Source organism: Mustela nigripes, chromosome 16, assembly GCF_022355385.1.
Source record: "Mustela nigripes isolate SB6536 chromosome 16, MUSNIG.SB6536, whole genome shotgun sequence".
NCBI classification, from domain to species: domain Eukaryota; kingdom Metazoa; phylum Chordata; class Mammalia; order Carnivora; family Mustelidae; genus Mustela; species Mustela nigripes.
The window spans coordinates 35,002,294-35,074,382 of record NC_081572.1 but is presented as its reverse complement, the minus strand read 5'-3'; the positions used below and the strand labels follow the sequence as shown (position 1 = coordinate 35,074,382).

The 72,089-nt window shown below is 39.4% G+C and overlaps 1 protein-coding gene across 2 annotated transcripts; it reads left to right on the top strand.

Annotated features, from left to right (window-relative positions):
• Positions 1–19,956: 19,956 nt before the first annotated feature.
• Positions 19,957–62,491, top strand: PPM1D (protein phosphatase, Mg2+/Mn2+ dependent 1D). 2 transcript variants are annotated; one of them, XM_059379065.1, is made up of 6 exons: positions 19,957–20,665; positions 37,792–38,017; positions 46,106–46,230; positions 54,041–54,231; positions 56,575–56,817; positions 61,005–62,491. In XM_059379065.1, exons 1-6 carry the CDS (start codon positions 20,194–20,196, stop codon positions 61,560–61,562), a joined length of 1,815 nt encoding a protein of 604 aa, XP_059235048.1. In that variant the 5' UTR covers positions 19,957–20,193; the 3' UTR covers positions 61,563–62,491. The 2 variants fall into 2 exon arrangements, with proteins under 2 accessions (XP_059235048.1, XP_059235047.1); XM_059379064.1 differs by having other exon boundaries at positions 37,789–38,017.
• The last annotated feature ends 9,598 nt before the right edge of the window (positions 62,492–72,089 follow it).

Below are 72,089 nucleotides of genomic sequence, written 5' to 3'. Positions count from 1 at the left end.
GGAAGCCAAGAGAAGTTAACATGCTTGCTTAAGGTTTCACACTGGTATGTGGTGAAGGCTGGATTAGAAACCAGAGTCTGAGGGTGCCTGGGTGGCTCAGTTGGTGTAGTATCCATCTCTTGGCTTCTGCTGAGGTAATGACCTCAGGGTCCTGAGATCGAGCCCAGTGTTGGGCCCCACACTGAGTTCAGGGGCTGCTGTCCCTCTATCTCTGCTCCTCGCACATGTGTGTGCACTCTAAGAAAGAAAGAAAGAGCAGGAGGGGGAGAAAAAGAAAAAGAAACCAGAGCCTCAGGACACCTGCATGGTTCAGTCAGTTGAGTATCTGACTCTTGATCTCTGCTCAGATCTTGATCTCAGGGTCCTGAGTTCAAGTCCATGTTAGGATCTGTACTGGGCATGGTGCCTACTTAAAAAAACAATAAAATTTTAAAAAGAGAAAAGAAACCAGAGCCTTTCATTGTAGAGTCTGCCCCTTCATAAATTCCATGTCATTCTGCCTTTTAAAACCAATTGGATTTCTACATTTCTACATCAAAACACCTTGTCAACCAGAGTTGAGCTTGGAAATTTCCAAAGCAGGAGTTTCTAGTTACTGGCCAAAGGAAAATCTTGCTAATTCTTCCCCAGCACTACATAACTTCCTGGTCAACTTGTCTGGGTGAATTAATTGCAAAACATTCCTTTAATAAGTAACAAAGCAAATAGACTTTTTGTATGGTGTTATGACAAGAGCTAATTGGAGGGCAATAAGCTTTACCTAGTATTTATAGTTCCTTATCCCTTCACCCTTGCTCTTTGCTCTCAGCTGGCCATTTTACTCCTGTTTCACAGAGAAGATACAGGGCAATAAGCAGTAAATTCTTTAGCATCCTACCTCCCCCTAAACCTACCAGCTAACCTCTGGTACCTTGTCAATTTTTGCCTTTTTCTTATTTTCTTAGTGGTGAAGCAATCTTTCTTCAAAGGTGATATTCTCCACATATACAGGAAATCAATGATTCTGAGCAGGACCAGCAGCATTAAAAGCACCTTGGAGCTTGTTACAAAATCAAATTCTTGGGGCACCTTGGTGGCTCAGTTGATGAAGCATTTGCCTTTGGCTCAGGTCATGACCCCAGGGTCCTGGGATTGAGCCCCACATGGGACTCCCTGCTCAGTGGAGAGCCTGCTTCTTCCTCCCCCTCTGCTACTTCCCCCTGCTTGTGCTCTCTCCCTCCCTCTCTCTCTATCTGTATCAAATAAGTGAATACAATCTTTAAAAAAAAAGAAGAAAAGGAAATGCAAATTCTCGCGCCCAATCCCAGATGTACTGAATCAGAAACGCTCGGAATGGGGCCCAGCATCCTCATGGAGCAACAGCCTGGTTATCCCCTGGGAGCTTGTTAGAACTACAGAATCGTAGGCTCTACATCAGACTTACTGAATCGGAATATGCAACTAATAGACTCCCACAGGTGATTTCAAGATCCCCGGGTGACTCATATACATATTAAAGTTTGAGAAACACTGCTGTAGATGGCAGTCTCCTTTTTCCCTCTCTTTTACTTTCCACTCTCTTGGATCTTTCCTGTCAGCATTTTTTTTTTTTAAGATTTTATTTATTTATTTGACAGAGGGAGAGATCACAAGTAGGCAGGCAGAGAGAGAGGGGGGAAGCAGGCTCCCCACTGAGCAGAGAGCCTGATGTGGGGCTCGATCCCAGGACCCTGAGATCATGACCTGAGCCAAAGGCAGAGGCTTAACCCACTGAGCCTCCCAGGCGCCCCTCTAGTCAGCATTTTAAAAATGATCTTGTCTCTTCATGATTTAAAAAACAAATCAGTAATAATAATAAAAAATTAATATAATCCTACTACTACTATTATTATTATTCCCTGACTCTTCTGCTATTTTTCCCTCTCCTCCATTCACAGACAGACTTCTTGAATGATTTGCCTAAACCATAATTAAGATCTCTCGGTCACCACCTCTCACTCACTCCTTATCAGCCTAAATTTGGCCTTTATCACTCTCCTGGAACTTCTTGGCCAAAGGTAACAAGTAACCCCTTTAGGGACAAATCTACTGGGTGGTTTTCAGTTATAAACTTAACGACCTCTCTACAGCATTTGATATTACTGCCATAGCTTCCTTAAAATTTTCCTTTGGCTTTTGAACAGGACATTTTTTTTCCATCTTCTCTGACTTCCTTGGCCTCTTGTTATCAGTCTTTTTCTGGTATGTACCCTCCACCCCACACACACACCCAGTCTGGGTCCTTCAGAAGAGTGGGCCTACTTGGTCTAAAGCAGGCTTTCCAAGTCTCAACACTCTTGACATTTGGGGCTGGATAATATATTGTGGCAGCTGTCCTGTGCACTGCAGAATGTTTGGTAGCATCCCTGACCTCTATTCCACTAGGTGCCAGGAGCAGCCCCCCTCCCCAGGTGTGACAAACAAAAATGTCCCCAGAGATTGCTAAATATCTTCTCAGGAGAAAAGCTGCCCATGGTTGAGAACCACTGCTCTAAAGGTAATCCCGTGTGCCCTAATTCTGATAAGCACTAAGAGAGGCTTTCTGAATGTTTCTAGGAAAATTCCGTACTTGAGAAAGAGCTCTGGAAAGCCATTCTTTTTCTCCCACTATATGGGGGAAGCATGTGAGTTGATCGCTACAGGCAGCCAGCCTGTAACTCTGGGCGAAGAATGAGATGAGTCTCATGACATCACCGAATCACTGGATCAACCAGTCCTAATGTCTGCTCTTCCTCTGGATTTAATCTTGAATAATATGCCTCCCAAACTTACTTACTCATCTTACTGCCTCCTGTTGTCTCATTTCCTCGGACCTGTTTTTCCTCTCTCAGCTCATTCCTTTAGTCTGACATTTTGTTTGCACTGTTTGGTTTTCTACTTCAGTTTCCCAGTGGACACGAATTTTTCTCTCGTTTTCCATGTTTTGCATGGAGGCCAGCCATCTCACCACTGTCATGATGACTCCCAGCTTCTAGGGCTCAACTGAAACCTCAGAAACAACTCTCTCTGAACAGTAGAAGGGGTAGCTGGAACAGAGAAGTCAGAAAAGAGGTCTGGCTAGGCTCAGAACCCCCTTTCACTGTACCTGAGACTCATTGGTATCCTCTGCTGATACTAGGTCAGGAGGCTGAACTATTCTTTTTTTTTTTTTTTTTTTTAAGATTTTATTTATTTATTTGACAGGGAGATTTATTTATTTGCCAAGCAGAGAGCCTGATGTGGGGTTCAATCCCAGGACCCTGAGATCATGACCTAAGCCGAAGGCAGAGGATTAACCCACTGAGCCGCCCAGGCACCCCTGAGGCTGAACTATTCTAACTTGAAACCAATTTTCTTTGGAGTTAGAAGATCTCCCACTTAGTCCTGTGGGAGAATTGTGATTGAGAAATAGAAACAGGGAGTCCAAAAATTACAGGTCTTTGAGATTAGAAAGACACACAGACTAGAGGAGCATGGGTGAACATTTTGGAAATACATATTTTTTGTCTGTTTGATTCCTTTCTCTATCCCCAGTGCCTGGAACAGTCCTAGTCCGGGGTAATGCTCAGTCAGTATTTGCTGAGTGAATGTGCTGATGAGCAGTTAAAGGGCTGGTCTGCTGAGAAAGGCATAGTTGAGACCCTATATGCCCCTAGAAAGATAGAGAATAAGTGCCTTGGTTCAGTTTCTGACAAGTCCCCATTCAAAGTCCTAATTAGGCCTTGTAGTCTCTCTGCCCTTTGGTTCTGCAAGACACCCCTACATTTATACAATAAATTCTCTTTTTTAAAAAAAGATTTATTGGGTGGAGCGTGGCTTGGTTGTTAAGTGTCAGCCTTGGCTCAGGTCATGATCCCACGGTCCTGGGACTGAGCCCCGCATCCGGCTCCCTGCTCAGTGGGGAGCCTGCTTCTCCCTCTCCCACTCCCCCTGCTTGTGTTCCCTGTCTTGCTGTGTCTCTCTTTGTCAAATAAATAAAATCTTAAAAAACATAAATAAGATTTGTTTGAGAGAAAGAGAGAAGAGAGCGAGAGAGAGAGAGAGAGGGAACAAGTGGGAGGGCCAGAGGGAGAGAATCCTCAAGCCCACTCCACTCTGCAGTGAGTGTGAAGCCCTAATTGGAGCTGGATCTCACCACCCTGAGATCATGACCCAAGCTGAAACCAGGGGTCAGCTCCACGCTTGTGCCCCCCTCCTTTTTTTAAACAGGTTATTTTTTTTTTTTAAGATTTTATTTATTTATTTATTTGACAGACAGAGATCACAAGTAGGCAGAGAGGCAGGCAGAGAGAGAGGAGGAAGCAGGCACCCTGCTGAGCAGAGAGCCCGATGTGGGACTCGATCCCAGGACCCTGAGATCATGACCTGAGCCGAAGGCAGCGGCTTAACCCACTGAGCCACCCAGGCGCCCCAAAACAGGTTATTTTTAAGTATGCAAGATTGCCGTAGAATTTTTAATTTGGGCTCATAGCCCATTCAGAAAGAATTCATTTCCCAGCCTTCTTTAAGTTCATGGAACCATGTGAATCAAATCTGGCCAATAGGATACAAGCAGAATGTTCTGGGACAGTTCCACATGACACACATGCCTGGGACCACAGTTAGGTACCTGTGCTTAGCTCAAGGACTGACCTGGGAAGCCCTGATTCCCAAAGAATGAATAGATTGGTAACCAAACGTTTCTCAGATACCCTGGGTTTTCTTTAGAAGATTACACTTTTTATAGATCTGACATGTTCTCATAATGGCACATTTTTTATTTCCTGACTCAATCCACACTATATATTACTCATTGCCAATCAATTTTCAGTGATACCTGCCTGCCATTCCCTTCTAATCATTGCCTTTAACTTAAATCCCAGACTTTGGAGTAAGAAGAGACAAACCTTTTATCTACTGGACTGCAAAGGTAATCCCCTCTACCCTGGAGTAGCCTAGCAAAGACCTGGCTGAGCTCCTGGCTCCTACTGAGCCACCTACTGAGGTGGCTCAGTAGGAAGGGCCACACTACTACTAGCAGATACCAGCACTGGCATTTGAACTCCTTTGGACAACTGTCCCACAGAATGTCCCTATTGTATTCATGGCTATTCCTCCAACTAAAAAACTCTGGTTGATTACTGTTCTCTACTCCTCCCATTTTCCTGTGAATACATAGAGCAGCTTGGGGCAGGGTGTGTGTGTGTGTGTGTGTATTTTCCTGGAGCACCATTTCTAGAATGTTCAGCAATGCCTGACCCAAGCTTACCTCTCCATGGCATAATGAGACTGTAGGGGGCTGTGTGCACTCTGCTGACCCTCTATATAAACTTCTTCCACAATAGATTTTGTTTTGTACCTGCATCATGTGCCTCTAGTATGTTTCTCACAATCCTAGGCCTGAAAGAATCTTAGAGATTCTTTTTTTTTTTTTTAAAAGATTTTATTTATTTATTTGACAGACAGAGATCACAAGCACGCAGAGAGGCAAGCAGAGGCCAAGGGCGGGAGGTGGGGGCGGGGGAAGCAGGCTCCCCGCTGAGCAGAGAGCCCAATGCAGGGCTCCATCCCAGGACCCTGGGATTGTGACCTGAGCCGAAGGCAGAGGCTTTAACCCACTGAGCCACCCAGGCGCCCCGAATCTTAGAAATTCTTGAAGAATCTCTAAGGTCACTTCTCACCAATCACAGAGATGGATGGTCATGCCAATAATTTCAAATGGATTTTCAGGGAATACCCACATTTCTTATTTCTTGCTGACAGTATGACAGATTCACCCATATTGCCACTACAGAATTTATGTTTAGCAAATTACTACACTCCTCTAGGCAGAATATCTTGTTTCATCATAATTATGGTTTTCAGTCCTGTTGACATCTCTACATCCTCAGGATCTTTTAAATCCCTAGATGTCCTACTTAGAACTTGGATAAACTATAGACCACCTATGGCAACTACCTTCAAGATTTTTCAGCAAGACAAGGGACAAGGAAAGGCTATCTATCTGAATAGGAGATAGTGCTTAGCAGCAGGGAGCCTGATTCCAGGCTTGATCCCGGGACAGGGGATCATGACCTGAGCCGAGGGCAGAGGCTTTAACCCACTGAGCCACCCAGGTGCCCCATTAACTTATTTTCTATAATTATGTTTATATTTAATAGCCCCACTTCCTCAAGTTAATGAAAAACTAGTCTTAATAAGTTGAATTTTCTTTCTTTCTTTCTTTCTTTTTTTTTTTTTTTTTTACAAATTTTTATTTAAATTCCAGTTAGTTAATATACAATGTTGTATTACTTTCAGGTATATAATTCAACAATTCCATATATCTATCACCTGGTGTTCACCACAAGTGCACTCCTTAATCCCCATCACCTTTTTTTACCCATCCCCTCACCCACCTCCCCTCTTGTAACCATCAGTTTATTCTCTATAGTTAAGAGTGTATTTCTTGGTTTGCCCCCCTTTCTCTTTTTTTCCCTTTGCTCATTTGATTTGTTTCTTAAATTCCACATGAGTGAAATCATATAGTATTTTTCTCTGACTGACTTATTTCACTTAGCATAGTAGTCTCTAGGTCTATACACGTGGTTGCAAATGATAAGATTTCATTCTTTTTTATGGCTGAGTAATAGTCCATTATATATACATACACACACACGCACACACACACACACACACACACACACACACAAACACACACACCAGATCTTCCTTATCCATTTATCAGTAGATGGATACTTGGCTATTGGGCTATTTTCATAATTTGGCTGTTGTAGATAATGTTGTAAACATTGGGGTGCATGTATCTCTTTGAATTAGTATTTTTGTATTCGTGTGGTTGCTGATTGTAGGGTAGTTCTATTTTTAACTTTTTGAGGAAACTCCATACTGTTTCCAAAGTGGCTGCACCAGTTTACATTCCCACCAACAGTGCAAGAGGATTCCCCTTTCCTCATACCCTCACCAACATCTGTTGTTTCTTGGTTGTTGATTTTAGGAAATTGGGTATTCTTTCAAATAATTCAGATGGGCTGATTCCTTTAAGAGTTTCCCATATGTGAGGCTGTACTTAACTTGAGTGGTGAAAGGGGCCTTGGATACACCTTCCCAAATCCCAAGGCAGCCATTTCTACTCCTCTGATGCCCTACCATGGTGGACAGAGTGGAGGGGTAAGGATGACTGCCTTCCCGAGAAAATGAGGTAAACACTCCGGAGCATCTGATCCTCAAACCACGTGGAGGAATTCAATTGACTTCCTCCAGGCTTAGTTCAGAGAGAGAAGCAGGCACAGGATAACCTTCTCTTGGACATACCAGTCTAAGTCTAAAGTCTAGGGGCACCTGGGTGGCTCAGTGGGTTAAGCCACTGCCTTCAGCTCAGGTCATGATCTCAGGGTCCTGGGATCGAGTCCCGCATCCCGCTCTCTGCTCAGCGGGGAGCCTGCTTCCCTCTCTCTCTCTGGCTGCCTCTCTGTCTACTTGTGATTTCTCTCTGTCAAATTAATAAAATAAAATCTTTAAGTCTAAAGTCTAAGATCTTTAGTTTCTCTTTTAGTTTTCCTCCTCATACACCCTATAGAATCATTTGCTTTTTCTCTTTAAGAACTTTTTTCTTTTTTTAAGATTTTATTTATTTACTTGAGAGAGAGACAGAGGGAGCACAAGCAGGGGGAGTGGTAGGGGGAGAAGCAGACTCCCCACCGAGCAGGGAGCCCAATGCGGGGCTCCATCCCAGAACCCAGAGATCATGATCTGAACCAAGGGCATACACTTAATCATCTGAGGCACCCAGGCATCCTGAGAACTTTTTTTAAAAAAAGATTTTATTTATTTATTTGACAGACAGAGATCACAAATAGGCAGAGAGACAGGAGGAAGCAGGCTCCCCACTGAGCAGAGAGCCAGATATGGGGCTGGATTACAGGACCCTGAGATCATGACCTGAGCTGAAGGCAGAGGCTTTAAGCCACTCAGGCGCCCCGATAACTCTTTTTTAATATAGAAAATATAGAGAACACTAAAATGAACACCTTTGTCCTCACTACCAAGGATTGAAGATTGTTAATATTTTCCTCACACCTTTTTTGACCTATTTAAATAAAATAAAACATCACAGATATTTTGACACCCTTTTGGGGCTCGACTTTAATCTTCTGTTACATCCATGCTCCACTGCTCCCACATGGTGAGTCAATGTTGGTTCACAAACCTGTTTATTCCAGTTGTTCTTGTTTAATTAAATATTGTGCAACGTGATGAAATATGAATGGGAGGAAAAATAATTTATCTCCATGAAAATTAAATTCAGTGCTTTAGAAAGATTTAATAAAGGTAAATCAATAAAAGAAACTGCTGTGAATTAGGTATATGTATGACAACTGTAAAAGATTGATGGTGTTTGCATAAATTATAAAATCCAGAAGGATTCTGGGCGCCTGGGTGGCTCAGTGGGTTAAGCCGCTGCCTTCGGCTCAGGTCATGATCTCAGAGTCCTGGGATCGAGTCCCGCATCGGGCTCTCTGCTCAGCGGAGAGCCTGCTTCTCTCTCTCTCTCTGCCTGCCTCTCCATCTACTTGTGATTTCTCTCTGTCAAATAAATAAATAAAATCTTAAAAAAAAAAAAAAAAAATCCAGAAGGATTCTGCATTGCAAGCACTTTGCATATGTTTTTAAGTTCTTGTTCCACTTTAAAGAAGTCAAAACTGAAAGCCTTAGGTGACACACTATTGCTGTGGTTTATGAAAAAAGAAGGGATGCTGAATTCCAAACAGTGGATTCATATGCAAAGTAAAGACCTTGGTCCTACTTTGAAAGACTGTCAAATGAATATATGTTCATGCAAATTAAAATGAATATTTAAAGTATGCATGTATGTGTGTGGCAAAAGCTATAAATTAAACAGAGAGGTCCATGAGTAAGAGAATTGGAATTGAAATTGATAAGTAGAAGGTAAGAAGTCATTCAGGAAGGTAAAGAGGATGAAGGCCAGATTTCAGGAGAATAAGGTGAAAAATAAAACTACTGTATGGAGAAAAATTAATCAAGAAGCTTAATAGAAATAAAGCATTAATAACAAATGGTAAGAGGGATGCCTGTGTGGCTCAGTTGGTTAGGGGTCAGACTCTTGATTTCAGCTCAGGTCATGATCTCAGGGTTGTGGAATTGAGCCCCACATCAGGCTACCTGCTCAGTGGGGAGTCTGCTGGAGAATCTCTCCTCTCTCCTGCTCTTCCACTGCTCGTGTGTGTGTGTGTGTGTGTGTGTGTGTGTGTGTGTGTGCCTGCACTCTCTTTTTTTCTCTCTAAAAATATATATATAGGGACGCCTGGGTGGCTCAGTTGGTTAAGCAGCTGCCTTTGGCTTGGTCGTGATCCCAGGGTCCTGGGATTGAGTCTTACATAGGGCTCCCTGCTCGGTGGGGAGCCTGCTTCTCCCTCTCCCTTTGCCTGCTGCTCCCTCTGCTTGTGCTAGCCTATCTTTCTCTGTCAAATAAATAAATACAAATCTTTAATATATATATATATATATATATATATATATATATATATGTCTTTAAAAAAAATCTTTAAAAAAATGGTAAGAGATAACATTTACTGAATGCTTATTGCATGTGGGCATGATCTCAGATATTTTCCATGCACTGTTTTTTCACAAACAACTTAGGAGGCAAGTACAACATTGTCTGTACCAAGTTAGACAGCTAGAAAGCAAAATAGATTTCTGTTAAAGCACATTCTTTTTTTTTTTTTAAGATTTTATTTATTTTTTTGACACAAAGAGAGAGAGATCACAAGTAGGCAGAGAGGAGGGGGGAAGCAGGAAGCTCAGCAGGGAGCCTGATGTGGGGCTCGATCCCAGGACCCTGAGATCACAACCTGAGCTGAAGGCAGAGGTTTAACCCACTGAGCCATCCAGGTGCCCTGTTAAAGAACATTCTGGGGGGAGGGAACCTCAAGATTTTTCTGATGAGAGAATATCCTAGGGAAAAATTTTTTTAAAATTTTTTAAAGGTTTAAATCTACAGCAAACTAGGGGCACCTGGGTTAAGTGACTGACTTGGTTTCCGCTCAGGTCACGATCTCATGGGTCTTAGAATCAAGCCCTGTGTTGGGCTCCACATTCTGTAGGGAGTCTGGTTGAAAGACTCTCTCCCGCTGCCCCTCTTCCTGCTCTCTCTTTTTCTCTCTCTCTCAAACAAACAAATAAAAATAAATCTTTTAAAAAACAAAGTGTAAGTTATTAAGTGTTCTTACCAATATTCACTTATATGTGCAAGTTTTTCCCTCATTACATAGGTGATTTAAAAATTCATCTTTAACAGTTCTGAAGTCCCTTCTAAGTTCACTCAAGTCCCACAGACCGGATGGAGGAAGAAAATACGAAAAAAAAAAAAAAAAAGGAATGTTATGCCTAATAGCTCAGCTTAGGGGATGCAGTGAGTGTTCTAAATAATCTGGTCCTACCCTACTTCAGAAACCAAGTGATTTTATTAGCATCTAAAAACAAATAGGGGCACCTTAATGGCTCAGTTGGTTAAGCATCTGATTCTTTTTCCTTTTTTTAATATTTTATTTATGTATTTGACAGACAGAGATCACAAGTAGGCAGAGAGGCAGAGAGAGAGGAGGAAGCAGGCTCCCTGCTGAGCAGAGAGCCCAATGCAGGGCTCGATCCCAGGACCCTGGGATCATGACCCGAGCCAAAGGCAGAGGCTTTAACCCACTGAGCCACCCAGGCGCCCCAGCATCTGATTCTTGATTTCGGCTCAGTCATCATCTCAGGGTTGTGAGATTGAGCCTTGTGTTGGGCTCCATGCTGAGTCTGGAGCCTGTTTAAGATTCTCTTTCTCTCTCTCCCTCTTCCCCTCCCCCACTCAAAATTTTTCTTAAAAAAATGTAATGTTTATGGGGCACCTGGGTGGCTCAGCGGGTTAAGCCGCTGCCTTCGGCTCAGGTCATGATCTCAGGGTCCTGGGATCGAGTCCCACATCGGGCTTTCTGCTCAGCAGGGAGCCTGCTTCCCTCTCTCTCTCTCTGCCTACCTCTCCATCTACTTGTGATTTCTCTCTGTCAAATAAATACATAAAATCTTTAAAAAAAAAATGTAATGTTTAAATTTTACTGATTTCTATCTTAAAGGTGGTCTCTGATTTTGTCTCTAATTCTGAAGGGCACGCTATTGGGAGCTTAAATTTTTCTCCAACATAAACACAATAAACAGTGCTGCTGAAAAAACTAACTGAGTAATTACTTCAAGAAGAAAAAAAAGATTTTTCCAAATGACTTAAGTAACTATTGTGTGGCTTATTCAAAAATTAAAAAAAAAAAAATGGAACTTTCATCAAAGAAAAACAATAAATTCAAGAGTAGTTCTCTTCAGAAGAAAAGGCTAAGCTAATTGTATAAGTAAAATTATCTGAAGAGAAATAGTATGAATATTCTTTTCACATTAATGACTCTGAAACCAGTTATCTGCAGAAAACATGACAGATTGAATTTCCATGGCTAATTAAGAACAGATACAGGTTTGATACCTTTGGGATTCTGGCAGCAATGATTCTAATTTTGTGTCCCCTACCAATTTACATTTGCACACAGTGAATGTGACAGTGATAGCCAGATTAGACTGATTATTTTGTCAGATACAGAGTTGCAAAACAACAGAGGCAGAGTAAAGGCAGAGTCACAGAATTTAACCTCTTGAGACATTAATTATCTCACAGTTTTAAACACTGTGGCTCTAATAAATGAACAACAGACTAATACTTAGTAGATGTTACTGATTTTTCTAGCTATGGGAAGAAACAATAGCAAATTAATTAGATTCTTATTTTGCTTTTCAAATTAATTCTTACAGTCTACATTTGAAGACTCTGAACCCAATAAAAGTAAGATATGACTCTCGAATCTACAAATCAGTGCATAGGAACAGTTAACCCTGAAATAGTTCAGAGTGGATAAAAACCTACCTACTATCTAATAAAGGGAGTATCACTAGCCAATAGATACAAAATGGATTATTTCACAAAAGACATTGGGAAACACGGTTATTTGTCACTAGAAGTCCAATGCGCTATCCATTGCGCCACAGAGCCACCTAACACGGTTATTTGAAAGAAATTCAAATTCACTTTGTGCCAAAATAATTCTGGAGAAATTTGAATGGCAATACACATTTTAACCATTAAAAATACTAGAAGAAAATATGAAATTTTAGTCGTATTAACTTATCTCAAAAGTTAAAAGGACATGGGATGCCTGGCTGGCTCAGTGGGTTAAAGCCTCTGCCTTCAGCTTAGGTCATGATCCCAGAGTCCTGGGATCTAGCCCCACATTGGGCTATCTGCTCAGCAGGGAGCCTGCTTCCCTTCCTCTCTCCCTGCCTGCCTCTCTGCCTACCTGTGATCTCTGTCAAATAAATAAATAAAATCTTTAAAAAAAAAAAAGTTAAAAGGACATTTTAAACATAATATCCCTGGAAATATAAGAAAGGAAATCTCAAGAGGTTTTTTAGTATATTCTATCCCATGTTTTGTTCCAGTACTTAAAAAAAAAAATCCCCTTATTATTATAAGCACTGCTTCTGTGAAAGTCCTTACATATGTACCTTTTGCAAAGATGGTAAATTCCTAACATTTTAAAAAAATATTTTATTTATTTATCAGACAGAGAGAGCGCTCGAGAGTACAAGCAGGGGGAGTAGCAGACTCCCTGCGGAACAAGGAACCTGATGAGGGGCTCAATCCCAGAACCATGACCTGAGCCAAAGGCAGACACTTAACCAACTGAGCCACCCAGGTGCCCCTTCCATTAATGGTTAATGAGAGTGCTTGTCTCCACTTCTTTCCCAGCCCTACATATTATCAAATTTAAAAGGGTTTTGCCAATCTGATAAGTATCTCATTGTTGCTTCTCGCACTTTTACATTTTTTTTTCTTAATTTAGCTCTTTAATCCACTTGCCATTTTATTTTAAGGCTTGTCCAAGTTAAGGACTTCACCATGTTTCCCCTTTAAGATATTGAGTCCAAAGAGATAGCCAGGTGTCCTAACATCAGTGAATTATCAGTCAGTCCTTTCCTCAATTGTTTGAAATGTCACACCCATCATATACTCGTGTGCATGTATATATTGATCCCTTTTTGTACTCTTGGTTCCATTATGTAGGTCCTTTTGGACATTTATCTGCCAGTGCCAACTTATGAAATATTCTGGTAACTGCAGGGCACCTAGCTATCTTAATATTCCTCTTTCTCAATAATATATTTTTTTAAGGTGTGGTAAGTTAGTTCTTTTAGTTTTTTCTTTTCTTTTTTTTTTTTTTAAAGATTTTATTTATTTATGTGATACAGAGGGAGAGAGAGAGGGCACAAGCAGGGGGAGCTGCAGACAGAGGGAGAGGAAGAAGTAGGCTCCCGGCTGAGCAGGGAACCTGATATAGGGCCTGATCCCAGGATTCTAGGATCAGGACCTGAGCCGAAGGCAGACGCTTAACCAACTGAGCCACCCAGGTGCCTCCATCCTAACTCTTCTTATTCATTTTCTCTTCTGGATAAATTTTAGAATCAACTTGTCCAGTTAAATCAAGTTGTGGTGAGGGGGTGCTCATTGTCTCAGGTGGTAGAGCATGTGACTCTTTATCTCAGGATCCTGAGTTCAAGCCCCACACTGGGTGTAGAGCTGACTTAAAAAAAAATCCAGTTGAAATTTTGATTAAAATGATAGTGAATTTGTAGATTCATTTGGAACAAAGTAAGTGTCTCACCCAGGAATTGTGTATGTTTTCCCACTTATTCAGAGATTTATTTTTTCCTTTAGAAAATTTCATGGTTTTCTTCATACGAAGAAAATTTTACACATTTTTACACATTTCATGATGAATGAATGAACGAATGAATCAGTGAATTCACAAAATAACTTTTTGTGATAGATTCAGGCGATGTAGCGAACAAGACAAGTTCCCTGTTCTCACAGAGCTTAGGTTCTATTTGAGAAAGATGGTCAATAATCAATAAATTAAAAAGGATCAGATAGTAAGCAGTCCTCTGTAGCGATTTAAAGTAGGATTATTGTAGAGGCTACGTTTAGACAACAGGTTTGTGCCATGGAAACTTGATTACGGCAAAAGGGCCACAGTAACCACCTGGCTGAATACAGGCAGGCCCACCAGTCCACCCAGCTCAAAATGTCCATAAGCCCTAGCTAACCAATGGGCTATTCACATCCAGGCACAGTTACCAAAAAAGGGAAAATTCCATGTGTCCCCATACCTCCTTGCCTTCCCACTTTAAATACAGTCCCCACCCATTGCCTCATGGCAGATAGTCGTTGCTCCTTTGCTGTCCTGCCCATTGTTCCCTTGCTGTGTATTCAATAAACTTCTTTCTTCTTTGTTCTGCCTGGGGTAAATTCTTTCTTTGACTGCACCACTGGCTTTCACCCAATCGTCACCCCACATTTGTTTCCTACATCCAACCAGGTGGAGATATTATGTGATAGAGATAATGGGTGGCTATTTTAGACTGGCTGACTAGGAAAGTCTCTCAATATTTAGACCAAGGTCTGAATAGCAAGAATCCATCTTCATTAACCTGCTAGAGGTGAAGTGAGCATTCTAAGGAGAGGGAACAGCTAATGCAAAAAGTCCTAAGGCCATTAAATAGCTTGGTTGTTTCAAGGAACAGGAAGCAGGCCATTGAGGCTGGAGTGTAGTGGGGAAGGGGAAAATTGTTAAGAAATAATGTTAGACAAACATTTAGGGACCAAATAGATCATGTAGGTTTTGTTTGCTTTTTTAAAAGATTTTATTTGTCAGAGGGAGAGAGTACAAGCAGGGGGAGCAGCAGGTAGAGGGAGAAGAAGCAGGCACCCCCGCTGAGCAGGGGGCCTGAAACATGGTTGGATCCCAGGAGCCTGGGATCATGACCTGAGCCAAAGACAGACACTTAATCAACTGAGCCACCCAGGCGTCCCTCATGTAGGTTTTCATAAGGAGTTTGCATATTATTTTATTTTATTATTTTTATTAAAGAATAGTTAACATACAATATTGTATTAGTTTCAGGTGATATTTATATGCATCATGAAATGGTCACCACAAAAATATAGCTACATCTGTGACCATACAAAGTTATTGCAATATTATAGACTATATTCCCTATGCTGTACATTGCATCCCTATGTCTTATACATTTTATTTTTTATTTCATTTATTTTTTTAAAAGAAATTTTATTTTTTTATTGGACACAGAGAGAGAGAGAGATCACAAGTAGGTAGAGCAGCAGGTAGAGAGAGAGGGGGAAGCAGGCTCCCCACCAAGCAGGGAGCCCGAGGGTTTGATCCCAGGACCCTGAGATCACGACCTGAGCTGAAGGCAGGGGCTTAACCCACTGAGCCATCCAGGCACCCCTGTCTTATACATTTTAGAACTGGAATATTCTACCTCTTAATTCCCTTCACTTATTTGATCTATCTCCCCACCCCCATCCATATTATTTTAAATGTGATAGGAAGTCATAGAGCATAGTGAGTAGCAAAATGACTTGATCTGATTTATGATTTTGACAGTAGCCAGGGGAAAAAGGACTGCAGGGGGACAGAGTGAAAGAAAAGAGACTTGTGGGGAGACCAATGTAGTGGTTCAAGTAGGGGGTAATAGTGGCTTGGACTGGGCTGATAGTGGTGGGGGCAGTGAGAAGTGGTAGGCAGGTTCAGTATTCATCCTGGAGATTTAGTCAAAAGGATTTGCTGATAGATTTAGAAGGATGGGAAACTGGTGGGAGGGTGGAATGGGGATGAGAATGGAGGAAAGAGAAGAACAAAAAAATTCCTAGGTTTTTTTTTTTTTTTAAATATTTTATTTATTTATTTGAGAAAGAGGGAGAAGGAGCAAGGGGGAGGAGCAGAGGGAAAAGCAGCAGCAGACTCCCTGCTGAGCATAGAGCCTGCCACAGGCCTCAATCCAGGATGCTGAGATCATGATCTGAGCAAAGTCAGATGCTTAACCAACTTACCAGACCCCCGAACCCCTAGGTGTTTTGTTTTGTTTTGTTTTTTTTAAGATTTCATTTATTTATTTGACAGAGAGAGATCACAAATAGGTAGAGAGGCAGGCAGGCGGTGGGGGGGGGGGCAGGCTCCCCGCTGAGCAGGGAACCTGACTCGGGCCTGGATCCCAGGACCCTGAGATCATGACCTGAGTGGAAGGCAGAGGCATAACCACTGAACCACCCTGGCACCCCTCAACTCCTAGTCTTTTTTGAGGGTTGAATGGCATAGTAGATAGTGATGCTTACTGATGTGTGTAAGATCACGGAAGGTGAGCCATGGTCCTGGATGGCATTACCAAGGGAGAGCATATAGGAAAACAAAAGAGCTAAGGACCCAGCCCTGGTCTCTCCCAACAATTTAAGGTCTGGCTAGGGAGAAATCAGCAACTGAAATAAGAAGTGGTGGTTTGTCAATGGGGCAGGAAGAAAACCAGGATAGTGTGGTTTCTTTTAAGCCAAGAGAAGAAGTTTTTATTATTTATTTATTTATTTTTAAAGATTTTATTTATTTATCAGAGAGAGAGAGGGGGAGAGAGCGAGCACAGACAGACAGAATGGCAGGCAGAGGCAGAAGGAGAAGCAGGCTCCCTGCCGAGCAAGGAGCTCGATGTGGGACATGATCCCACTGGGATCATGTCCTGAGCTGAAGGCAGCTGCTTGACCAACTGAGCCACCCAGGCATCCCCAAGAGAAGAAGTTTTTAAAAAGAAGTGATGAGGGGCGCCTGGGTGGCTCAGTGGGTTAAGCCGCTGCCTTCGGCTCGGGTCATGATCTCAGGGTCCTGGGATCGAGCCCCGCATCGGGCTCTCTGCTCAGCAGGGAGCCTGCTTCCTTCTCTCTCTCTCTGCCTGCCTCTCAGTGTACTTGTAATTTCTCTCTGTGAAAAAAAAAAAAAAAAAATTTTAAAAAAAAAAAAAAAAAAAAAAAAAAAAGGAGTGATGATTTTCCTTGTTACGAAGTTTCAAAAAGGAAACTGGTTCTATTTGCTTTTTCCTTTGGAGCAGAGTCAGTACAGAAAAGTCATCATTAGCTTTGGAAATAAAGTCTTGTTATGTTACAAAAACAGTGCCAAAAGAATGATGGGGATGGTTGCTTGTTTGGACTAGGTTTAGGAGAAATTATAAGGTAGGAATTATAAGTAGAATTTAGATAGCGACAACTCTTAGAAAAAAATCTTTCCATGAAGAGAAGCAGAGAAATGGGATAGTGTAAGCGGTTGGGTAGTTTTTGTTGTTGTTGTTGTTAATTAAAACAGAAATCAGAACACGTCCGTGTGCAGATGCAAATGATCCTGTAAAAAAGGAAAAAATTGATGAGGTAGGAGCAAGAAAAGATAAATGGTGAAGTAAAGTTCTGGAGGAGAGAAAAGAAAGGATCTGGAATACAAATGGAAGGTTTAATAGCAGCAAGGCCACTTCATGAAGAGGAAAATGAGGAACTGAGAGGCCACAGTATTGGATGGAAAATGTGGATAACATTTTTAAAAAAGTGGCTGAGATGTGACAAAAATAGTGGAAGAAAGGAAGACAATGAAACAGGAACAAACGAAGGAGTTCCTAGTGACCAGTAGATGATGACATCTTGGTGTAGAATCGGCTGGCAGTACCTTTAAAAGAGCCTGGGTTTTTGAAAAAGAAAGAAAAATGATTTGGAGGCAGCATGAAGAGCAGGTTTGAAGAGAAGAGTGAAGTAAAATAACCTCCTCCACTTGGAAAGTTGCAAGAGAGGTAGTTTTGCCAGGTGATAAACCAGTTTTCAGTTCAAACAGGAAGTTGATGGGAACATTTAGAGAAGAGGTGAATAAAGGGGAAATGGCTGTTAACAGATGTTGAAATCTTAAGTGTAGAGTGAAATGGTTAGAATGGTTAGTGAAAAGTAGACACTGAATCAGATTAATGAAAGTGGAGGGTAGCATGGAGATGCTAATCAGGCTAATCGTATATGACCTGGAGGCTACTGGATGTGATTGAGTGAAAAGGATTATAAAGCGTGGAGGAATTATCTTTTTTGTAATCTCTAGGGTGGGAGGGAAGGTGGGCAAACTGTTAAAGATGAGTAATACAGAGCTACACAAACTGTTCTCTCTTGCAGGTCTCATGGTTTGGAGGCCACTGGATTAGAATTGCTAATTTTTCATTTAGGATTTTTGCATTTACAGATAAAGAGTCTATAGATTTCCTCCTACTCTTAAAAAAAAAAAAGATTTTATTTGTTTATTTATATTTATCAGAGAAAGAGAGAGAGTGGGAGAGTACAAGCAGGCAGAGTGGCAGGCAGAGGCAGAGAGAGAAGCAGGCTCCCTGCCCAGCAAGGAGCCAGATGGGGGACTCGATTCCAGGACTCCGCCTCATGACCTGAGCGGAAGGTGACTGAGCCACCGGGGCGTCCAGATTTCCTCCTACTCTTTTTTTTTTTTTTTAAGATTTTATTTATGTCTTTGACAGACAGAGATCACAAGTAGGCAGAGAGGCAGGCGGGGGTCGGGGTGCGGGGAATAGGGTCCTTGCTGAGCAGAGAGCCTGATGCGCAGCTGGACCGCAGGACCCCGGGTTCATGACCTGAGCTCAAGGCAGAGGCTTCAACCCACTGAGCCACCCACGAGCCCCATCCTCCTACTCTTAATAATTGTTAGGTTTTGATAACTGGATTGTAATCATCTTTCAAAACAAGCTGGGACTTTATCCAAGCATTTTCACCTTGAAACTTGTGGTCTAGTGTATTTTGATACAGGGGCTTATCTCTTGACTACATTTATTTTCTACGTAACTGTCATTTTATGTAATTCGTATTCTCTATATTTTGAGCTGATTTGGTTAGTCTTATTTTTATTGGTTCAAAGAGTTTTCCTATTTGTACTTCTCGTGGCTTTTTTTTTGTGTGTGTGTGCCAATTGTTGGATGAACATTTTCCTCACTCTCAAAAAACTGTACAGGAAAGGGCACACCGGAGTATTGATGATGAAGTGGCTAAAATCGGGAAAAAAATAACTTTTTAAAAAAGTGAACTTTAAACTGATTCTCTGCAATAAAATTTGCTGCTGAGGACATACTAACCTCCCTACTCTTGAGGCTTCATTTGTGGAAATCGCTGCAAAGGTTTCAGAGCTTACAATAGGGCGTACTGGGTGAAGAGGTGGGAACGTAACCAAATTGTTACAGCACAAGCGCGCTTGGCAGTTTCCGCAAGCTATTTTCAAGTGGTAACTTCAAGTGATACACAAAGGAATAAAATACTTAACCCAGGGCTCGTTGGAAAAAGTACTAGGCTGAACAAAAGCTGAAAAGATCTGTTTAAAATTAGCTAAAATATAACCCTTCTTAAGTCTCTGACATACCTAGTTAGGTGAGACAGGACCGTTCAGCGGATGGTGGAAATTTTCCCCAGCTTCCTTAACAACACAAACTGGACAGCCTGCTTCAACTCCCGGCCGGATACATCCCCCCCAAATCCAGTAAGAGTGCCACACTTTTTTGCGGCGTGCCCACAAACGACCTTCCAAAGTGAGGTTTCCCGCCATTTCACTTCAAGGAATGGAAGGTTTACCTCCCCCCGCCGCCCAGCTTCTCTACAGTCCTGGGAGGCCCGAGCCTACGCGGCTATCCCCGCAAGGCGAGCTGTGAAATGCCAAGTGCTGTAGGCTGCATTAACGATCCCGGCGACTGAGCCCAAAAGGTGACAGCCCAGGATGCTCGGTAAGTACTCAACGTACGACGAAAACCCAGAGAGCGAAAACACCCAAAGCAGCAGAGAAAGCCAAGCCCGCCAAGGGCGGGCCCAGTGCCCGCGCAGGAGCCCGGTGCGCGGCAGTTGCTGGGAGGAGCGAGGGTTGGGGGTGGAGGGCGGGCTTGGTCCAACTCGACTCCTGATTGGTCCGGTCCAGAGAGCCAAGTGACGACAGCCGGGGAGAACGTCTGATTTGTGTGGTGGGCGCGGGCAGGCGGGGAAGCGCATTGCGCAGGCGCAGCTGCTCGGCTCCTTTCGTCCTAGAGCTCCGGCCCAGCTCTCGCGGACAAGTCCCGACATCGCGCGCCCCCCCCTCCGGGACCGCCCCCTCCCCCTTCTCGGCGTCGTCGAAGATAAACAATAGTTGGCCGGCGGGCGCGGAGTGTGTCTCCCGCCGCCGGATTCGGCGGGCTGCGTGGGACCGGCGGGATCCCAGCCAGCCGGCCATGGCGGGGCTGTACTCGCTGGGAGTGAGCGTCTTCTCCGACCAGGGCGGGAGGAAGTACATGGAGGACGTTACTCAAATCGTGGTGGAGCCCGAGCCGACGGCTGAAGAAAAACCCTGGTCGCGGCGGTCACTCTCTCAGGCGTCGCCTCCGCAGCCGTCACCGCCAGCTCTTGCTGGCAGCGAAGTCTTGGGGAAAGGCCCAGTGGTGGCAACCCGAGAGGCTCGCGACCCTCCCCCGGACGCCGCGGCCTCTCCAGCTCCCGGTCGCTGCTGCCGCCGCCGTTCCTCAGTGGCATTTTTCGCCGTGTGCGACGGGCACGGCGGGCGGGAGGCGGCACAGTTTGCCCGGGAGCATTTGTGGGGTTTCATCAAGAAGCAGAAGGGATTTACGTCGTCCGAGCCGGCGAAGGTTTGCGCTGCCATCCGCAAAGGCTTCCTCGCTTGTCACCTCGCCATGTGGAAGAAACTGGGTAAGTTCGCTGCTTGTTTGCCGCCCGCCTCTTTTTCGGGCAGTTGAGGGCTCTTCTCAAGAGCGCCAGCACCTCGTGGCCCCCGGCTCCGAGCGCGCTACAAAGTGCACATTGGTGGGAGTGAAGTCTCTCCTCGGTCGGGTCGCGCTTTCCAGGGTGGAGGGCCGGCCAAAGTGGCCCCGGGAGAGATCGGATCGCTCGATTCCGCGGCCGCCCGGCGCCTTATTTCCACCCTCCCAGAAGCCAGGAAAGCGGTCATCTCCCGGCTTCACTTTTTTGGTAGCGAGGCTGCGAATAGTGTTTGAAACCTGGCGCCAGATTTTGGCCAAAAGACGTGAAATATTCAGAACACTTGGTACCTGAGCCCCCACGCAAAGGAAGCCGGAGACGGCAGCAATGAGACTGCTGCCTTAGAATCTGTCATAATTTTTGCTCTTGAAGGACTTGTCCCTGTCGGGTTGCCTCCTACCGGTGGTGTCAGTTCACCAAATTGACCCTAGGTGGCTGGCCGTTGAAGTATACTGTAGACTAATTAAGAAGGTCAAATGTAATCATCCAGCGACTTAAATAAAGTCTTGGGAGGAATTCGGTTGTGTTGATCATAAAATGGGTTTAGGATCTTTATGGTTGTACTGCTTATGAAAAACAAAAGCGAAGAATGCGTTGTTAAGTCTGAAACTGGCCCCACGTTAGGGTGTGTGTTAAATTCTATTAGGGCTTTTTAAAGGTATACTTTTTTTTTTTTTTTTAAGTTGCCTTCGCGAATTGCTGTCAGATAGTTCTCACCAGTTACCAGTTAAAAGTTGTAACTGCCCGTCAAAGTTACAAGAGATAGGAAATTACTGATCAGCTAAAAGGAAATAGCTTACTTTCTAAAAATTCGGTGGAATTGTAGTTTCATCTAAACTTTAAATTAGTTTTCTAAAGTATCCAGTGTTTCTGTACCCGACATGTGTTATCATACAGACTTAGAGCTGCTTTTGCATTGCGCTGTATGAATGGCGGGGGTCTTTTTTAGAGAAAAGATCGTTAACTTCTGTCATTTAAAAAAATCCTCTTTAATGGTAGCATGATGTTGCTTTATTTATAGCAGAGGGATAGAGAAGAGTGTAAAGATTGGTCAAACAGAACATTTTTTTACAAAGGTGTTGTCATAGAGTTGTAGACTAGCTTCTTTTGAAGTCTGTTTTCTGTTTGTCTGGCTTTCTGCCAAAAATTGTTTGATTGACTCATAGAACAACCAGTCTTCCTGTCAGAGGCGTTTCCCATCCAATCCCAGAGGCCCCTATTATTTGTTTTGTTTTTGTGTAGGCAGAGCAGAACTGCAGTGTATTCCAGAAATATGTCATTTCATGGCTTGCAGGCCAACCAGGAGTGGACACCGAGATAACTATATAGAGGAAGATTAGACACAAAGAACTATAAAGAGTACTATGTTTATTTTGCAGTACACTTGGAGCAGCATGAATTTGTCATATATTTGAGCTAAAAGAATAAAGCATAAACCCTGTTACTTGGGCTTTTTTTTTTTTTTTTTAATAAGGCATGGACCATGCCTTCAAATGCGAATGTGTATGTTTTTTTGACATACACGTGCTTTTTGAGTCAAACTTTGACTCCTATGAGGCGTGGTTTAGAGCTTTGAATACCAAATACTCAAGTTTGCTTTGTTCCACAGCCAAGCCTTGTACTCCATCCTTGAAACTTGAATTTAAAAAAAGAAAATGCTGAGTATATGAAAGTCTTGACACAGGAGATGCAGGTTTTTAAGAAAAATTGTGCTTCAGTCCCAAATTCATGGGTGGCTCCTCAATTTCTATAAAATAAACAAACTGCAGGTTGTAATCTGCAGGCCAAGCTCTTTCCACTCCAACTTTAGACTCCGTATTCAATTTTATCTGTTACTCATATTTCCAACACAGTAGTCTACTTACCTTTTCCCCATGGCACACTGAAATACTCCATTTTCTTGAATTCTCCCCCAAAAAAGAAAACTGAAAAATAAACTCCTCAAATCTCTAAGTCAGTTTGTTTTCTTCTGTGAAGACTTGTTTCTTTTGGAATTAAGCATTCTTTGTTTATACTTTTGTAGTGCTCATTAGGTTATAGCAGTGCTTCCCAAACTTTTTGTTCTTAAAATGCTTTTTATTCTTAAATGATTGAGGATCCCAAAGATCTTTTGTTTATGTGGGATATATGTCATATTTACTCTGTGAGAAATTAAAACAGATAATTTATATTTATTAATCTATTAAAAATAAACTAAATATATGTTAATATATTTAAGTGAATATACTATTCATAATTCATTATCTCTTTAAATATTCATTATTAATATATGATTTAAATGAAAAGTCACTTTTTAAAAATTAATACTGAAATAAATATTCTCATAACTGCTTCTGCATTCTATCTGTTGTGCTGTGTTGTGTGGTTGAAGTACATAAACAAGGCAGTCTCACGTGTATAGTAGGAAAAGGGAGGAATAGTTTAGTAGTGTTTTCAGATAATTCTGGATATTCTATACCAAAGTGATTGTTTCTTAAGGTTAATACAAATGGAATCTGAAACCTTATCAAAGGACTTTTTGTAGTTTTACATTGAAATCCTGTTGGTCTGTCTTGCACTTTTTAAAAAGACTTATTTATTTATTTATTTATCTGAGAGTGAGAGAGAGAGAGAGCAAAAGCTGGGGCAGGGGGCAAAGCGAGAAGCAGACTCCCCACTTAAGCCCCATGAGGGGCTGGATCCCAGCACCCTGGAATCATGACCTGAGTTGACTGCAGGTGCTTACTGACTGAACCACCCAGGTGCCCTTGTCTTGTACTTTTTTTTTTTTTTTAAAGATTTTATTTATTTATTTGACAGAAATCACAAGCAGATGGAGAGGCAGGCAGAGAGAGAGAGAGAGAGGGAAGCAGGCTCCCTGCTGAGCAGAGAGCCTGATGTGGGGCTCGATCCCAGGACCCTGGGACCATGACCCGAGCCAAAGGCAGCGGCTTAACCCACTGAGCCACCCAGGCGCCCCTGTACTTTGAATAAATCTTTTACCTGTGTGTAATTTATGACATGGTACATTAGTCGCTTGGAAAATAGTATTTCACTGAATTATGCAGATCTAAATACTGATGTACTTTTTTAATGTAATATGAAAAAACCACATTTGTAAATATTTCTGATCTCATCAGAAAAGTTTTAAGATTTGGAAGCTATCAAGTTCACTCTAGTGGATACACATTTTCCAAATGTAAGTTTTTAAAGCAGCAATTAGAAATTTATCACTGGTAACAAATACTCTCAGTTGTTTTTTCTTCCTTTTCTTTCTTTCTTTCTTTTTTTTTTTTTTTTTAAGATTTTATTTATTTATTTGACAGACACAGCAAGAGAAAGAATACAAGCAGGAACAGTGGGAGAGGGAGAAGCAGGCTCCCCGCTGAGCAGGGAGCCTAATGTGGGTCTCAATCCCAGAACCCTGGGATCCTGACCTGAGCCCAAGGCAGACACTTAAAGACTGAGCCACCCCAGGTGTCCTTCTTTTGTTTTCTCTCCCTTCCTTCCTTTCTTTCTTTCTTTTATTTTTTTTTTCCGAGATTTTTGTTTGTTTGTTTTTTGTGTTTAAGATTTTATTTATTTGATAGAGAGCACAAGCAGGGGGAACAGCAGGCAGAGGCAGAGGGAGAGGGAGAAGCAGGCTCTCCGCCGAGCAAGCTGCCCAACACAGGGCTCAGTCCCAGGATCCTGGGATCATAACCCGAGCCGAAGGCAGACACTTAAGGACTGAGCCACCCAGGCACCCCTGTCAGTTGTTTTTCTTGAAAGGGAGAGGCTCACTTTGTTTAGTTTGAAAAAAATGTATGTCAGATGCCCAAGTCTTACTAACATAGTTTATCAGTTTATCAGTCTTCCAAGTAAAAATGAAAACCATGAAAAATGGGGTTAGTTCATTCCATAATTCACAGTCAGAAGTATTCATGGGTGGAGCTTTAATAAAATTTTTTTGTTTTATTGTTTTAAATTTTATTGTGATATCAAGGACATTCTTCAGTAAAACTGGTTTGCCTTTTTTTTTTTTTTTTTAACTGCAAGTGGGTGGCTATGGAGAATACAGTGACTGCTAGTTCATTTTGGTGTCACTGCCTCGATTCCTAATAAAACCAGCAGTTTTACCACTGTTTTTGAATCATCAGTGCAAATGTCAACACAGTGGAAAGGGCAAATAAACTCAGAATTATTATGAAAATATTTTGGCTTTGTGAAATTCCTGTAAAGATCACACAGACCACTGTGAGATAACCAGTATGTTTTATCTGCCTCTCAGATAAATCTTAAGGTCTTTGGTAGGGGGATGTCTTATATACTTTATTATTAATCTGTAAGAGCTGATTCATTGCTCAAAGTAGCTGTTTAGTTGAATTTCTGTGGGTGAAATGATTAAATTGGCTTTGTTACTTTTATTTTTTTAATTTAAAAAATTTTTCCCTTTTAAAAGTTGTAAAATACACATAAGATTTACCATTTTAGCCAATTTTATGTGTACAGTTCAGTGGTATTAAGTACACTCACGGTATTGTGCACCCATCACCATTGTCCATTTTCAGAATTTGTTCATCATCCCACAGAAACTCTAATCATTAAATGGTAGATCCCCATTACCCTCTTCTCCACCCCCTGATAACTTGTTTTACTTTGTGTCACTATGAATTTGCCTATTCTAGGTACCTCATGTAAGTGGAATCATATAGTATTTTTCCTTTTGTCTTATTTTACTTAGCATACTGTCGTTAAGGTTCATCCAAATTATAGTATGTATCAGAATTTTTTCCTTTTTAATGGTGAATAATATTCTGTCCTATGTGTATACACATTTTGCTTATCCATTCATCTGTTGATGAACATTTGGGTTGTTTCCTTTTGGCTGGTGTGAATAATGCTATTTTGAATAAAGGTATGTAAATGTTTGGTTCTGTTTTCAGTTCTTTTGGGTAGAAACCCTAGAAGTGGAATTAAAGTCCCTTTTTAAAAAAATTTATTTTCTTATTTCTTGATCTCAAGTTACAGTATGTGCCTAATTTATGTATATTCACATGTATGGATTTACTGTTCTTATGTTTGCCTTCTAAGAAATAATGTTTTAAAGTTTGTGCTTTTTTTAGGTTTGTTCATTTGAAATAATGTTTGTTTCGCCTCTTTTGATAGTTCAAAGAAAGTAGTAAACAAATTGCAGTTTTAGTTCCTATGTGTCTGGAACTATGATTTACTTAGGTTATCAAGAGAGCCCCTGGAAAGATAATAGTACATTGTTGAAATAAATGTGATCTCTGATGTGATGGTGGGAAATTTACCACAGTACTTGTAGAGGAAGATGAAATATGGAATTTTTTTTTTGAAGGACTGTTACTTCCTTCCCCTTCCTTCCCCTTTTTGATTTTCAGTATTATTAGACATGTATAAATATTTCAGAAATTGCTAGAGAGAGAGGGTGTGTGTGTGTGTGTGTGTGTGTGTGGCATGCATGCATTACTTTTGCTGGTGTAAAATTATTCCAAAATAATAAAATGTAGGTGATGAATATGTCTAAAAAGATTTTTTAAATTTCTTTTTCTTTTTTTTAATAATGTTTTTAAATTTTAGGGACGCCTGGGTGGCTCAGTGAGGTAAAGCCTCTGCCTTCTGCTTAGGTCATGATCCCAGGGTTCTGGGATCGAGCCCCACATTGGGCTCTCTGCTCAGCAGGGAGCCTGCTTCCTCCTCTCTCTGACTGCCTCTCTGCCTACTTGTAATCTGTCTGTCAAATAAATAAATAAAAATTTAAAAAAAATAATGTTTTAAATTTTAATTCTATTATAGCTAAAATAAAGTGGAAGTTTCGCTACCTTACTGTGACTGAGGTTCAGAAAGAGTATGACCAAGGGAGGTGTGCCTGGGTGGCTCAGTTGTTAAATGTCTGCCTTTGGTTTAGGTCAGGATCCCAGGGTCCTAGGATGGAGCCCTGCTTTGGGCTCCCTGTGAAGCAAGAAGCCTGCTTCTTCCTCTGCCACTCCCCTGCTTGTGTTCCCTCTCTCTCTGTCAAATAAATAAAGAAAATCTTAAAAAAAAAAAAAAAGAATATGACCAAAGGAATTATGAAGGAGCTCATCTTAACCTAAATTGTTGGTTGTAGATTTGGCAGGTAGTTTTTGTTACCTCAAATTTAGAGAGACTGAAACAAAAAGAAAATGGGAGGGATAGAGGGAAAGACAAGGGAGAGTGAGATAGAGCTAAATTTGAAGAAGAGATCTCTTAAATCCAAGAATTTAAACCCATTTGGTATTTCTCAGTTTTTATTTTCAAGGACCTTCACCTTCTCACACATCACATGTTTAGAAGAGTTTGCCATATTTTTCAAGTACTAATTTTTTTCTATTTTTGTTAAATTATTTTTTACTTTTGATCAGTATTAGATGACCTGTTACCTCTGTTCATATATCAATAATTCATTCCTTTTTACTACTGAGTAGTAGTCCATTGTATAGCTATACCACAATTTGTTTATACATTCACCTGTTGATGGACATCTGGTTGTCTGCAGTTTTGGCTATTACAGATAAAGCTGACGTAAAGTTTTTTTTTTTGCAGTAGAAGGCCACTAATAAATGTAGAAGGAATGATAGACTTCTAGAAAATCATATTTTTTTTAAAAATATTTAATTTATTATTTGACAGAGACACAGTGAGAGAGGGAACATAAGCAGGGGGAGTGGGAGAGGGAGAAGCAGGCTTCCTGCTGAGTAGGGAGCCTGATGTAGGGCTTGGTTCCAGGACCCTGGGATCATGACCTGAACCTAAGGCAGACGCTTAATGACTGAGCCACCCAGGCGCCCCAGAAAATCATATTTAGTAATAATGATTTCAGTCAACAAACATCAGTGAATGCTAAAAGTAGTGGGTAAAAATTAGAGGAACAGAATTATATGTTAGTTTCTTATTGGGTAGCTTAGAGCAACAGAAATTTATTCTCTCATGGTTTGGGAGGCCAGAAGTCTGACATCAAGGGACATCAAGGTGGTAGCCTCTGTTTTGGAGGCTCTGAGGAAGAATCTGTTACATGCTGTCTCCTAGGTTCTGGTGGCTGCCCTCAATTTTGGCACTTCTTGGCTTGTAGATATATTACCTAGTCTCCACCGTCTTTATATCACCTCCTTTATGTCTTTTCCCTTCTCTTTTAAGGACACCTGTTTTAGGATTTAGGGCCCACTCTAATCCAGGATGATCTCTTCTTAAGATCTTTAACCTAATTATATCTGTGAAGACCCTTTTCCCAAGTAAGGTCACATTCACAGGTTCTGGGTGGGCCTAACTTTCATGGGGGTGGGGGGAGCCATTCAACCCACTACAAGGAGTTTTATATTATCTCAGATTATTTTCCCACAAATACTTATTAATTACAAGGGGGAAAAGGTTATAGTGGAGAAACCTCGTAGATATCATCTTAATCAAGTGACCAAAGGTAGCGTCATTTTTAATGGATAAATTGAAACTGTGTACCGCTTGCAATAAAAAGACGTATTTAACACTTCTGTGATATTCCTGCCAAAATGCATAATCTGAATACAAACATGAGGAAACATGAAACAAATCCAAATGGAGAGACAGTCTTGAAATGATTGGTCTAGTACTCTTAAAAAGCATCAAGGAAACAGAGGAATTGTTCCAGATTGAAAGACTAAAAGAGACATGATGAGTAAATTTAATGAAGTGGTTCTGAGTATTATCCTTTCATTATAAAGCATATTATTAGGATAATTGATAAAAATTTGATTAAGAACCTTGAATAGATGTAGATTTCTGATTTTGTTGGTTGATTGTGGACATGTAGAATGCCCTTGTTTGTAGGAATTAGATAATGCAATTGTATTTGGGAGTGTAGTCTATCTTGTTGGCCATTTAGTCTCTATCAGTTCAAGAAAAAGAAATTCTTTGGGGGCGCCTGGGTGGCTCAGTGGGTTAAGCCTCTGCCTTCAGCTCAGGTCATGATCTCAGGGTCCTGGGATCGAGCCCTGCATCGGGCTCTCTGTGCAGCAGGGAGGCTGCTTCCCCTATCTCTCTCTTTCCCTCTGCCCACTTGTGATCCCTCTCTGTCAAATAAATAAATAAAATCTTTAAAAAAAGAAAAAGAAAAAAGAAATTCTTTGAATTATTCATGCAAAAAAGAAAAGGCAAACCTTAAGTAACAGGTCTCAGAAAGTTGAGACATCTGAATATCTCCAGGAATTCAGATAACAGTTTCATCAGGGCCCTACTGCTACATGCATACCAGATAGCCAGGGTTATGTTTATTTGTTTCACTAAAGAGGATAAATCAGAAAGAGCAGCTGCATTTAGGGTCACCTTTTGAATATAATCCATTTCCATTGTCATTTTCCACGAGCAATCAGACTTTCTACCCCCTGCTTTTTTGTTTTAATGGTTCTCTGAAAGATGAAGTAATGCTTTTAGTTTACTATTTTGGAGGAGAGTATCATTAGTGGGATGCTCCAAAATCTTACATTTGGCCTTTTCTACTATAATAGACTTACTCACCTATCAAATAAGAGCTATGTGGGGAAACTGTTCATTGCTGCAGTTATTTGGGGACTAAACTACCTGTGGGATAGGTTTGGGGTTCCACAGAGTTTGAGGTAGACTGGATTCATAGTCTTATTTAGTACTTGACCTCCGTGAGTCTTAGCTCCTGACCAGTGGACTGTGGTTTTGTTCTGCAGCTCCAGATTTATCTTAGAGCCATCCTTCAGTAGTTACTCAGTGATGTATTTCTCTTTACTCTGCATAAGCTACACGTGAAAATGGCCACATACCATTTTGAAGAAGATTAACAGTACTCCTTTAACTAAATGTGGAAGATTTTTTTGGTTTTTGTTTTGTTTCTTGTTTTATTTTGGTCCTTTGAGTCAAGTAAGGCCTTGTGAGTGACCATTCTGGAGATCCATTTTTTCTTCTGCCTTGTTGTCAGATAGGTAAGGTAACCCTACCAGCTTTGCTTTGGATTGTTAACTGCTCCTGTCTGATCTGTCACCTCAGGATTCTCCCATCCCCACACAGATCAGAGAACCAATTTTAGTTTCAGCCTCTTTTATTAGTATTCCTTGCCTAGAGAGGAGTCAATAAAAAATGTTTAAAAGATTTTGATGTTTACATGATTACTTCCATAAGCATTTAAGTTGAAGAAGGTCATCTGAATCTTTCTTGGGAATGGATATGGATTCATATGCATGTAATAGAGTAATTATTTCCTCTCTTTCACTGTGTTTGTTTTCTGGAGCTGCTGTAACAAAATTCCAAAAATTGGTTGTCTTTAAACAAAAGAAATTTATTGTTTCAGTTTTGGAGGCCAAAAGTTCAAAATCTAGGTTGTTGGCAGGGCCATGCTCTCTCTGTACTCAACTCTGAAAGCTTTAAGGGAGACTCCTATCTTGTCTCTTCTAGCTTCTGATGTATACTGGCAATCCCTGGCATTCCCTGACTTGTAGATGTGTCATTACTCTAGTACTCTAGTACTTCTAGTACTAGTACTTTGCATCTTCTCCCTATGTGTCTTTACAAAATCTTCCTTCTGTGTGTTTGTCTTTGTGTTAAAGTTTTCCCTTTTTATAAGAGCACTAGTCATATTGGGCCAGGGCCCACCCAAATGACCTTATTTTACTTGATTACCTCTGCAAAGTCCTTGTTTCCAAATAAGGTCACATTCTGAGGTACTGGGTATTAGGATTTCAAATATCTTTTTTAGAGGGACACAATTGAATCCATAATCCATCATCCCAAATCACATCAGTCAGTCATAACAAATTTGTTGTTTTTCAGAGTCACATGGCCTTTTAGGACAGGCCTGAGTCTAGGTTTGAATTAGATGACCCAGAAAAGTTTTATAACCACAGTTCTAAGCTAGTATGCTGACTACAGACTGTCTGCTTATTTGCCTACTATTTCTTTATTGATAAGGTTAGCCTTATCTTACCACTGTATAACATGGGCTCTGTTTGTTACCATCTGGACTGTTCCATAACTAATTGACATTTTTCTGAGGGATAGTGCCCTACAAGCTATTTGTGATATAAGTTGTATATTACAGTTCTTTGAAAGTAACACTAACTTGGTCTGCATTAAGGAAGGAAAAGAACATGGGAATTTATTGGAAGGACATTCAGTAGGTCACAGAATTAATTGGAAGACTAAACCACGTCGCAGAGCGGACAGAACCAGGGTACCTCTGGGGCTTTAGGTGATAGGAACTAGTGGACACTCATTGGAAGGTTTTAGTCTGTGGGATGGATCAGCTCCACAATTTTCTAGGATTATGCCTTTCTAAGATGCAGATATCTGAAAGAGTCTGACCTAGTTTAGGTCATTTGCCCTCTAGGCTAGAACAAGCAAGTTTTTCAGTTGCATTAGAGAAAGACTGCATGCAGTGGAGGCTGTGTACTCCAGAACAGAATTGGGATGCTAGTACTAGGAGGAGGGATCGGGGGCTGGACAGGTGCACACTATATTTAGTACTATTATTAAGGGCTCAAGTGAACGCCACATAGCTTTATACTTCATTTGGATTATTCCCTCAGGGAAAAAAAATAATCAAAGCTGAATCATTTGTTTAAAGGATGTAGATCTTTTGATGGTTGTGGGTACTTGTTTTCAAATTGCTTTCCTGAAAGCTTTTACATCTCCATACCACTTTGGCATTAGAATTCTGTAACAGCTCTTAGCATAGTGATTTAGGAGTATGTTACACTGCCTGGGTTTGAATCCCAGATTTTCCAGTTACTATCTATATGACCTTGGGTGAAGCTTCTTTGATCTGGAGCATCCTCATCTCTAAAATAGAGATGATGATAGTACTTCCCTCCTGAGAGTTACATAACTTGGTACGTATTATTTGGTACATGGTACATAAGTACCTCAAGTTTTAAATTTATCACAAAATACATACACATTCTGTACTTATTTATAGTAGTTTTATTTTATTTAGAAGTTTCATACTTTTTTTTTTTTTGAAAGATTTTATTTGACAGAGTGTGCACAAGTAGGCAAAGGGAGTGGGAAAAGCACACCCCCACCCCCACTGAGGAGCGAGCCTGATGCAGGACTTGATCCCAGGACCCCAACACCAGGATCATGACATGAGCCAAGGGGAGACGCTTAACCGACTGAGCTGTCCAGTCGCTCCTAGAAGTTTTGTACTTTTGTTAGAAAATTTATTTTTCTTTGTTTTAAATGGCTCATACATATTTTCTTACTAAAAATACTTTCTGTAAGTTAGAATTCATGTACTGTCTAATATCCTCCTCGGTTTTTTGTTGTTGTTTTTAAGATTATTTGACAGAGCGAGCACAAGCAGGGGGAATAGGAGAGGGGAAGCAGACTCACCACTGAGCAGGGAATCTGACAGGATTCCCTTGATCCCAGGATCCCAAGATCATGACCTGAGTGGAACGCAGAGGTTTAATTGACTGAGCCACTCAGGCACCCAATATGCTCCCGGTTTTAAGAGATTTATTTATAAGTCATTTTTTAAAAATTAAAAAACTAAAATGTAAAGTGGAAAATAAAAATTAAGATGTCTATTCCTTAATATATAAATTTATTGCAGTTTTAATCAGATCTTCAACAAGATTTGTTTTTTTAAAGATTTATTTGAGAGAGGGAACACAAGTGGGAGAGGCAGAGGGAGAGAGAATCTCAAGCAGATTGCACAGTGAGCACAGAGTCAGATGTAGGACTTGATCTCACTCAACGACCCTGAGATCACAACCCGACCTGAAACCAAGAGTCAGGCACTTAAACGACTGCACTGCCCAGGTGCCCCAGGGTTGGTTGGTTGGCTGGTTTGTTTTTTAATTTCCAAGTTGCTTCTAAAGTTTATTTGGAAAAATTATTGAGTATTGAGAAAGAAGAATAATTGGGGGATACTTAAACTCCAAATTATTGAAAAGAACCATAAATAGAATAGTAGGATGAATCTAGAAATAGATCTGAGGTAAAATGTAGCATATGATGAAAGGTGACTTTTCAAATGAAGAAAGCATGGATTTTTTTTTTCAGTATTTTAAGATAATTGCAGAATATCTCTTTGTACATGTTAGGGCTTTTGACCAAAAAATGTGATTTAAATATTAATATTGTATCTTCCAATATCTCCCCTCCCCTTTTTAAGCTCTTTTTCTTCTTTTCCATCTTGTAGGTGCTTTTTGCAAACAGTTGGTTAATTTTAGGTAAATTTTGTTTTTTGAATGTGCCTAAAACCCTTTCTTTCTGGGACTTCACCTCCTTAATTTATTGTGATAATAGATATTTATCTTTTTGGGTTCTTAGCTGCAGAAAAAAAATTCTGTTTTAGCTTGCTTGAAAAGAAAAGATTTTAGCAAGATCTGTAATTAACCCACAAGATAACTGAAAGGGCTGAAGAAACATTCAGCATACTCTAGGCTAAGCTTTCTAGGAATAATAATATCTGTAACCATACTGGGAAATTAGATGGGCTAGGGAAGCTGTGTGCTGTGATCTATGCCTGTATAATTGATGCCTTCTTTCTGTTTCCTTTTTTTCTAACTTTAAACAAATTGTGAAATATAGCATACATATAGAAAAGGCCATAGAACATAAATGTACACTTCAATGAAGAGTTGTAAAATGAACACCATCTGGTTAAGAAAGAGAGCATTGCCTGTACTATGGAAGCTCCCATATGTCTTTTCTCATCTCATATTTTTAATCTCTTGGGGTAACCATCATCCTGACTTTTGTGGTGATAGTTCTGTAGGGGTTTACTTGTTTTTTTTTTTTTTTTTCCTTTTAAAAGGTTTTATTGATTGATAGCCTGTGGGGTGGGGCAGAGGGAGAGGGAGACAGAATGTTAAGAGAGAATCTTAAGCAACCCGGAGGTGGGACTGGATCTCAGGGCGCTGAGATCATGACCTGAGCCCATATGAGCCATGCAGCTCTGAACATTCTTATATTATGTGTGTACATGTACATTAATTCATGATCTATGTCTAGGGATAGTGAGTAATTGAAGTGTACACATATCTTCATTTTTGATAATGCCTAGATGTTTTCTGAAGTGGTTATGTCAGTTTATACTCCCAAGAGTAGTTGATAGAACATGTTCCACATTCTTAATCACAGTTTCTATTGTCAGACTTTAATTTATGCAGTCTGATAATTATATAGTGGTATCTCATTGTGGTTTTTAATTTGTATTTCCCTGTTGATTAAAGAAGCCGAACACCTTTGCGTGTTTGTTTTTTTTCTCTTTGGATTTCCTGTTTTGCAAAAGGCCTTTTCAAGCATTTTGTCCATTTTTCTGTTGCATAGTTTGTCTTGCTGATTTCTTTTTTAGGAGCATTTTTATATTCTGGATACCATCTTTGTGGTGTGTTATTATAAATTACATTCTGTGACTGTCTTTTCACTCTAGTAATAGTATCTTCTGATGAACAGAAATTCTTTTTTTTTTTTCTTAAGATTTTATTTATTTATTTGACAGATCACAAGCAGGTAGAGAGGCAGGCAGAGAGAAAGATGGGGAAGCAGGCTCCCTGCTGAGCTTGATCCCAGGACGTGAGATCATGACCCCAGCTGAAGGCAGAAGCTTAACCCACTGAGCCACCCAGGTGCCCCTGATGAACAGAAATTCTTGAATTTTTTTTTTAAATTTTATTTATTTATTTGACAGAGAGAGAGAGAGAGATCACAAATAGGCAGAGACGCAGGCAGAGAGAGAGAAGAGGAAGCAGGCTCCCTGCTGAGTGGAGAGCCCGATGCAGGGCTCGATCCCAGGACCCTGAGACCATGACCTGAGCTGAAGGCAGAGGCTTTAACCCACTGAGCCACCCAGGTGCCCCTGATGAACAGAAATTCTTGAATTTAATGGTAGTGTAGCTTCTTAATCATTTTCTTTATATGATTAGTCCATCCTTTGTCTTTAGGAAGTCCCTTCCTATTCTGAGGTCATGAGTATACCTTCCTGTATTTTCTAAGCTATTTTAGCTTTGCTTTTCATATTGTCATTTAATGTATCTGGAATTTTTTTGTTTGTTTTGTTTTTTGCTTGACATCAGAAACCCAAAGTGTTTAGTTTATTATTTTGTTTTATTTTATGTAATCTTGTTGCAATTCCATGTACCAAAAGTCAATCTTTTTTTTTTTTTTTAAGATTTTATTTATCTATTTGACAGACGGAGATCACAAGTAGGCAGAGAAGCAGGCAGGGAGAGAGAGGAGGAAGCAGGCTCCCTGCTGAGCAGAGAGCCCAATGCGGGGCTTGATCCCAGGACCCTGGGATCATGACCTGAGCTGAAGGTAGAGGCTTTAACCCACTGAGCCGCCCAGGCGCCCCCTTTTTTTTTTCATTTTGAGATTTTATTTATTTGAATGGGAGAGAAGGGGCAGAAGGAGAGGGAGAAGGTGACTCCCTGCTTAGTAGTGAGCCTGACCCTGAGGCTCAATCCCATAACTGCTTGAGCCACCCAGGCACCCCCGAAAGTCAGTCTTTTCTTTACTAATCATATATCAAGTGTTTAAAAATGCATGGGTCTGTTTCTGTGCTCACTGTTCTGTTCTTTTGGTCCACTAGTTTACGACTTTTCCATAAAGGTCTTGTTAGAGATTTGTTAGCACTATTCCCAGATACAGTATACCTTTTGCTGCTATTGTGAATGGTATCTTTTTTAAAAGTTACATTTTGTCATTTTTTGTGGTGGGCTTATGGAAATAGCATTGTTTGTTTTTAAAAATAACAATGTCTATATTCAGTAACCTTACTGAACCTTATCAAAGCCAATAATCTATAAATGCTTTTGATTGTTCCGCAGATGTTTTCTTGGGGGCCATTTTCTCTTTGCATATTCTTGACGCCTCTTAGGCTATTTGCTTTTCTTAAATAATGATCGTAACAATAAAAATTAACATTTATTGAGCACTTACTATGTGTCTGGTTCTGTTGAAGGTCGTTTTACATGCGTAAATTTATGAATTTCTAGCTTCATTAATATTGGTAGCCATTCTTTTTCCCTCAGCAATTGTGAGGGTCATTATTTCATTATTGCAAGCAGCCCTCTGCTGTGGTGACAGGGCATTCTGTAGGGTGGATTCCCTCTGCAGGATGAGATGAGATGCGCTGTAGGATTCAAGAAATGTCTTTTCAGCTATGTAATGTTGTAAAGAAGTCTAGGGGTGCCTGGGTGGCTCAGTGGGTTGGCCTCTGCCTTTGGCTCAGGTCATGATCTCAGGGTCCTGGATCGAGCCCCAAATCAGGATCTCTACTCAGCAGGGAGTCAGCTTCCCCCCTCTCTTTTTGCCTGCCACTCTGCCTACTTGTCATCTCTGTCAAATGAATGAATAAAATCTTTTTTTTTCTTTTTTTTTTAAAAGAAAAGAAAAGAACTCTAATTAGTCTGACTATGCTAGAGTTGCCTTGTGGCTTTGAAAGTTGTGTGGTGCCCCATCCGGTTTTGTTTGTTTTTTTTAAGATTTTTATTTATTTATTTGCCAGAGAGAGAGATCACAAGTAGGTAGAGAGACAGGCAGAGAGAGAGAGGAGGAAGCAGGCTCCCTGCTGAGCAGAGAGCCCGATGCGGGACTCGATTCCAGGACCCTGAGATCAAGACCTGAGCCGAAGGCAGCGGCCTAACCCACTGAGCCACCCAGGCGCCCCCCCTCATCCAGTTTTTAAGGCCCTTTTTCTTATGTCTCATCTTGGTTGAGACCCTCTTGTCTCTATCAACAGATGCATCACTTCCCTTAAGAGAGGTTATTCTAGGGACACCTGGATGGCTCAGTTGGTTAAGCCGCTGCCTTTGGCTCAGGTCATGATTTCAGGGTCCTGGGATCAAGTCCAGCATCAGTCTCCTTGCTTGGCAGGGAGCCTGCTTCTCTCTCTGCCTCTGCTTGCCACTCTGCCTGCTGGTGTTCACGCTTGCTCTCTCTCTCTCTCTGACAAATAAATAAATAAAATCTTAAAAGAGAGAGAGAGAGGTTATTATAGGAACTGGTCACTTAGGAACTAAAATATTTTACTTTTTACTGTGCAGAGAGTTTAGGCATTGACCTAGCTCCTGCAGTTTTAAATAAATCTGCCAAGCTTCTACTGTCCATTCCTATCTCAGCTTTTGCCACTGTCTCTGAATTAGAGCTTTTCAGGGACTGTTACGAGGGAAAACTGATGTATTGCCTTTACAATTGTGCTTTTCACTTATATTGGACTACAAGTTTTGTATTCTGATTTTTCCCTTAGTATAATTCCATTTCTTTAAGATTCCAGGGTTTCCTCAGATTTGTGTATGACTTTCCTCTGTGTTTCATGACTGCTGTGGACTTTTTCTAATGTTTATATTCTGTTCTTTCAGTGGGATTTTGGTGAGGAGCCTGTGTCAGTTGTTTGGATTCAGTTGGGTATCTTAAGCTGTAAATTGTAGTTTAATATTACAGAATATTTTAGAATTATTAAATGATGAATGTGATTAGTCAATATAAGATTTTGGAATTAAATATATCAGATCTCTGCCACTTAATATTTGAGTTATCTTAAACAACTTTAACTATTCAAACTATTGATTCCTCATCTGTAAAAGGAAAATAATGGGACTAATTTTACCAATCTTATAGGTTTAATGCAAGTATTATTTGAGATAATACATGTAAAGCTCTTAGCATGGAACCATAGATTTTGAATGTCTAAAATAGCTATTTCAAAAACAAATCAAGTACCTTTTCCTAAAAATCTTAAAAGAGAGATTAATACATAGATGCTAAGCTACAGAAAGAAAACAACAAACAACTCTGAACACATACCTGCCACTAAATGTAGTTGGGACTAAGAGATGTGGAACTAGTAAATCTGTCCTGTAATATTTTTCTCCTAGGATTGGTTTGATGGTTGTAATAAAATTATATTATTTATAAAATTAATTCATTACTATATTGATGAAGAAATGAACACAAGTTCTTTTTTAATAGCTTTCAAAATGTTTTTAAAATTTATCCTGTGCTAACTCAAGTTTTAACATGCTAATTCAGCACGCATTGCTATTTTTATTCTGATATCATATTAATGTTTATGTCTGGAAGAGTAAAATATTTTATTTTTATTACAGCAGAATGGCCAAAGACTATGACAGGTCTTCCCAGCACGTCAGGGACAACTGCCAGTGTGGTCATCATACGGGGCATGAAGATGTATGTAGCTCACGTGGGTGACTCAGGGGTGGTTCTTGGAATTCAGGATGACCCGAAGGATGATTTTGTCAGAGCTGTGGAGGTGACACAGGACCATAAGCCAGAACTTCCCAAGGAAAGAGAACGAATCGAAGGACTTGGTGGGAGGTAATCATTTTGCTGTTTGTCTTTCCTCTCTTGGTTCTATTTTGTTCTTTTCTGCTTTACTACTAGATTGACCTATTACTCCCTTTTAGTGAAGTTACTTTTTCAGTATTACAGATTTTTAGTTTTCCTGATAAAGTACTGATCTGTATTCATATTTATGTCATTATTTTGAGCTGACTGTTTTATTTCTGATAATGGCTCCAGGGGGAAATAATATTTGAATGGGAGTAAAATAATACATACAAAGATTTATTGATCACCTTTTACATCAATACTGAAGCATGACTTTCAGGATCTGGACAGGGCAGTCTTTAGGATTGCAGAATAGAACAATTTGAATCTGACTTTGCCCCAGATTTTTTTTTTTAAAGATTTTATTTATTTATTTGACAGAGATCACAAGTAGGCAGAGAGGCAGGTAGAGAGAGAGGGGGGAAGTAGGCTCTCTGCTGAACAGAGAGCCTGATGTGGGACTCCATCCAAGGACCCTGAGGTCATGACCTGAGCCAAAGGCAAAGGCTTAACCCACTGAGCCATCAGATACCCCTAATGCTTATAGATTTTTAAAAACCATGGTGTTATGAAAATTTTCAAACACAGGTGAGGGTAGAAAGAGTAGTAGAATGAACTCCCACATCTATGGGGAATTTTTTATAATATGGGTTAATGCTTATTGGTCACAAAATAAACAGGATATAAAATTATATTTGTAGTGTGATTTCAACTATCCAGAAAAATAGGAGTAGTACAGAAATACACCGAATTTTAAAATCTTCTGTATGGGGGCACCTGGGTGGCTCAGTGGGTTAAAACCTCTGCCTTCAGCGTGGGTCCTGATTCCAGGGTCCTGGGATTGAGCCCTGCATCAGGCTCCCTGCTTGCAGGAAGCCTGCCTTCCCCCTCTCTCTGCCTGCCTCTCTGCCTGCTTGTGATCTCTGTCTGTCAAATAAATAAATAAAATCTTTAAAAAATAAAATAAAATAAAATCTTCTGTATGATGATATGTACATACACATTTTATTTTTAATGGTAGCATTCATTTGTTTAAAATTTAGGTAACATAAAATGATTATACTTTAGAAGGTCTCTCCACTGCTACTGTCCCACAGGCCACCCAGTTCCCCTCCCCCTCAAGAACCCAGTATTATTGTGTATCCTTTGATAGAGATTCATACATAATCAGATATGAAGCTGTACCATATATGGATGTACCATCATTTATTTAACTGTTCTCCTGTTGAAGTGTATTTCTATTTTTTTTGTTATTACAAACACTACTGTAAAATGAAAAATCCTGTACGTGTGTCTTTTTGTACATATATATTTGTGGGATCATTTCCTAGAAGGAATTGCTGGGCCAAAGAGGAGTATGTTTTGAATATTGATAACCATTAGTCTCCATGGAGGTTGTACCAGTTTATATTAACGTCAGCATTGTATGTGGATGCCCTTGACAATCAATATACTTCTAGAACTTTTTGATCATATTGATGTTTAGGTTAAAAAGGAGGGGACACTTGGTGATATTTTAATTTTAATTTGTCTTACAAGAAAAGTTAAATATCTTTTTGTTTAGCAGCTATGTATATTTCCTTTTCTTTGTATTTCTGTTTATACTCTTGTTCATTTTAGGGGGAAAATTTTTAGCCTTTTTTGTATTAATGTGTAAGAGCTGCTTATACAATTAGAGAAATTAGTCTAATGTATGTGATGTGCTTCAGTTGTTGTTTTCACAATCTGACTTTCACTTATGGCCCTGAAATTTCTTTTCACATGGAAGTTCATTTTAATGTTGTTTAGTCTCTTTTGTTATGACTTTTGTTTTTTTATGCTGTACATACAGTTCTCTCATTCTGAGGTTATTAAAAAGTCTTCTATATTCTAGTACAGTAGTTACAAATATTTTTACTAATACAGTAGTTTTGAATATATTACGAATATTTATGAATCTATTACAGTAGTTACAAATATTTCCTACTTACAGGCAGAACGCTTTTTATTCTTAAAAATTGAGGACCTCAAGAAGCTTTTTGTTTATATGGGTTATATATAATGATTTTTAGAAACTAAATTTAGAGACCTTTCCAAATATTTGTTCATTGAAAAATAACTTTTTTAAAAGATTTATTTATCTGAGGGAGAAAGTGAGAGTGTGCATGTATGAGTAGGGGAGACGCAGAGGGAAAGGGAGACAAACAGACTCCCTGCTGAGTGGAAAGCCTGGTGGTGGGCTGGATCCCAGGACCTTAAGATTATGACCCGAGCTGAAATCAAGAGTCAGATGCTCAACTGACTAGACACCCATACACTCTGAAAAATAAAAATATCAAACTCACTGTGTTGGGCACCTGGGTGGCTCAGTCAGTTAAGTATCTGTCTTTGACTCAGGTCATGATCTTAGGGTCCTGAGGTCGAGTTCCGACTGCTTCTCTCTCTCCCTCTCTCTCTCTCTCTCGGTCTCTCATGAATAAATAAAAATCTTCAAAAAAAAAAAAAAAAGAGTAAACCCATTGTGTTAACATAAAGAACATTTTTTTAATGAAAAAATAGCTGTTTCCCAAAACAGATATTTAGGGAGAGACTTGGAATTGTTTTACACAAAGTCTGCTTAATGTCTGGCTTAATAGGTGACATCTAGATTTTCATAGCTGCTTCTGCCTTCAATCTTTTATGTTTTTTGGTTGCAGTATCAGAAGTAAAACTGGTCTTTCATAGGTATATAATTGCAAAAGGGGGATTATTTTAATAGCTTTTCTATTTATGGAGATAGTCTTCTTTGATATTATTCTAAAACTCATAAAGAAGTAGTTTCTTAAGAGTTAATAATAGTGTGGTATCTGAAATTATTTTTTTTTAAAGATTATTTATTTATGTATTTATTTGTCAGACAGTAGGCAGAGAGGCAGGCGGGGGGCAGGGAGAAGCAGGCTCCCTGCTGAGCAGAGAGCCTGATGCGGGGCTCAATCCCAGGACCCTGGGATCATGACCCGAGCCTAAGGAGAGGCTTTATCCACTGAGCCACCAGGTGCCCCTGAAATTATTTTTTTTTAAAGATTTTAGTTATTTATGTAAGAGAGAGAATGAGAGAGAGAGAGAGCGAGAGAGCACGAGAGGGGAGAAGGTCAGAGGGAGACACAGAGTCCCTACTAAGCAGGGAGCTGGATGCGGTACTTGATCCCGGGACTCCAGGATCATGACCTGAGCCGAAGGCAGTTGCTTAACCAACTGAGCCGCTCAGGTGCCCTGGTAACTGAAATTACATCAGTGACCTTTTTATATGCTTACGTTCCAGATCCATAGGTGTATCAGTTAAGAGCCATTTTGGTTAAATGACTTTTTTTTATTAACAGACTTTATTTTTTGGAGCAGTTTTAGTTCACTGCAAAAGTAAATGGAAAGTACAGAGTGTTCCTATATATTCCCTGCCTCCTATTAAATGCACAGCTCCCACTATCAATATCCTCTAGCAGAGTGATACATTTATTACAATTGATGACCCTACATTGACGTACCATTATCACCTAAAGCCTGTAGTTTACATTAGGGATGTTTTAGGGTTTTGACAGGTATCTACCATTATAGTTTCACTCTCCTAAAAATTCTGTGTGCTCTGCCTGTTGATCCCTTCCTCTTCCCTTACTCATGGGAACCGCCTGTCTCTGTATATCTCCGTAGTTTTGCTTTTTCCAGAAGATCATATAGTTGGAAACATGTAGTATATAGTCCCTATGTGTGGTTTTGTAACATAGGCATTGGTCATTTGTGAAATACTTCTGAGTTAACACAGATCCAAATATTGACATATTTTATTATATAATATCATATTAAATCTTATAGCCTCTCAGAAACCCCACTGTATACACATGGTCTTATGAAAATAGTTTTGACCTAGTAGACTCCCTGAAAAGGTCTGGGAGACTCCCAGGAGCCTCTGAGCCATATTTTGAGAACTACTTTTCTAGTAATTTTGAGAACCACTTTTCTAGTACTTCTTTGGTTGTTATCGTATACATTTTAACCTTTAGACTCTCTGGAATTTTAAAATCTGAGCTGTGTGTAGGGCTACAAGTTAATATTTTTTTCTCAATGGCCATTAGTAGCTACTAGAACAATTATGTATCTTTTTCTTACTGATTAGAAGGGTAACCAGGCATAAAACCCCTCTTTAATGGGAAAATGACCTTGAGTTTACCCTCTTCTAGCACCATTTCTCTGGTTAAGATGGAATGTCATTTCCATTATAAGGTAACATTGCTTATGGTAGAATGATCCTTGAATTGGAACTGTATTTGGATAGAGAAGATTTTGAGTGGACTATACAGACCTTATTACCTGCGCTGTGTACAAGCAGTTTGACTTATGCAGGGACCGGTAAGTCAAAGGCTATTATAGGACACTGATTCCTGGGGCATATGAAGTTTATGTGGGTCATATGAAGCTTGTTCTGGGTGCTAGAAAATGGCTCTATATTTCTCTTAAGGATGATTGCTGAAGACAGCATAACTGAAGCTGCCGTGCTGGCATACTGTTTCCTGTTCTATATCCTACAAAGTTATCTATTTGATCCTATAGTGTGAAGATCAGTCTGTATCTGAGACCATTGCTCATAGTCATGCAAAGTGAGCTTTACCATTATAAACTGGATTCCTGTATATGTTTGAGTCTTTTTCTGGGCTATTTTTATACTGTATGTTCTTGTACGAGTAGCATACTTTTTAAAAAGAAATTGTGGCTCATTATAATTTTTAACATTGGTAGTACTGATCCCTTTTCATTAATCTTTTAAAAAATATTTGCTGGACTATTCTTTATTTTTCTATATGAATTGTTAAATTATATATTCTTTGATTTTTAATAACTTTTTTTTAGAGTTTATGTTTTTTGTCTTGTCACTTAAAATACCATCTGCATGGTTGGACAGATGCTCTTTGCCATTTGGGAGCAGGTGTCTTTTTGCACAAATTGAGCTGTTTTATTATAAGTTATTTCCTCCTTTCCCTCTGTCTCACCCTAGGCAACTGGCCAGTGCTCTGTTTTTCCAGCCTTCTGTTGCTGCTCAGTCAGCTCTCTGCATATCAGGCTGTGCCTTTGTTTATGCCTTTTAATCATACAGGACAGCAGTAGGGAGTGCAATAAAAGCAGCATCTTTTATAAGATTGCTTTGTTTTTTTGATGCTGGATTTAAAATTTGTTTTAACCAGTACCATTAGTTTTTTGTTCCTCAGAAGCATAGAGACAATAATATCTTTGACTATTAAATATCAAGAAGGCTCCTACTTAAGATTTATAATGGAAACAATTTGGGTAGCTACCATAATTACTTAAGTATTAAGCCTTACATTTTAGGGAGCAGGTTTAGGAAAGAACAATAGGACTTAATTAAGGTAGTATGGAGGCAAAATTATTGTGTCTCTTCTTGTGAATGGTAGATTTAATCTTTACTCTCCTGTTTGTTTTTTGAGGGTAAGTATTAAAGAAAACATGAAATAACAAAATGACCACCTTTGGTTTTCTAACTTGCTATGATGTAGAACAATGTTGCTTTGAGGACTCTGAATTAAACTAAATGGGTTCTCAAAAGGATAGTAAATAAACAACTCCTGACTTTCTCTTCTGTGTTATTAATGATTGACAACGTTTAGTGACCACTCTGTACTTGCTTTATTCCTCCTCTCTGCTATCTAACATGATTGCCGCTAGCTACATATGATTGTTTAAATTTCAGTATAATTTAATTACAATGAAAATAAAAAATTAATTCCTCATTAGCACTAGCCACAGTTAGAGTGCTCAGTGGCCACACAGGACAGAGTGAACATTTCGATCTTTGCAGAGTTTCATGAGACAGAGCTGCTTAAATCTCCTGGCTTCCTCTTGTGAGATAATTTTGTTTTCTATTTCAGAAAGAAGGTTGAGGCTCTTCTGCCATATTCATATATATTTCAGAAAGAAGGTTGAGGCTCTTCTGCCATATTCATATTTTTCTTGGCTCACAGAGTGGTTATTTCTCATTTATAAGGCTTATGCCTTTATTTTGCTTCTCTCAGGATTTTTATTCATTTGTTATCTCTTTTCTCTCTAGTATTTTCATTTTTTTGAAGTTGGAGTAGAGATAGAAAAGCTATAGTTGGGGCTTAACTGGCTGGCAGCTGCTGAGGTGTATGGTATTTTCTAGTGACATTCCTTTGAGAGTGGTCACCATTATTTGTCCTGTCTTCAGCTTTCAGCGTCTTGAAGCCAGTGTCATTTCAGTGTTCATCAAGTTTAGAAGGATAGAGTCATGCTACTCAAGGTCAACATAATAAACTAATAAAGACTCATATATATATATCAGGATGTCTTAGTACTCATTAATCATGAGAAAAATGACCAACAAGGAAACCACATATTATTGTCAGCTGGCCTGCCGTAGATGAATGAAATTTCAGATTGTAATCAAAGGGTTTCTGGATGTATAGGGGCGCTAAGTGAGAAGACTTAATTAGGTTATTTTAGTGTCCTCTATCTTTGAAAGTCTTGGGGATCAACCTCATCTTATGCATGTATCTTTTTTTTTTCTTATGCATGTATCTTGTCAGGTGGACTTAATATCAATTTTTAGGCTAATAGTGTTTCTTGAAAATTCTCTTTGCTGCTCTTTCTGCCAACTTTTTTAGCCTTCCAGAGGAACATCTTTCTTTCATTGATTTTTTTTTTTTTTTTTAAATTCAGGCAGGTCATGATTAGTTAAGGGTCAGTTTACTGTTTCAGTCATGCCAGGTACCTGCTGAGAGACCATCTCTAGTGTTTGTTTGTTTTTTTTTTAATTTATGAGAGAGACCGAGAGCGAGCGAGTACACGTGCACATGAGCAGGGGGTAGGGCCAGAGGAAGAGAGAGAAGCAGACTCTGCATTTAACAGGGAGCCCGTTCCAGGACTCAGTCCCAGGACCCAAGGATCAAGACCAGAACCAAAGGCATACGCTTAACGGATTGGGCCACCCAAGTGCCTCTCTGTTGTGGTTTCATTATTACTTTTTTTGCTTAAAGATTTGACTGTATTTCCATGTTTTAGGCAACCTAGCATGTACTGTTCTGTGTATTAATTATAGATTTCTGTTGCTGCTATGCCAGATTCCTTTCTAAGAGTTTTATTATTTTTTTTAAAAGATTTTATTTATTTATTTGACAGACAGAGATCTCAAGTAGGCAGAGAGAGAGAGGAGGAAGCAAGCTCCCTGCTGAGCAGAGGGCCTGATATGGGGCTTGATCCCAGGACCCTGGGATCATGAAGGCAGAGGCTTTAACCCAGTGAGCCACCCAGGCCCCTCTTTAGGAGTTTTCTTATTCTGTGATTCCCACATCTATATCTCTACAGCTGATCCATTTCCAAAGTCTACTCTCGTACTTGTAATTACAGAAACATCTAAATATATGATATTTCTGTTGAGTTATATCATCAAATTAAAAATACTAAAACTGAAGTTGTACTGTTTTCAGCACCCTCAAATCCATCAAAAATTATCTTACATCTCCTTTTCAGTTGTTGTTGTTGTTTTTAAGATTTTATTTATTTATTTGACAGACAGAGATCACAAGTAGGCAGAGAGGCAGGCAGAGAGAGAGAGAGAGGAGGAAGCAAGCTCTCTGCGGAGCGGACAGCCCGATGCGGGGCTCGATCCCAGGACCCTGGGATCATGACCTGAGCCGAATGCAGAGGCATTAATCCACTGAGCCACCCAGGCGCCCCTCCTTTTCAGTTTTTTAATTACTATTTATTTATAACCTCTTCTTCCTCCTTTCAGTTTTCTTAGTTATCACATTATCTTGCTTTTTTCTCTGACATGCTGTCTACTCATTTTTCTTCTCATTACTTCTACTCTGTTCTTTCTAAACTACCTCAGCAATCTCAGTTCTCCTCATGTTAATCTTACCTATTCTGTGTTTCCTCTCTGAACAGGAATTTTGGTTTAAGCATCTTTGTGTCTGAAACAGATAAGTCATTATTTCATGATCATATAATCTGATTATATTAGTTATTTACCACATTAAGCTACCTTAGTTCTATTTTATTCGCTTAGAATTTTTTTTTTTTTGAACTCTTTTTCAGTGTGATGAACAAGTCTGGTGTGAATCGTGTAGTTTGGAAACGACCTCGGCTCACTCACAATGGACCTGTTAGAAGGAGCACAGTTATTGACCAGATTCCTTTTCTGGCAGTAGCAAGAGCACTTGGTAAGTAGGACTTATATTTGGTAAATCATACTAGATTTTCTACAATGTATGGTGGTAACATAAAAGAGGAGACTAAGAACTAAATCCTCATTTGACTGATAATGGGGGTAGAAATACGCTGTTGTTATAGTAAATGCTTTAAAACTTAATGGAGGGGAAGGTTAAAATGGATTTCAGTGCTGGTTGCTCTTTAACCATGAGTCATGTTCAACATTTTGGTGATTCACACCAGTACTTAGGGAAGTATATATATGTCTAGGCTTGGTGTTATCCTTAAAATTATTTTTAAATGTGCTTCCCTACTTCAGCCTTTTATATTTCTCTTAAGAACCTTCAAAGGTCTCTTTCTCATTAGCTAGCAAAATAAATTGTTCATGACAAAATAAAAATACTTATTTTCGAATCTACCTGGTTTTGGATGCAAAAAGGGAGGGCATGCAGGTTAAGATAAGGAGTTTGGTGCAGACATTATGTGTGGTAGGCAAGAAATAAACCTTACAAGGGTTTATAGTAGACCATGATAAGGAATTTTATTTTATTCATTTTTTTCTAAAGATTTTATTTATTTATTTGATATACAGAGAAAGATCACAAGTAGGCAGAGAGGCAGGCAGAGAGAGAGAGGAAAGCAGGCTCCCTGCTGAGCAGAGAGCTTGACTTGGGACTCTATCCCAGGACCCTGAGATCATGACCTGAGCCGAAGGCAGAGGTTTTAACCCACTGAGCCACCTAGGCGCCTGGGAATTTTATTTTAAATACTTTCAGGAAGTAATTGAGTGGAGGAAGTATACCACAGTGGTGAAGAGATAGACTTTGGAGCCAAAATTCTTAGGGTCCAATGCCAATGTTGTTATTTACTGCACAATTACATATAGTAAGGCAAATCACTTACTATATATAAATTACTTAATATATGTGACAGTTTTTTCAGCTGTAAATGGGGCTAATAATGGTACCTGCCTCATTCAGTTGTGAGTATTGGATGACTTAATATATGTAAAGTGGTTAAAACAGTGCCTGACACATAATAAGTGTTCTGTAAATGTTACTGTTGCTGTTTATTGAAATAGGGCAGTGACATGATGCATGTTTTTAAAAAATTAATTTGTCAGGGAGAGTGTAAGCAGGGGGAACAGCAGGCAGAGGGAAAAGCACGCTTCCCACTGAGCAAGGAGCCTGATGTGGGACTGGATCCCAGAACTCTGGGATCATGACCTGAGCTAAAGGCAAAATGCTTAACTGAGCCACCCAGGTGTCCCCAGTTCTTTTACTTTCTTTCTTTTTTTTTTTTTTTAAGGGTCATTTTGGTGCTGTAGTGGGTAAAATTATAGGGTGATAAAATTGGAGGCAAAGGTACCATTGGGGGCCTGTAGCAGTATTCTAGGCACTCTACATATTTGTAGATTTTTGCAGAACTCAAAGGCTGTCTGTTTCTCAGGTTATTCATTAATAGTATAACCATGTGATATAATAGATCTTTCAGTTGTTAGCAAGGATAAAGAGGGAGGAATGTGATAATTGGCAAGTAATTAATATTACTAAAGAACAGCATTTTTTGTTTGTTTTGTTTTTAAAGATTATTTATTTTAGAGGACAGGAGCCGGAGGGGCCGAGGGAGAGGGAAGGAGAATCAATCTCAAGCTAAATCTGTGCTCAGTGCGGAGCCCAACAGGGGGCTTGATCCTAGGACCTTGACATCACGGATTTGAGCTAAAACCAAGAGTCAGACACTTAACCTGACTGCGCCTCCCAGGCATCTCAAGAACAGAAGGTTTTTTTATGGGGAACCCAACTAATTATACTGAGGGCAAGGTCTTACTTCAGATTCAAACTGAGGGGTAAATTGAGGAGTGCCTGGGTGGCTCAGTGGGTTAAAGCCTCTGCCTTTAGCTCAGGTCATGATCCCAGGGTCCTGGGATTGAGTGCCACATGGGGTTCTCTGCTCAGCAGGGAGCCTATTTCCCCCTCTCCCCAACTCTGCCTGCCTGCCTACTTGTGATCTCTCTCTGTCAAATAAATAAATAAAATCTTAAAAAAAAATATTGAACTTTCAATTTAGAAAAATAGATGCCAAGTTATTTTGTATATATGAAGTGTGTGTGCCAAGCATTTTAAGCCTTGAAACTCATAAGAGATTGTGTAGTGGAAAAGTAGGAACAGATGAAGGACTGGCAGAAAGAGCAGGAAAACCAACTGGTTTTTCTGTTTCAGACTTTCTACTTTCTACTTTTCTTTTTGACTTCTGTATCTCTAGAGTAATTCAGACAAGAAGTAATCTAACTCCTACTTGAATATCTTCAGTAAATCTTAATATTTCAAAGTACAAACTCTTGCATAATTGTCAGTTAAAATCTGCCACATGAATCTTTCAGATATTGACTCTAGTTTTATGTGCTGAGTCAAAAACAGGGCAGTGTATTTATTTTTCCTTTTGCATAATGACCATCATTTACCTATTCAAAATTAGCTAGCATGTTTTTCTAGTCTTTCCTCTAGGCTTCAGACCCTTCATTATTCTTGTCATATTGCTTTATTTCTTCATTAAATGTTCCAGAATTGAGGATATTCTGCAAGATGTGGTCTGAACAGTTTGAAGTATGATGGAAATATTTTATTCCTGCTACCTGAGCATTGTACTTCTGCTTGTAGAGTCCTGGAATCTGTCATTAGCTTTTAGTAATCATACCACATTTGTTGGTTTATTGAAATAGCTCCAGTCGTTAGATATTTTTCTTATGAACTGCTACCAGTCAGATTTCTCTATTACATACACTTTGGTTTTTATTGGAGTAGTATGAGGGTGGGGAGGCAGAGACAGAATTAATAGCAGCATTGAATGAGCTTCTTATAGAATATCTAGTCAGTCCAAAAGGTATCGATTACTGTATTTGGAGAGAGATATTGATGTGATTTTTAAAGAAGATTTTATTTATTTACTAGAGCACAAGCAGGGAGAGGGGCAAAGGGTGGGAGACAGGGAGATAATCCCAAGCAGACTCTGTGGTGACGTGGAGCCTCATTGGGGCTCAGTCTGATAACCCTGAGATCATGATCTGAACCAAAACCAAGAATCGGGCACTTAACGGACTGAGCCTCCTAGGCATCCCATCTGTGTTTTTTCCTTAGCTTGATTCAACATTTGTTATCTATGTAGAGAGAAAGAAATATAGTCCTCAATGTTTATTTTACACAGATACTCAAAAGTACTTAAGGAGTGGTATATCAGCATTGTTTTAAAATATCTCCCCATAAACTGCTTTTAGTTGCAAAAGAGAAAAAATAGTAATTAAGGGGTGCCTGGCTGGCTCAGTTGGAAGAACATGCAACTCTTAATTTCCAGGTGGTGAGTTATAACCCATATTGGGTGTAGAGATACTAAAAATTAATAAACTTTTAAAAAAGAAAAAACTAGTAATTAGAGAACAGAGAAATCAGGCAGTACCTTGACTAAATAATCAAAATTATCATTACTAATGAGGAATAGTGCTGAGACTGACACAATATTCCCTATGTAGTATTCTGGCCAAGATGTATAACCTAAAGAAATGTTATAAGTGCATGCTATTCCTGATCCTAGGCCAAAGCCTATAAAAGATCCGGAGCCTGGGATCATGACCTGAGCCAAAGGCAGACTTTTAACTGACTGAGTCACCCAGGTGTCCACAAATAAATAAAATTTTAAACTTTTTTTTTTTTTAACTTGTTGCATGGTAATACTTACTGGATCATAGTAAATTATAGTATTTAGCACCATTCTTATGGTTTATGACCATTTTTAATCTAGCTTTTTGGGAAAGAAAAGTTTGCTTAACAGAAATTGGTACCATTTTTAGAAACTCATGAGGATTAGAATTACTTGCATACAGATATAACAAAGGTGCCTTCTAGTGGCTGTGTGATAGAATTGTATGTGAATCTTGCAAATCATTTATTCCTTGAACAGATACTTACTGAGTGCAATATGTGCTAAGCATGTGGTCTTTGTCCTCTTGGAAGCTTACAGTATAGAGAAGGGGAGAAGCATTCATCGGATCACAAAACGAGTTGAAAAATTACATCTCTAGGGGCGCCTGGGTGGCTCAGTGGTTTGGGCTGCTGCCTTCGGCTCGGGTCATGATCTCAGGGTCCTGGGATCGAGCCCCGCATCGGGCTCTCTGCTCCGCAGGAAGCCTGCTTCCCTCTCTCTCTCTCTCTCTCTCTCTCTCTCTGCCTGCCTCTCTGCCTACTTGTGATCTGTCTGTCAAATAAATAAATAAAATCTTTAAAAAAAAAAAAAAAGAAAAATTACATCTCTAAATACTTAAATATGTGCTAATGAGAACTTAAAATAAGGGTATTATACCTAGCTGGAGAGGCAAGAGATATTTGATACTGAGCTGAAGTTTGAAGAATTACTAGTTGTTAAGAGAGGAAGAACGTGTGTTCTAAGCATAGGAGCTGCATCTGCAAGCAGCTCTGATAAGAGGAAGGAAGGTGAGAATAATAAGGAACTCTGACAAAGCCCAGTGTAGCTGGAACAGAGATATGAAAATAAGAGGCATGGATAAAATGGCTTTTTTTTAGATTGTGGTTAAGAGTTGTAAATTAGGGGGGCGCCTGGGTGGCTCAGTGGGTTAAGCCGCTGCCTTCGGCTCAGGTCATGATCTCAGGGTCCTGGGATCGAGTCCCGCATCGGGCTCTCTGCTCAGCAGGGAGCCTGCTTCCTCCTCTCTCTCTCTCTCTCTCTGCCTGCCTCTCTGCCTACTTGTAATCTCTGTCTGTCAAATAAAATAAATAAAATCTTTAAAAAAAAAAAAAGAGTTGTAAATTAGGAATAAGACTAAGCTATTGCAGAGTGGGAGTGGAAACAACTAAATTTGGGTATACGTATGTTTTTAATTATGACAAAGATACATAATTTTGCTATCTTAACCATTTTAAGTTTACAAGTCAGTGGTGGTATTAAGTTCATTTACATAGTGTTTTGCAACCATCACCATCCATCTTAAATATGTTTTATTTTTTATTTAAAGATTGTATTTATGTATTTGAGAGAGAGAGATAGCAAGAGAGAGCATGAGCAAGGAAGAGAGAGAAAAGAGTTTCCTTGCAAGCAGGGAGCCCGATTTGGGGGTTGATCCAAGGACTCAGATCATGACCTGAGCCGAAGGCAGGTGCTTAACCGACTGAGCCACCCAGGCACCCCTTAAATTTATGTTTTCAAGGGATGATTTTTGGTTGCAGTTTAAAGATTTTATTTATTTATTTGACAGAGAGAGAGAGTGACAGAGGGAACCCAAGCAAGGGGAGGGTTAGAGGAAAGGGAGAGGCAGGCTCCCCACTGAGCAAAGAGCCTGCCGCAGGGCTCCATCCCAGGACCCTGGGATCAGTGACCTGAGCCAAAGGCCGATGTTTAATAACTGAGTCACCCAGGTGCCCATTGGTTGTGGTTTAAAGAATAGATGAATTGAGGCTCTTTGGAAGTGCTCTGTAGGAAGCCACTCAGAGAGTAGGGGGAAATGTTAAGTCACTAGAGGTAAAGACTACTGGGTATCCTGTGCACTGTGGGCTGCCATGTGCCACAGAAGCCAGCAGAGAACATACTGAAACCAGAAGAAAGGCCTTTTTCTCCTCTGGTGTCCTTCCAGTGCCCCTACTAAGGACAAAAAGGGAAATGGTCATCAAGGAGACAACTAACAACATTTGCCGCAATGTCCAAAGGCTCTCCCTTTACTACAGGAATGATATTCTTTGATCCTATTTTGGTGTACAAACAGTAGACCAATGATAGAAACACTTAATTCAAGGCCCAGTTCTGATCGTTGCTCATTTTACCTCGGGTAAAGCCAGGATTCTCTAAACTGATTAAATAAGGGAACCGTGCCTATGTCATATGTTCTTAAATCTGACTATGAATACAACTCACCTAGTGAGTTTGTTAAAAATTCACATTCCAGCAAATTTCACCGGCAAATTTAAAGCAACTTGAGCACTAAAACAATAATAAAAGGGGCACCTGGGTGGCTCAGTCAGTTAAGTGTCCAACTCTTGGTTTCAGCTCAGATCATGATTTCAGAGTTGTGAGAATCCATAAGCTTATAAAGAAAGATACTGAAAAGATTATAAATAAAACTTCAAAAAAAAAAAAGAGAAAAAGAAGTAAATGCATCTTTGTAAGTCTACTTGGATTATAATTAGCTTTTAGTGGTTGCATGGTTTGTTTGTTTTTTTTTAAGATACTATTTTTACATAATCTGTATGCCCAGTGTGGGGACTTGAACCTGCAACACCAAGATCAAGAGTGGCACACTCCAGTAACTGAGCCAGCCAGGTGCCCCATGTGTGGGTTTTTTTTTTTTTTTTTTTTTTTTTTTTTTTTTTTTTTTTGCTACTCTGAGAGATGAATTGCCACTTTACCTTTCAAGGGGCTCATTTGGCAATGAATTTTGCTATTTTAAAGTAGAACAATTGATTTGAATTACTTGTCCCTTAGACTGTGAATGTGTTTTAATTGGACAATACTTTTGATAGGACCTAATGAAGGGAAGTTTAAGTAAGGCAGAGAAAGGACAAAGAGATTTACTCTTGGTTAGCAGTAAGTCAGACCTGCTGAAAGAGTGCTAAAACCACTCATTTGTCTGAAAACCTTTTGCTTCTATTTGGTTTAAAATATTTTCTTTCTGTCTTTATTTGAGAGAGAGATGGCAGGAGCAGAGGGGAAAGGGAGAAGCATGCTCCCCACTTAGCAGGGAGCCTGACTTGGGACTCAATCCCAGGACCCTGGGATCATGACCTGAGGCAGACAGATGCTTAACTAACTGAGCCACCCAGGTGCCCCAAACCTTTTGCTTGTAATTTAGGCCTTTACCCAGAGTATTTCACAACAAACAAAAGAGATAGAGATTAATGTTTTCTTCTTTTTGTCTATTCTTTCCCCAGTTTGGAGGAGTAGAAAAAGTTAGATAGCTCCACTTAACTTTGTCTTATATATCACAGAAAAATAAGAGTTCCCTTCCTCACTTCCTCCCTCCCTTCCCCCCCTTTTTAAAAATGATTTTATTTATTTATTTGACAGAGAGATCACAAATAGGCAGAGAGGCATGCAGAGAAAAGGTGGAAACATGCTCCCTGCCAAACAGAGAGCCCGATGCGGGGCTCGATCCCAGGACCCTGAGATCATGACCTGAGCTGAAGGCAGAGGCTTAACCCACTGAGCCACCCAAGCACCCCACCTTCCCCCTTTTTTAAAGATTTCTTTATTTGAGAGAGAGAGAGAGAAAGAGAGCACAAGCTAGGAGGTGGGTAGAGGGAGACTGAGAAGGGATAAAGAATCTCTAGCATACTCCTCATGGAGTGGGAAGCCTGTCGCAGGGCTTGATTCCACGACCCTGAGATCATGACCTGAACCTAAAGCAAGAGTCAGACACTCAACTGACTGTGCCACCAGGTGCCCCAAGTAGTTTTTATTTTATTTTATTTTTAAGATTTTATTCATTTATTTGACAGAGAGAGAGATTACAAGTAGGCAGAGAGGCAGGCGGAGAGAGAGGGGGAAGCAGGCTCCCCACCGACCAAAGAGCCCGATGTGGGGCTAGATCCCAGGACCCTGAGATCATGACCTGAGCCGAAGGCAGAGGCTCAACACACTGAGTCACCCAGGTGCCCCAGTTTTGTTATGTTTTTTTCTTAAATCAGGTATGGATTTTGAATGTTATCAATTGCTTTTCTGCATCTATTTTGATGAATGTGTAGATTCTCTCCTTTAATCTGTTGACAAAATATTACTAGCCTGGAAATAACACTTTTTGCTTATTTCTGCCTCCACCCCCAGGTGATTTGTGGAGCTATGATTTCTTCAGTGGTGAATTTGTAGTGTCACCTGAACCAGACACAAGTGTCCACACTCTTGACCCCCAGAAGCACAAGTATATTATCTTGGGGAGTGATGGACTTTGGAATATGATTCCACCGCAAGATGCCATCTCAATGTGCCAGGACCAAGAGGAGAAGAAATACTTGATGGTGAGAAGTAACTCAATAATTTGATATTGTTGTCTATACATTGTTCTGCTACTTTGTCATAGGTCTAAGGATGTTCACTTTGAGTAGGTATTCCATTTGCCTGGCTCTAGAATTACATAAAACAAACTTTGCAGCTCATAAAGGGAATGAGACAGGATATAAATTAGATAAACACACAACCACAGACTTTGTTATGAATAGCCCTTAGTGGCCTATGAAACCTCATTAATTCTTTTTAAAAAATTGAGATGTAATTCATATACCACAAAATTTTACATTTTTTATTTTTTATTTTATTTTAAGATTTTATTTATTCGATGCAGAGAGAGACCACACAAGCAGGGGGTAGTGGCAGGCAGAGGGAGACAGAGAGAAGCAGGATCCGTGGGATCATGACCTGAGCCAAAGCCAGTTGCTTAACCAACTGAGCCACCCAGGCGCCCAAAATTTTACCTTTTTAAAATGTATAACTCAGGGGCACCTGGATGGCTCAGTCATTAAGTGTCTGCCTTTGGCTCGGGTCCTGATCCCAGAGTCCAGGGATCGAGCCCCGCATTGGGCTCCCTGCTCAGCGGGAAGCCTGTTTCTCCCTCTCCCACTCCCCCTGCTTGGGTTCCCGCTCTTGCTGTATCTTCTATCAAATAAATAAATAAAACCTTAAATAAAAAATCCTCTTAAAAAAAATGTATAGGGCGCCTGGGTGGCTCAGTGGGTTAAGCCGCTGCCTTAGGCTCAGGTCATGATCTCAGGGTCCTGGGATCGAGTCCCACATCGGGCTCTCTGCTCAGCAGGGGGCTGCTTCCCTTCCTCTCTCTCTGCCTGCCTCTCTGCCTACTTGTGATCTCTCTCTGTCAAATAAATAAATAAAATCTTTTAAAAAAATGTATAACTAACTCAGTAGTTCTTACTATATTCTCTAAGTTGTGCAACCGTTACCACTATATCATTCCAGAACATTTTATCACTACCTCCAAAACCAATAATTGCCAGTAGTCATTCACTGCCTCCTGTTATCCCCACCCACTGGCAACCACGGATCTTTCTGTCTCTCTTTATATTGGCCTGTTTTGGATATTTCATGTAAAGAGATCATATAATATGTGACCTCCATATTTGACTTCTTTCACTTAAGCATAGTATTTTCAAGGTTCATCCATGTTGCTTGTAAATAAAAGTACTTTATTCCTTGTTAGGGCTGAATAATTTTCCATCAACGGATATACAACATTTAATTATCCATCCATTTACCAGTTGATGCATATTTGCGTTGTTTCCACTTTGGGGCTCTTATGAATGAATGACTTTTGTGAACATTCACATACAAGTTTTTGTGTGGATATGTTTTCATTTCTCTTAGGTATATACAGCACCATACAGGTATTTTCTCTTCTTTATAATTTTTTTCCCTAGCTTTATTTTATTTTATTTTATTTTTAAGATTTTTATTTATTTATTTAACAGACAGAGATCACAAGTAGGCAGAGAAGCAGGCAGAGAGAGAGGAGGAAGCAGGTTCCCAGCTGAGCAGAGAGCCCGATGTGGGCCTCGATCCCAGGACCCTGGGATCATGACCTGAGCCGAAGGGAGAGGCTTTAACCCACTGAGCCACCCAGGCGCCCTCCCTAGCTTTAAGAATGCAGTATATAATACAGATAATATGCAAAATACATGCTAATCAACTTAATTTTATTGGTAAGACTTGTGGTCAACAGTAGGCTATTAGTAGTTAAGTTTGAGGGGAATCAAAAGTTATACATGGATTTTCATTTGTATGGGGGAGTTGGCATCTCCAACGTCCCCCATTGTTCAAGGGTCAATTGTATATATTTAACAGTTGTTTATATTTTCTTGTCTCTGAATTTTGTTCATATTCTTTGACAAAATTTTATTGTCATTGATTTGTAGAAGCTCTTATTTTAGGAGAAGATTGGCCCTTTGCAATAAGGGTTTTTTTTTTGTTTTTTGTTTTTTGTTTTTGCCATGCCTGATTATCTCGTTTGCGAATTGTTTATCTGTAATAACTTGGATGTTTACTTTCCATTTTAGATAACTTCTGTATAACTTTTCCTATTACAGTGAAGACTGAGTTTCTTGCTACTAAAAAGATAAAAACACAGGTCGAATTTAACCACAGGATAAGGCCTTGTCTTAATATTTAAAAAAATTAGAGCAGTACTCTTAACATAGTTATGGGGTCTATGGATAATGTTTGAAATTTAGGAAATTTTACTTATGTGAGCCATATTGAATACTTTGTTTTTAATTTGATACTTTGTTTTTAATTTATAGTGGGAACTAAATCTGAGTTGTTAACCTTCTCTCTCTTTGTTCTTTTAACTACAGGGTGAACATGGACAGTCTTGTGCCAAAATGCTTGTGAATCGAGCACTAGGCCGCTGGAGGCAGCGTATGCTTCGAGCAGATAATACTAGTGCTATAGTGATCTGCATTTCTCCAGGAGTGGACAGCCAGGGAAATTTCACCAGTGAAGATGAGCTCTATCTGAACCTGACTGATAGTCCTTCGTATAATAGTCAAGAAACCTGCGTGATGACTCCTTCTCCATGTTCTACACCGCCAGTCAAGGTATACAGTTCTCTATAGTATTTGAGGTTTTTAAATAGAATTTCTTTGGTTAGAATTGCCTGAAAAGTTTTTCAGATTCTTTGTATCATAGGATTTTGGATTTGAACTGGGTTCAAGAAAGTGATGGATCGGGGCGCCTGGGTGGCTCAGTGGGTTAGGCCGCTGCCTTCGGCTCGGGGTCCTGGGATCGAGCCCCGCATCGGGCTCTCTGCTCGGCGGAGAGCCTGCTTCCTCCTCTCTCTCTTCCTGCCTCTCTGCCTGCTTGTCTGCTTGTCATCTCTCTCTGTCGAATAAATAAATAAAAAAAAAAAAAGAAAAAGAAAGTGATGGATCTTTGTCATGTAACTTTTACTATCATTGATTCATCTTCCCATCAGTACTGTTCTGCATGCCAGCTGTGTGCACAGTGCTTAATAGAAAGGAGATGTACATAACAATATTTTAACAATCCCCTTCTAATACTATGTACATTTATAAACATTTAAGTTTGGAAGTACTTTTGTATATATTTCATTTGAACCTCATAAATGGAATGGGTAACTAGTGTAGAGATTATTCCATCTTACAGATAATAAGACTGAGAGATTAAGCAATTCGGATAAGATCACACAGACTACAGACTGAAGTGGACCTTAGGATATCAGATCTTAGAACTGGTTGTCTAATAACATGGACAAGAAACATTATTCCTCTTCTTAGATAATTTTGAATGAGTTTAAGATAAGCTGTGAAGTAAATTTAAATGGTACTGCATTTCCCTTTTTATTATTTCATCCCAGTATTTTCCTACTAAAAATTGGTAGTACTGATAACTGCTTTGTTATACGTGGGACTTCTGAGAATGTGCTTTTATTTTTGTATTTTTGAGAGAGCATGTGTGAGTGAGGGGCAGAGGAGAATAGGAAGTGAGAGAATCTTCAGCAGGCTCCACACCCAATGCGGAGCCCAACGCCAGGCTCGATCTCACAACCTGAGTTGAAACCAAGAGTCAATCACCCAATCCACTGAGCCACTCAGGGGCCCCTATATAAAATGTTTTTTAAATTATTTTTGAAAATCTGGAGACCTAATGATATAATAATAAAGATAAGGAGATTTATGTATACCCTAACTTATATTTAGGCATTGGTAGTTAACTAGTTGGCCCCACCAAAATATAGGAAAATATTTGGAGCCATTCAGAATAATTAGTGATGTTAGCTCTGACCTAACAAGTAAATAAAGACAAATCTCTGCCCAAGAAATTGTGTTTTATCTTAATTGACAACCACGACTACACATGTAATCTATTGATTTATTTTCTTGGTAAAATAATCCCACATTTAGTAACATCTAGATAAATAGAATGATATTTTGGTCAGCTTAGTTTTTAATACTTTCCCACATTTAGAGTAGGCATTTGAGACTAGGTTTATCTATTTATAGACATGTCAACTTCTGTATGGATCCTAAGGTATCCAAGTAGTCAGATCTTTGTTTTGGGATGAATATGGTAGAAATACCTCTGTTTAAGTGATATATCACTCTGACACACATTTTTCTCTGTCCTTTCTTTAGGGCAAAACTAAATTTAGCTTTTTGTTTGCTTTTGATTATTTTAAATTTTATTTGTTTATATGACAGAGAGTGAGAGAGATTGCACAGCAGGGCGAGCAGAAGGGAGAGGGAAAAGCAGGTGCCCTGCTGAGCAGGGAGTCCGATGAGGGGCTGGATCATGACCTGAGCCGAAGGCAGACACTTAACTGACTGAGCCACCCAGACACCCCAATATAGTTCTTTTTAAATAAGCCAAGAGTTATTGGAAGGAGGAATGAGGAAGGGAGTTCTTTCAGAAAATTAGCTTTTAGTTTCAGTTATGTTCTAGGCACAATTTTCAGTTAGATTTAATGTTGGATTATAAGATTGATGGAGCAAGGAAGTTGATCTCTGAAGTGGTAAAACTTTTAAAATTTGTGTTTTTAGGAGGTAATCTCTCAATATTACATTTTATGTACATGTAAGAAGATTTAGCAATACAGGTAATTCATCTGGGATGAGTCTGAGAAGTCTGAGCAATTGCCTGTGCTAACAGATGCAGTGTATTCCCGCAGAATGCCAATAAAAAGAGCAGGAAAAGGAAAAGTTCAAGGAGGAAGTGGGGGAAGAAAAGCCAGCACACATGTAGTGTCAGAATAATAATCTTGTGAATTTAAAAAGACAGAACAGTGGCACCTGGTTGGTTTAGTTGGTTACATGGGTGCTTTTGACTCAGATCATGATCTCTGGGTCCTGGAATCGAGCCCTGCATCGAGCCCTGAATTGGTCTTCTTACTCAGTGGGGTGTCTGCTCCTCTCTCTCTTTCTTCCCTTCTGAGCCTCCCCACTTCTTTTTCTCTCTCTCTCAAATAAATAAAGTCTTTTAAAAAATAAAATAAAAAGAACACAACAGAAATTAAAATAAATCGTATTAACTCTGAAATTGTTCCACTGGTTTTCTTTTATAAAGGAATTCCATCTAATAGCTAACCTTATTTTACAAACTAGAGCAGCATGTTCTATTCCTACCAATGGCTTGGTTATTACTTTCTTTTGCCTAATTTAGTGATGTGACTGGTAGTAGGAAGCCTTCTCTGTCTGCCTGATCTTACTGTAAATCCTTTTTTCTTTATTAAAGCAGGACAAACTCTGGCTCAACAATTTATTATGAGTAGGTATAGTTTTCTGTGATTATCCAGAACATGCTTGTGACCAGGGTAGGTATTGGAATCAACCTATTGCAAAAGGATGAGCTCACATACATCTCTTGCTGATATTTTTGAAAGCCATATGTAAATATTCTGGAATGAAGATTATCCTGTTACCTTTCTCAACACTGATACTTTGAAACAAGATTGCTACCTAACACCTAGTCAGTGTTAAAACAGATAAGAAAAGGGGCTGGGTGGCTCAGTTGGTTAAGGTCTGCGTTTGGCTCAGGTCATGATCCCAGGGTCTTAAGATGGAGCCTGCATTTGGGGGGGTGGGTTCCCTGCTCAGCAGGGAGCTTTCTTCTCTTTTTCCCTCTGCCATTCCCTCTCCCTTGTGCTTTTTGGCTCTCTCTTACTTCTCTGTCAAATAAATAAAATCTTTAAAATATAAAATAAAACAGATAAGAATAATTGTGGTTTCAGTAAACTATGCAGTGTTAAAGAAATAAATGAATCAATTCTTTCTGCAGAAAGAAAGAGTATTTTCCTAGTAAAAAAAGAAAAAAAACCCACCAAAAAAAGCAGCAGCAGCAGAAACAGCAATGTTTTTGAGGCAGTCCCAAATTAGGAACCGGGGTTTCTCATCTCTAGCTTCCAGTTGACCTAAAGTCAATACATTTTTTTCCATTAAAGTATGTTCATTCATGTTTATGGTGAGATTGAAATGCTTTTGGGTGGCTTAAATTTCCCTTTTCTTCTCAATTCTAGAACCATTAAAGGAAACATTCTTTTTATAAGTATACTTTTCTATAGCGTTTTTTTGAAAGGCATTTATTTCTAAGGGATTTTTATATCAGAGGAAGACCAGATAATATGTTTTCATTTATCCTTCTACAAAGGGTTTACTTCAGATTATATTAATATTTTAATAAATGACTTGATTAAAGGAGAAAAGATTTGAGGGAAATGTTATGTACTTGAGGGAGACAGTATTTATGCTTAAACTCTGTTCTTGAGGAACTATTAACAATGATTTTATAAAGTATTAGTACTATGAGAGATTTGGGTTTGATAGGAAAAATATTCTGAGTATATGTAGATCTAGGACACTGTATCTAAACGAGTGGTGCATATCTAAATGACCTGTCAAGCTTTTAAAAAAAGAATACCTGAAAGTTTCCATATAATTTTCATTTATTTCTTTGAGAGTTGCCCCAGCCATGTTCTCTAGATTCTCAGACATCCTGCTTTTCTCAAGTTCTAGAACAGTCTCTAGTGTTTGGGAGATAGGTACAAAGCAAGAGTACGAGTTTGCAGTATGACATTATTGCTTTAATGTTGCAGTTTACATTTTCTCTACTACTGAATATTCAGAAATGAGAATATAGAAAAAAATAAGTAAGAAATTAACCAACCAACCAAATTTTTCACTTATTCTAATGAAACTTCATCTTGTCTTCTAATGATTAAGCTGAATTCTATGATAAATTATTTATTTGGCTTACCTTTCTTGTTTTTTAGTCACTGGAGGAGGACCCATGGCCACGGCTGAACTCTAAGGACCATGTACCTGCCCTTATTCGTAGTAATGCCTTCTCAGAGAATTATGTAGAAGTCCCAGCGGAGGTAGCTCGAGGGAATGTCCAGCCGGCAGTCATACCCTCAAAAGATCCAGAGCCACTTGAAGAAAATTGCACTAAAGCCCTGACTTTAAGGATACATGATTCTTTGAATAATAGCCTGTCAGTTGGCCTTGTGCCTACCAATTCAACAAATACCATCATGGACCAAAAAAATGTAAAGATGTCAACTCCAGGTCAAATGAAAGCCCAAGAAGTTGAAAGAACCCCTCCAGCAAACTTTAAAAGGACATTAGAAGAATCCAATTCTGGCCCTCTCATGAAGAAGCACAGACGAAATGGTTTAAGTCGAAGTAGTGGTGCTCAGCCTGCAAGCCTCCCCACCAGCTCACAGCGAAAGAACTCTGTTAAACTTACCATGCGACGCAGACTTCGGGGCCAGAAGAAAATTGGAAATCCTTTACTTCATCAGCACAGAAAAACTGTTTGTGTCTGCTGAAATGTATATGAAAAATGTTTTTTTTCCAAACTTAGGATTTAAGAGGGCTTTTTGAAGTTGGTGCAGAACTTGAACTTTTTTTAAGGGGACAAAATAAAAATAGTATACAGTTTGACTTTTTGGAATTCAACAGTTTTATCTTGGCCTTGTACTTGCTTGTATTATAAATGTGAATTTTGTAGATGTTAGGGTATAAGTTGCTGTAAAATGTGTGTAAATTTGTATACTTTCACACAAACTCAGTCTCTTACTCTGATACACAGTAAATGTAACAACAGGGCTAAAAGTTAAAAAAAATCAAAAGAATCTATTAGATTTTAGAAATACATTTAAACTTTTAAAAATGCTTATTAAGAAATTTGTATAAGTCACTTGTGATGAAAACTACACAACTTTTTAAAGTAAATTATTAAGCAAACTGGAAAAGTGATGTATTTTCATAGTGACCTGTGTTCCACTTAATGTTTCTTAGAGACAGCTAGTGTCTTTTAAAAATTATTTTTTATTTCTAATTTCATAATTCAGAACTAAATTTTTCATAGCAAAAGTGTTGAGCCATGCTGAAAGTAGCTTGGTGTTAGTCTCCCTGTTCTAATTAAAATACTATGCAGTATCTCTTAATTCAGTAGCATTTTCTGAAACCTTAATCATCCGATATACTCCCCAAATCTTTGGAGTAGAAGGAGGTGTGTTTGCCTAAAAAGGTGTCCCTCTCAATCATCCCAGACACTCAGTGGCATTATTAGGTTTTAAAGTAGTTATTCTTTTCTCGTGTTTGCATAAAATATGTGAAGTTTTTCTTGCTATTTCAATAACAGATGGTGCTGCTAATTCCCAACATTTCTTAAATTATTTTATATATCATACAGTTTTCATTGATTATGTGGATATATGTTTGTTCATCTAATAAATCAGTGAACTGTTCCTGATGTTGCTGGATTTTTGTTGGTTTGTTTTAATGATAGAAACTTTGTGTTTTGCCTTGATCATGCTTTAGAGTAACAACTTAAAAATATATGTAATGTTTATTTTTGTACTCTTCACTTTTTAATTTTAATTTAGAATACATTGAAACAGGCCAAATACCAACAAAAGAATATGGTTAAGAATATGGTGAAGCTAGTTATGGCTTATAAACATTTGATGAGATACTATGTTGCACTTAATAATACAGGAAAAAACCAAGACACTTAGTGTCATTTTGGTATGATGAATTGTTCTACAATAAGAAAAAATTTAAATTTATTAATTTAGAAGATCTCTTATTAAGAGATTGAAGAGTTAATTCATGCATTCAATATCCACAATATGCTGGGAACTGCGCAATTGGAAGCATACCAGTTTTCAGTAACAAGATTGAGAACCAGGGGTCCAGGTAAAACAATTGTGGCTAGCTCCTTAAGAAGGATTTATAGTTACCTAAGAGGGATTTTTTTTTTAGAGTTTTATTCATTAGAAAGCGTATGAATGGGGAGATAAGGAGAAGCAGACTCCCCACTGAGCAGGTAGCCTGGTGTGGGGCTCAACCCCAGGACACCGAGATCATGACGAGTAGAAGGCAGACGCTTTACTGACTGAGCCACCCAGGCACACTGAAGAGTTTGTTTTTCAGATCTTTCCAAGACAGTGATACAGCCACTAATAGATACTTTTTTTTTTTTTTAAGATTGTATTTATTTATTTGACTGAGACACAGCCAGGGAGGGAACACAAGCAGGGGGAGTGGGAGAGGGAGAAGCAGGCTTTCTGTGGATCATGCCCTGAGCCAAACGAAGGCAGATGCTTAACTACTGAGCCACCCAGGCGCCCCCTAGTAAACACTTTAGAAGTCGATTTATTGTGAAGGTTTTTTCCATCCTTTATTAATTTTTTTTTATTTTTTGTTTCTTTCCCATCTTTTAGACCTGGGATACCATCTTAGGTGCACCAACGGGAATTCAACAAATCTGAATGTATATTAAAATTCATTTAGCCATTTTTACTTTTTCTGCCAGTGGTTGTAAATCCTGTATCTACATGAAATTAAAATTTCCACTTGATTAGAATAATGGATTATGTAATCTTTATTTTTCTGATACCTTTTAAAAAAGATTTATCAGTACAAGCAAGGTGAGCAGCAGGCAGAAGGAGAAGCAGGCTCCCTGCTGAGGAAGGAGCCTCATGCAGGACTGATCCGAGCCCAATGCAGATACTTAACCAGCTGAGCCACCCAAGCATGCCAGTGTAATCTTTGTTTTTTCAAACAGTTTTTTAATGTGAAAATATTACTCTTTCCTAGATCACATTTTTAGTGCAATGGAGCCCGAATTCCAGATAGTAGTAGCTATTAATACTAGTAACATTTTTGGTTGAAGACATAACTGCAAATGCTAATATTAGGCCTTTTCTGTATCTGTTCCATAAGTAATGTTTTATTGTTTGTCTTTTATTTTCTAATTTTATTTGCCTATGTGATGTAGATCAGTAGTATAATACATTATGGGAAATTTATGATAATGAAATACATTATGGGAAATTCCCACTTCAGTTCCAGAGGCAGCCAGCATTTCCCTCATCTTGTGACAATCTGCACAGACATGCAAGAGGTGTTCATTTCTTAATTATGAAGATTTTTCTTTCAGTATTTTGCAGAGCCTCCTCAATCTTTAGTATTCCCATCTAAGGATATAAGTTATTTAACTGCATTATTTAACCATGTCCACTGAAAGGAAAACATTTCTTCTTTACTCATATACACCATATATGTAAGATTTCCTACACCAAGTGATTCTCCCAATTTTCTGTAGACATCAACAGGGTGTCCTACAATTCAATTCAGTTCTGACACTTACAGAGTTACCACCAGATCCCACAAGTTAAGGGCTCAGTGTCACAAGACTGCCCTCACTTCAGAAACTAATTCCAAGTCATAGGTTTTCATACATTTCTGATCTACTGGCTGTAAATCGGTTTGCACAAACCCCTCAAGTCTGGTAATTTTTTGCTAGAACAGCTCACAAGAATTCAGGGAAACATTTACTGGTTTATTATATACAAAAGTTACAAAAGAACTTTCTAAAAAAAAGATACACCAGGTAAGGTCCAGAACAGCCCCAAGCAGAGGAGCCTCCAATCCCATTGGCTTGGGGTGAACCACCCTCACCCCATGTGTGTTCACCAACCTGGAAGCTCTGAATCCCATACTTTGGGGATTTTTATAGAGGCTTTATCATTTAGGCGTGATCAGTTGTTAATTTGAAATTCCTCCCTCCCAGGAGAAAAAGGGTGTGTTAGTGAGCCCACTGAGAAAGAGTTATCTCATTAAAACAAGAGATGTTTGTACCGGAGAAATTCCAGGGGATTTAGGACCTTTGTAAGGAATAAGAGTCAGTGACCAAAGATAAAAGTTGTTCCTAACGCCTTTATCACCTAAGAAATTACAAAGGTTTTAGATGCTCTAGCCAGGAGCCTGGGACAAAGGTCAAAATACCTGTTTCTTATTTTATCACAATATCACATCCACACACTGGTTCTTCTCAGTATTTTGAAAACAGTTCTCTACCATGTGCCTCAAAGATTAAAATATGTATTAGTTATATACTGCTGCGTAATACCTCAGAATTTAGTAGCCTTTTTTTTTTTTTTAAGATTTTATTTATTCATTTGACAGAGATCACAAGTAGGCAGAGAGGCAGGCAGAGAGAGAGAGAGAGGAGGAAGCAGGCTCTCCGCGGAGCAGACAGCCCGATGTGGGGCTCAATCACGACCTGAGCCGAAGGCAGAGGCTTCAACCCACTGAGCCACCCAGGCGCCCCATGAATTTAGTAGCCTTAAACAACGAACATCTTCAAGTTTCTGAGTGTTCGGAATCTGGGAACCACTAAGTAAGGCTACAGAATCATGTAGGGCCCAAGCAGGGCCACAGTCAACTAAAGGCTTCACTAGGGCCTGGAGGATATGTGTTGGTAGGAAGCCTCCGTTACATGTCATGTGTGCCCTACAGGGCCTCTCAAAATATATTAGTTAACTTTCCCCTATTAGTTAAATAAATTAAATTTCTCCTAATGATAGGAGAAAGAACAAGGCAGAAGGCTCACTGACTTTTGTAACCTAACCTCAAAGATAGATACCAGTTCTGTGTTTTGTTAGTTGTATAAACCATACTGAGACAATATAGAGGCAGTTAAAAAAGGGCATGAGTATTAGGAGCTGGGCATCATTGAGGGCCATCTTGGAAGCAGTCTATCAGAATCTAGAAGTTAGAAGCATTAATCATATAAAATACAGGGTTTTTGTTTGTTTGTTTGTTTGTTTTTTTAGCACTGCATGAATGATGTTATTTTCATCTTCCAGATATCTGGGAGAAAGTTCTGTAATGGAGAGAAGTGTTTTAGTGTGTTCTTTCTTCTAAATATACTCTGTCTTGAGAAAAGTTGAAAACTTAAATTTTAGTCTTTTTTTAAAAAAGATTTTTGAAAAATTTATTAGAGTATGTGTGAGTATGAGCAGGGTCGGGGAGAGGGAGAAGCAAACTACCACTGAGTAAGGACTCCCATGGGGGACTTGATACCAGCACCCGGGGGTCATGACCTGGGCTGAAGGCAGAGTCTTAACTGACTGAGCCACCCAGGCATCCCAAATATTAATCTTTAAGGCAAAATAATTTGACTGTATGAATGGTTGCATTAGGGATGACAGTATACAAACTTTGATAGTCTACTTGAATCTATTTTACCACTTAAAGTGCAATGTAGAGGGGTGCCTGGGTGGCTCTGATGGTTAAGTGTCTACCTTTGGCTCAGGTCATGATCTTGGGTTCCTGGGATTGAGCCCCACATCAAGCTCTTTGCTCAATGGGGAGTCTGTTTTTCCCTCTCCCTCTGTTGCTCCCCCTGCTTGTGTTCTCTCTTAAATAAACAAAATCTTAAAACAAATAAAGTGCAATGTAGAAAACTTTATGTTTGTATATATTGAAAACCCCATCAGGCAATGTTATAATTTTTATACCAAAAAGCACATATTTTAAAAAACCCAAGAGAACAGGGACGCCTGGGTGGCTCAGTTGGTTAAGCAGCTGCCTTCGGCTCAGGTCATGATCCCAGCGTCCTGGGATCGAGTCCCACATCGGGCTCCTTGCTCAGCAGGGAGCCTGCTTCTCCCTCAGCCTCTGCCTGCCATTCTGTCTGCCTGTGCTCGCTCTCTCTCTGATAAATAAATAAAATCTTAAAAAAAAAAAAAAACCAAGAGAACAGTCTGTGATATTCATCAAGATATTTACCATTGCTATTGCTCTTTTTTCATTCCTGATATTCTAGGCTTCCCTCTAGTATTATTGTCTGGTTTCCGATGAAAAATCTGTAGTCATTCAAATTGTGTCTTTGTCAGTAATGCATAGTTGTTCTCTGGCTGCTTTCAAGATTTTTTCTTTGTCTTTTGTCTTCAACAGTATGATTATGAAGTTCTTATTCATGGATTCCTTTGAGGCTTTCTGCTTGGGGCTTGATGAGTTTTGAATCTGCAGGTTTTTATCTTTCAGAAAACTTAGGAAGTTTTCAGCCATTTTTCCCTCAATTTTTTTTTCAGCATCACATTCTCCCCCCCTTTTTAAAAAAAGATTGTATTTATTTATTTATTTGAGAGAGAGAAAGAGCCCAGAGGGAGGGCGGGGAGAAGCAGACTCCTGCTGAGAAAAAAGTTTCACCCCAGGACCCTGGGATCATGACCTGAGCCGAAGACAGACACTTAACCAACAGAGCCACCCAAGCACCCTCTTTTTTTCTTTCTTTGTAACTCTTTGTTTTTCCTTTCGTTAGAACATTTGATGCTATATTTCTGAGTTGTAAAATTTCCATTTGGTTCCTTATTTTTTTTCCCATTTGGTTCTTCTTTATATCTTTGTTGAAATGTTCTGTGTTTTCATGCATGTCAAGAGGGTTCACAATTGTTTGCAGGAACATTTGTTACAGTACTGCTTTAAAGTGTGTCAGATAATCTTTGTCATTTAGGTATTCCTTTCCCTTGGCTGAAAACTAAAATATTAATGATTATCACAGTTCTACATGAAATCAGATTATTTCACCACTGCTTAAATCAGGTGATGTTTGTGAGCATCTGTTGATTATTTTTTCTGGGAGTTAGATTTTCCTGGTTCTTTCACAATTCTCTAAGTCTTTGATATGCGAATTAGGATCTGATCCTTGCTAGATATACTCTGTGAGGTCACTCTCCTGAGCTCCTCCCTCTCTACAGTCTCCATGGTACTTTACCCTCCTCTGGGGCTCCTCTTTTAAATTCTCTGGGCCGTACGCACTTCCACTACTGTGCCTACATTTGGTTCTAATCTATAAAATGTAGATAAGTAATACTACAGGCATGTAGAGCTAAATAAATGTTACCCAATATTATTTTTATTAAATTTTTAGCTTCTCAAAACTGTTATAACAGTTGGGGCGCCTGGGTGGCTCAGTGGATTAAGCCGCTGCCTTCGGCTCAGGTCATGATCTCAGGATCCTGGGATCGAGTCCCGCATCGGGCTCTCTGCTCAGCAGGGAGCCTGCTTCCCTCTCTCTCTCTCTCTGGCTGCCTCTCTGTCTACTTGTGATTTCTCTCTGTCAAATAAATAAATCTTTAAAAAAAAAAACTGTTATAACAGTTAATTCAGGTTTCTCAGATTTTAAAGTAGTTTTTATCTAGGGTTAGGCATGTTTGAGGGAGATAAACTATGCCCTGGGTATCATTAAAACAGCTGATGAAACTAATTTTTGGTCTTTGTCAAGAGTTTTACTTTTTGGTACATTTAATTATAAGTACAAACTCCAGATTGCAGGGTAAATTGTTGGGGTTCTGACATGTAATTTTTCCTGTTAATGAAGAGAGTTTTATGGAGAACAGAAATGAAACAAACAATCCCTTCTGCTAAAGAGCTTACATGTTAGCTAAATAGACAATAGATTTATACATTAATCTACTAGAAAAGTTACAAAGTAGTACTAATATGTCAGAGATAAAGGGAAGCCATACTTCACGATTTGCCTGATACAGTCCTACTTTACTTTTTTGCCCTGGGGAAGGGAGGGGGCAAGAAAGTATAGCCGTTAATAGAGCCTCTGGTTAGGATGATAAATTACATGGCTACTTTATAGATACTAGTTAGTTTCAAGATAATGAAAGCAATCACTATAGTTTGCTGGGCCTGAGTATGAACTGGGTGGAGGTTGAACAAATACTTAGAACTTTGAAGAATGTGGGAAAATGCTGTTTTTGAAGCCAGTTATGTCGTAACATGCAGGACAGACACATGGCAGGTACTACTGTAATTAGACAGAGATGAGGTGATATGATCTTTGTTGGTTTTGCTATTCTACAAAGTTTGGATTCTACTTTTTAGGAGATTACTACAAAAGGTAGTGTTCAAAAGTTGCAACCTAAAAATGCACCAAAGAAAGTCCATATAGTGAGTGATTTGTATAGTTTTACTTCACAATTGGAGGATTTTAGAGAAACGTGGTTTCTCTTATTTTTTTTTAGAGCAGTTATAGGTTCATGGAAAAACTGAGCAGAAGGTACAGATATTCCATATATGTCCTTTCCTAACTAGTTTCCTATCACTTTCTACTGCTAAAACACATTTATAGTCTCCCTTGTTATAAAAATCCCCAATCAGAGGGATACAATTGATGAACCTATGCTTGATGATCATTATTTTTTTTAACCTCTTTGGGTGTTTTTTTTTTCCATTTCAATTGACTAGAAATTAAAATATTAATGTTTATCATGGTTCTGTGAAATCAGATTTTTCCACCACTGCTTGAATCATGTGATTATTGTTCATGTGTTTTTGGTGGCCAGGGTAAGTGAGGCTTGCTTGAAGCTAAAAAGGAATCTTAATCCTACTGAAATGAAAATTCACAATAAAGTACAAACCGATCTTGAAACTGGTTTTCATATGAATAATTCCTTGACTTTACGGAGATTTTTGGTTTTGATTCAGAGGGCCATAGGAGAGGCAATTTTAGTCCTTAGTGATTTATTATAATGTTATTATTATAATTGTAGCAACTGGAATAAGACAGAATTCTGGCTCAAAGTCACTCTTTTTTTTTTTTTTTTTAAGATTTTATTTATTTATTTGACAGAGAGAGGGAGATCACAAGTAGGCAGAGAGGCAGGCAGAGAGAGATGGGGTAGCAGGCTCCCCGCTGAACAGAGAGCCCAACACCAGACTCGATCCCAGGACCTCGAGATCGTGACCCGAGCCAAAGGCAGAGGCTTAACCCACTGAGCCACTCAGGCGCCCCTCGAAGTCACTCTTTTACACTGAAAATCAGTTTCCTCGCCGGGACTGCTCAGCCATAAGAACAGATATTGAAAAGTTTCCCCACATCCTAATGCTTTGAAATGACTCATAAGCGGATAATGTGTGCTAAGTACCGTCAAGTTATTTCCACTCAAAAAAATGATCCCTACAAATTTTGTTCGCTCTCTGTTTGAAGTCTCATGAGAGAATTTCACCCATTTTGGTGGAGGAAAAAATGGAGTAATTAATTAGACATGGTTGGTTAATTCATAACTAGAACTAGTTAATTTGGAGAAATTTCTAACTGGTTTTAAGAATTTGAAATTTATTTACTCCTCATAAAAATTCTAGGAGGCTCTGGGTGCCTGGGTGGCTCGGTGGGTTAGGGCCTCTGCCTTCAGCTCCAGTCATGATCTCAGGGTCCTGGATCGGGCCCCGTGTCTGGCTCTCTGCTCCTCGGGGAGCCTGCTTCCCTATCTCTCTCTCTCTGCCTGCCTCTTTGCCTGCTTGTGATCTCTGTCTGTCAAGTGAATAAATGGAATCTTTAAAAAAAATTATAGGAGGCTCATAATAGTCTTTTTACAATTTATAAAGGAAGCAACGAAAGCACAGAAATTCACCCCCCACCAAAATGTATAATGTCATCAGTGTTTATCCTACCCATAAATGTCATCGCTTAGTTGTTCAAGCCCCAAACACAACATAATCCTTGATTCTCTTTTTCCCTTCTATGCTACAACCAACCCAATATCAAGATCTTTCAATTTTCTCTTCCAAAATATTTTGAAGTTGGTTTCTTTTCACCTCTACTGCTTCACTTTGACACCTAGTTCTGGACTGCATCTATGACCTTGTCTACTGAAATAGCTTCTCTACTTGTCCCACTGCTTTCACTCTTGTTCCCTCCCTGACAATAGTTTATTATATGTACAGTTGCTAGATTGGTCTTTTAGAAATGTAAATATGGTTATGATACTTTCTGGTTGAAAGTCCTCCAAAAGATTCCCACACTCGAATAAAAATTGAAACTCCTTATAATTCTGTACAAGACCATTCTCCATCTGGTCACTGCTTAACTCTCCTAACTAGTTGGCTATTGATTTCTACTTATTTCACTTTGCTTAAACCATACTGTTTTTCTCATTCCTCATCAGAATTCATTCCCTTCTTAGGGCCTTGGTACTTGTTCCTTTTATCTGAACTGCTTTTCTCTCAGAGTCGTTTTCTCACGTACTTCAGTAAAGTCTTTGTTCAAATGTCATCTCCTGAGAGGCATTCCCCGGATGAATTAAGCTATCCATTTTTCTGGCTTATTATGTTTTTTTCTATAGCATTTTACACTACTTGAATTTCTCTGTTTATTTCTGTCTTCCCATCAGAATGTAAATTCTCTGGCTGAGGTAAGCACATTTGATTTATTGCTGTACCTCTGGAGCTTAGACACCTCTGACACTTAACAGGTACTCAAATATTTGTTGAATGAATGAATGCATGAACTTGTGTACAAGGATATTCTTTATGATTGTTTGTTTCTTTGTTTTTTCCATGGAGAATGCTTTGTAGAGGAATAGTCAGAGAGCTATGAAGTTTAACAATGCATATGAAATAGCTATGTAAACTGAATAACCTTATAAATAATGCTGGTTATCCCACTTGTGATTATTACCCTCTGGATATCCTCTTTATTCCTGCTCTGGGTCTGGACAACATGAAAACAGTAATTATTTAATTCAAATAAGTCTGAATTTTGAAATATCTGTTGTATTCAGGGCGGTTAAGTGTTAAAAGAGATTCAACAATGTGAAAACTTCAGTCTTCTAATGCCTAGGAAGAATTTAACTTTCTAGTTGGGGAAATTGAGATATGCACAAGGGAACTCCAGGCGATTTCAAATACAACAAAGAAGTAATAGTGGTAGAGAGCAGTAAGAGCAAAAAGAATTTAGCGTGTTGGAAAGATTCTTCCATTAGTGGGTTTAATGTGGGAAGCAAATCTTAAAAGGCTGATGGTGCTTGGAATTTGTGTGCGTAGTGGAAGACAAATGTTCAGAATCTTTTATTAGCCAATATGTTCAAACATTAGCCGGAGAAACAGCACTTTGGGTGTGCTCTATATTGGCACTGATAGGGTGTCAAGAGCAAATGGATGGTTTCTTGGCTATATCTACAGCTACATCCGTATCTCTATTCTCTCTCTCTAGTACCCGATTAACTGCATATTTCGTTGTGGTAGTTTCTCTACTACATTCTCCA

Bases quoted from the DNA above. Each gene is read 5' to 3' on its own strand.
- PPM1D (XM_059379064.1), top strand. From the start codon at position 20,194: ATGGCGGGGCTGTACTCGCTGGGAGTGAGCGTCTTCTCCGACCAGGGC. The intron at 20,666-37,788 runs GTAAGTTCGCTG...TTTTTATTACAG, and splicing joins CGCCATGTGGAAGAAACTGG to CAGAATGGCCAAAGACTATG. The intron at 46,231-54,040 runs GTAAGTAGGACT...CTCCACCCCCAG, and splicing joins GGCAGTAGCAAGAGCACTTG to GTGATTTGTGGAGCTATGAT.